At 32.8% G+C, this 72,089-nt stretch overlaps 2 protein-coding genes across 2 annotated transcripts; both read right to left on the bottom strand.

The window, feature by feature from the left end:
• Positions 1 to 12,075: 12,075 nt before the first annotated feature.
• On the bottom strand, positions 12,076 to 44,033 carry LOC146531756 (uncharacterized). Its single transcript, XM_085198271.1, has 6 exons — positions 43,538 to 44,033; positions 24,398 to 24,564; positions 22,951 to 23,134; positions 20,750 to 20,889; positions 14,530 to 14,749; positions 12,076 to 13,784 (listed from the first exon to the last, which is right to left on the bottom strand). Exons 1-6 carry the CDS (start codon positions 43,593 to 43,595, stop codon positions 13,705 to 13,707), a joined length of 849 nt encoding a protein of 282 aa, XP_085054397.1. The 5' UTR covers positions 43,596 to 44,033; the 3' UTR covers positions 12,076 to 13,704.
• Positions 44,034 to 60,556: 16,523 nt separating this feature from the next.
• LOC146531755 (uncharacterized) lies at positions 60,557 to 65,655 on the bottom strand. Its single transcript, XM_085198601.1, has 2 exons — positions 62,757 to 65,655; positions 60,557 to 60,660 (listed from the first exon to the last, which is right to left on the bottom strand). The coding sequence occupies exons 1-2, from the start codon at positions 65,653 to 65,655 to the stop codon at positions 60,557 to 60,559; spliced, it is 3,003 nt and encodes a 1,000-aa protein (XP_085054727.1).
• Positions 65,656 to 72,089: the final 6,434 nt, after the last annotated feature.

Here is a 72,089-nt window from a genome sequence, read left to right as displayed (position 1 = left end):
GAAAGGGCTCGTTGAGAGTAACTCGAAAAATGTGACGTTTTTCTAAATTCAATATGGCGGAACATCTAAGATTAAAAGGCAGATTAAAATATTTTAATATGATCTCCTTGGGCAAAGAAGAGACTTGCTGGATATTATGTTTCTTTATAAACTGCTACGGAACAAAATAGATTGCCCAAATCTATTAGCTAAAATTACGTTTAGGATACCATATCGATACCCTAGAAAGCCTATCTCTTTATTGGTACCACCATTTAAAAAATCTGTTTTTGGAGCTAACACAGTTATTCCCCGTCTATGTAATTTGTATAATAAAAATTGCGATTCAATGGATATCAATACGGATACGCTTACTTCCTTTAGGACCTTAGTGATTAATCATATAATCAATCAGCAATAATTTGTTACTGAATGTAAAGGTTTTCTGTTGTTAATTACTAGCTGTATTTTCTCATGTAAGAATCTATCTGTAAATCTCTCTATTAACTCATGTAAGAATGTAACAATATTTTGCAAAGTTTAATCATAGTTTTTGCTTATTATGATTTTTGCTTATTATGATTATTGTGTAAAAGGTTTTCTTTTCTCCTTTTTCGTTTTGTAATTTATGTTTATGTTATTATATATATTGTATCTTTTATAATTAGTGTATAAATTCAAATAGTTGTAAAGCCGGACACGATATACGCATGCAGTGTTTGCTTTCAAACGGCTATACATTATTGTTACTGTATTGTGCTCGTAATATTACTTATTCAAAATGTAATAGTCACTAGCAAACCAAATCAAATAAATAAAATAAATAAAAAATAAAATTAATCCCGGCTATTGCCCGGGTCTGCCTTCCTACTCAACCTACTCTACTTTGCGCGGTCTTTTGCGTCCTCGGTGGTTAGACCATTGGCTCTCATATCCGGCATCACGACAACCAACCAGTGCTTCCTTGGGCGTCCAGGAGGTCTCACTCCAGGAATTGATATAGCAAGGCACTTGGCATCCGACATAGTTCTTAGACCGGCGCGTAACGTGGCCAAACCATCTCAGGCGGCGCTCTTGGAGCTTATCCGCTACGTCACGGACCTCACCAGACTACCTCGAACGAATGTGTTGTGTATGCGGTCAGACCGCGTTACGCCGCACATCCACCTCAGCATCTTCATTTCCGTGACGTCAAGCTCCTGAGTGTGCCGAGATAGTGCTGGCCAACTTATCCGGCCATGGACATCGTGATCGATGCCTCTAGACTCATGCATAACGGATCCAAGGTACCTGAACTTTTCTGACTTAACGGCTGGCTCAGGACCTACAAGAATCGTGCTCGAGTCTTCGACACATTTAGTTTAAGACTGCCGTTCTCAAGCGTACCCTTCCAGAGGTTCACTTTACGCTCCAGCGTCAGTCGGTTCTCGTCAATGAGTGCTATGTCGTCGGCATACATCATCAGCCATGGAGGCTGCACTACATTGAATAAGAACGGACTAAGAGTCGAGCCCTGGTGAACCCCCACTGTAATCGGGAAGGGTCTAGTGTCGCCAACAGTATTCCTAACCATAGAAGCGGAATCGTGGTACATGTCTCTAGTGTGAGAAACCTAGCCAGTGGTAACTAAAAAGTAAAAAATAAATTATAAGCAAAAAATCATTTTTAGAAAAAGCTTTTATTTAAAAGCCCTAAAAAGGAGAAAATAAAATTTGTCTTTTAAATTTTAACTATCAACTCATAACCTCATTGTACACAATTTATATGATCATAAAAGCTTGTCGCGTTAATCAATATTTAATTAAATTCAAACTTTAAAAATTGAAACTTAGCAAATTTTACATAATTAAATTAGCACTAGTTTAGTTACACAAGTAAATCGCGCGACAAGTTTTTATGATCATATAAATTGTGTACAATGAGGTTATGAGTTGATAGTTAAAATTTAAAAGACAAATTTTATTTTCTCCTTTTTAGGGCTTTTAAATAAAAGCTTTTTCTAAAAATGATTTTTTGCTTATAATTTATTTAACACTATGTTGTAATAGAAGAGCATTAACTCGAGATAGCGATTAACTTAACATATAAATGCTTATTCCATATAAGTATTATAATGGATAAATTTTATTATAAATGTTATACACATTTCGACACATAACATATAAGAAGTGAAATAATACTTTTGTTTTATATTTCTAGTTTACCAAAAACATCAGAAAAGCGTACCTTAAAAACTTGCAATATAATTCCACTCCAGCTTTAAAGCACATGATGCTGAATAAGTCTACAGTTGCACACAATATAAGACTCGTAAAGCTTTTTCTTGTAGGTGCGTAATGACTTAATCGCTTTTAGTTAATAATACCTATACAATAATCTAGTTAATTATACTGATTAGACAATTCTTGCGAATTGTTGAAAATAGCGTTTTTCGTTTTGCAAATAATTTTCACCTCATGGTCCTACACATTTTTCTCATTATAAAATGATCGTATTCGTTATTCACAATGGCTACGAAAATAATATTCACTATCATATTTTTCATTCGTTCGCCTCGTTTAATTTAAATGTTTTACTTAAAAACCAATGCCACCGTATAATTAAACATAATTAAATAAAGCCCAAGCTTTTCAACCATTTCCAACTCTGAAGGTACCTTAACCATCAAAAGCACATTCCTGATAAATATATATTTATAAATAAAAAAAAATGTTGAAAAAAGTTTAAAATTTAATTAAAAATTCCTTCTTAATGTCATAATAATTATATATAATATTTTAAAAGAGCACTTTATATTTTACAGTCATATAATGCGTAATTTCGAATGTAGGTCAAAAAGGAATCTCTGCGCGCCATTTTTGCAACTTTCTTTTTGACGAGTCGAATGTGTTAGTTCTTTCAGACCAATTTTTTTTGCCTATGTTCTTAATACTTACTTATATTGGGTATAAGGGATTTACTTGAAAACTTTGTTCACGTACGTTTTCGTTAAATGCCTTATATTGATTGCGTAGACGGCACACTGACATGGTAGAGCTAAAATGTTAGCTTGACTTTAGCTAGTACAGCAAGTTTTATAAATGTAAATTTCTTGTATATTCTTCCAATATAATTTTAAATGTAATTCATATATTTTGAACTCAAACTAGATTACGTAGGAGTAAAAAAATATAAAGGGTATTTCAGACCGGGTTCATAGACCCCACATATAAACATGTTAATCTCGAGAAAGAATGGAACAACTTACGAAAGACATTTGTGAACAATTCTATTATCTTTGTTTCGGTGAACGTTTTGAGTCCTGTAATACACAAATACTTTTAGTTTACATACAGAATAGTCCAACTTATTGTATTGGCAGAGATGTTATTTGTACTTATACTTTAAGTAAAAGAAAGTCCACTTGCCACGGACAGACGCTGTACTCTACGTCACGACGGCCTCAATGTACATGTGTCGATTATACCGAAGTATGAACCAGGCTCATAGCTAAAAAATTATAACGTTAAAAAAATGATAGGAACCATAGAAACGATACAAACCACCATTAGGTGCTACCATTTTTACGCAGTTTTACGCAAAATACGTAATGTGTGTGATATATTCAATTAAATAAGTAAAGCAAGCGAGCACATTCTCCGTCAATGAGTCTCTCCGACCAAGTTTAAGTAAGTTCGCAGTTAATTTCACAGCCATATAGGGTCGTGTTTGAGAAACATTCACATATTTAGTTTTTCATAAGTTTAAGATCTTAGAAATAGGACAGAAAGTATGTGATAATTAATAACTTTCTGACTATAAATAATTATTATAATTAAAATATGTATTTTTTGTAATGCATTATACCTATTACATATTGAAAATTATTTATAAATTTAGTACACAAACTAGATCCTCTAAACACTTAGCAATTAAAAAAACAGCTGTAGTTATAGTGATTCATATAAACAATATGTAAGTAATAATTATAGTATTAAATTTACAAAATTTATGAATACAAAAAAATCAGTTAAACATAGATTATTTATTGAAAGAGCATCAACCCTACAACGGACTCGCTCGTTAATTAGCAAGGAAATGCCGCTGGAGCCAACTCGCTCCTTCGAAGTGGAAACTTTAGTTCTAAGTAAGCGAAAAGTGATAGACCGAAAGAGGTACGAGCGTTATTGTTTGTGGGGAACGAGCGTGGAAGTAGATCGCGACGTTATAGTATATTTCGGTAGTTTTGGGTTTTTAACTATTGTTGTATGTAATATTGTAGGAACGAAGATAACGGATTCATGAAACACTATTTAACTTCAAAGGACTAAAATTAGTTTGAAGTTGAAAACTTTCTTTTGCATCTGCAACACAGTACTGAAGTCAGTCTGTTGAAGTTATTTAATACTATGTGATCCAACATCGTATAATGTTCCATTTTAATATAAAAAATACAGTCAATGAAAATATAATACAAAGTAAATCATTCGATTTTATTTAAATATCGACATGTACAAGGTATACAAGTCAAAATAACATACCGTATGAGTCATGAGGGCGTACCAATTCCAAGTGAAATATGCGTAAAAACACGTGCCGTTGAATTCTCTCTCATATAAATTTTCTCAAATGTCAAGACGAGGCATGAATGTATTCACGAGTGTCGTATTTTATCGGCAAATATATAATTCTTTGGAAGTATTTGATTTATGAATACTTCGATTACTGATTCTATTCAACGCAGGTCTATCATACGGTAGGGTTTATCAGAGTATATCTTTTTTTTATGTGTTGTTCCCAGTATATTTTTTTGACTAACTGATTACTGTAAAATAATATGCATTGTTATATAAGGAGTTTTGTCATATCTACTTCGATCGTGTATAGTTGATCACGTGTGTGTGTGTAAGTACTTACTATTTTGGTTTAGTGCAGGAATATAAAGGTACAGTAAACTTAGAGTTCACGTGTTATGAGAATATAACCGTCCATACGAGTACCGACTAGATGCAGTCGAGAATGTTTAGCAACATACATAACAACTAACAATTACGTACGTTTTATTGTATACGGTATTCGTATGCTACATTTACTGTCGAGAGTCTCCTTCGGGGCAATCTATTGCTGAGCGTCACCGAAGGCGACGAATTGAATATGTATGGGCGATAAATGAAAATTCAATTTCTTCACTTTATTCAACTGGGAGACTTATTAGACTGTAGATTAGGTAATTAACTATTTATAATTTAGATATGTTCCTAGTATACGAGGTCATCGTGGCTCAGTAGTACAGCAACATGCACGACGTGATAGTAGGTTTGATCATCGCTGTGAACAACGGTAACTTGTCTGCAACATGACAAATGTACGATCATATTATGTATGTGTATTTGATACATTTTGTTTTTTGTCAACAAATAAATTAATTTACATTGTAACAATCTGCAACGACGATATATTTAATAGCTCTATATTTTGCCATTAAGCTTTGGTTTTGAAACAGGAATTAAATTCACCCCAGTTACTGCTTTAAAAATTTTATATTTTTTTATCGCTGCTATTGTAGAGCTGTAAGATGGAAGTACACTTCTTTTTTTTTAAACATTGAAATTACAATTTTAAATGGAACTGGTTATTTGAAGAAACGTTTCAAAGTTTAAAGTTTTCAAATTATGAATATTGAAGTATTTTGTTCCGTACCTCTTAAGGTAAAAAGGAACCCTTATAAGATCACTTTGTTGTCGGACGTGACAACTAATTGATCTTATAAGGGTTCAAAAAAATATTAACTCTAAAAGAGTGGCAAAATTTAATATTAAAGTCGCTAGTTCTAGTCAGGTATAAAATGAAAAGGCTCAGACTAAGCTAAGCTAGAATTTCAGAAAAAAATTGTACGGAATCCTCAGTGGGTGAGCCCGACTCGCGCTTGTCCAGTATTATTACTTTTAGGACTGCCAGTATTATATAATGTTATAAAAGTATTTTATAACGGATAAAAATGACGGCAGTTTGGACTTGATGAAAAATCCATGATAGTAAAAATACATTCGAGATATTTTTTAACAATATTTATAGAAGAAGTGGCCTGGAATGAAAAAGTGCGATGATGGATATTGAATGGAATGGGTAGAGTCGTACAACGCTAGTTTATCTCAGATTATTTGTATATTAAGTTAAGTACCTAATCATTTAGATATGTAGTTATACACAATTTCTTAATTACATAATTTTGTTGTAGTAATTTTTATTTTTCAATACATATTTTTATAAATTTTCTTGACATTGACTTTAAAAAGAGCAACTGTTGAGTTTCTTGCCGGCTCTTCTCAGCAGAACTGCCTTCCGAACCGGTGGTAGCTTTTTGTTGACATGTACATTCGACGATTCAAAAGTGCTTATAAAGTTTATTTGAATAAAGAATATTTTGAATTTGAATTTGAATTTAAAATTTTCTTGACATATATAATTTCAATTTACGGTGAACAGACGATGCATCTTGTACCTCGACATTATATTATCATAACAATATATGTATGTATTGTGAGTACTCTCGTTATGATAATAGCTAAAGGTGCACCTGAGTCGTTTAGCAATATCATATTTTGTAGACTGAAAATTATAAAAATAGAATTTTGAAACTAAGCAATTCTTTAATTTTTTGTACAAATATTTTTTAATATAAAGTTATTATAGTGTTTTAATATCCTATGGGATAGTTTTTTAATTTAAATGAATTTTAAACTTGTCTGCTTAATTATTTTTATATTTACCTTTACGCTACAGTCCCTGCATACATACCTTTTTGGCCTCGTCCACTGTTATCTTATGTGAAAATTCGCGCTCTCCGGGGGATATTTATGTTTTTTACCTGACATTCGACAGGGCTGTGGGCGGTCTGTCAGTCGCTCAGACTAAGTAACATTTTGTAAATATGATAAGTTAATCCAGATTTGTTTTGAAATGTGAAAAATAAATTTAACTGTACTCACATATCATGCAGTAGACACTTAAATAATCCACCTAAAAGTGATGTGTTTTTTACTATTACAAAATGTTTACTTGAGTGCATCATTCATACAAAAGCATTATAATGTCATTGAATAAAAATGAAATCTAGTGCGCTTTTAAACAGGACTGAAAGCTGAATGCCAACTTGTAACCCTCTCGTCAAATCCTCTCTCGTGAAATCTCTTTTCATTCATGAATGAAAAGGCCGTGTTGGATCATTCTTAGTTTCCAGTCCAGTCCATATTTATTTTCAAATAAAAATGCTTTATGAAAGCAAAATTATGAGAAGACAAATATATGATGTGGTTTAAAGCTCGATTAACATATAATGAAAATGTGAAAATATATAAATATTCAGAGACAAAGCAAGCCAGATTTTCATTATTTTATAAAGCCTGGAAGTTTCTGTGCACACCCAACACCGGTAAGTACTATTAAGTATCTTGAGTGGTGGTTACTTTGGTAGTTATTAGGTAACTAAAGTTTAAAAACTGTATCTAACTTCCGTTAAATTATAATGCGCACAACCGATCATAGATATTAAATAGCATGACAAGCGTCATAAACATTCTTGGAATTAAAATTGTTTTTTCTTAAGGAAAGGTTTACTTTTCCCAATTAGTAACGAAATCAAACATTACGGAACAATTCTTGTAAACTATATGTTAATATTTTTTGCCTTATACTTTTTTGATGAGGAATTTATAAATTCATAAATAATAAAATATGTAATTTTGCAGACCAATAACCGCCGGAATGTGCCGCGGTCCTCTGGCGTCACGAGCTGGTATTATAAAAGTTCTTGCACGATATTTACATAAAAAATGAGACGAGCGTCCATGGTGACCCGCTTAAATTAAGGCTTTTGAACTTTAATTTTGCATAATATATACTAACTCACATAAAAAAAATATATAATATTTAATATTTAGAACATTTTTTTTGGCTAATGTTTCATTAGTAGTCACTCAGTCTCGCAGATCGCTAGGTTTAGTTTCAAATTGTAGAAGAATAAAATAAGATAATTATCAATACTTACTCCACATTGAAATATATACATTTTTTTCGAAATATTATATTCATGTGCAAAATCATTAAAAGCTGCCTGAATTGAATCAAACCAATAGCTCTTAAACTAGGAGCAACAATGTACAACAGAACTACGAGTATACCGCGACGCCGTTCATTGCGAGGACCGCGCCGTGCTTCACTGACACTGAAACTTATAATTACCCGTCACGTGCAGGTCGCGACAATTATATATTATTAACTATGTTTGTGTCAACATTGCTTCGAACAACTGGTCTCATTTAGTCTCTACTAGACGTAATTTATTGAGTATGCTTTTAAATATTATTAGTTCACGTTATCTAAGTCTCTCTATCCAGAAAAAGTTACTATTCAATTTTTACGAGTTTTAATATGTAGTTACCTGTTGTACCAAATAAAAAAAAACGATACTTTGCAAATATGGAATATTATAGTTACATTAGAGTTCAAACAAAAGAAAGCCGAAATTCCCTAAGAGCTTATATTAATTACTTAATTTTGACATTTCTCTTTTAGGTTTATCATAAGATAAGTTCATGTAATTTTATATCACGCTCAGACACTACGATCCCAATGGAATTTTTTAAATTAGAATAGCTTAAAGAAAAATACAACCAAATTTAATATAGAGAAGGCTCTCGGGGGACGGTCTACGGCCGTCTGGTGTCACACACTGATGTTATGAAACTTTCTTCAATCTACATAAAAAATGAGAGCAGGGTTCGTCCGTTACTAAATAGAAACCTTTTAGAATGTTACTTTTGGATATCCGTATTAATGATATAATCTATTGTAGAGATACACAATGTCGACACCATTACCTGTACCGATTGTTGTGTTCAAATCACGTCCAAAGGAATAATTATGTTTATTGCTATCTGATTAGATGACGTGGGACTATTAGGTAAAGTACTATAATACTACTAACAAATAATATTTTAGCCCATTTTTTTTTCATCAGCCTATCGCCGTCCACTGCTGAATGTAGGCCGAAGGTAGTTCCTCATCAAACGCCAACCATCTCGGTCTTGGCTTTCTCGCATTCATCCGGTGCCTTCTTTAAATCGTGCTGCAGGGCGTCCTACACTACGCTTGCCTAAGCGCGGTCTCCACTCTAGCACGTATCGGCTCCATCGACCGTCGGTACGTCTTTTAGAACATACAACGAGTAAATTAGTAAAGCTGAAAGTGTTTTAATTTATTCCAGAAAAAGATTTTTTTAATCTGACGCTGGAAACTTTTACAATTTTTTCTGTACCAGATCGGTTAATGTTGTTGGTACATGAATATGCTTTGTTGTAAAAAAGACATTAAAACTTTTTTCTTAATTACATCTTGGATTATTAATTAAGCAACCTATGAATATCTACGGGTAAAGTAAAAAGAAGCTATCTTTATTTATTTAAGCATTCATATTTTTATTAAGCATAAAAAATAAACACAGTAATTCATTATACAAAAGCAATGTTCATTTTATGCCTATTATCGTATAAAAGTGAATTTTAATTACGCTTCAAGAAAGAGAATTAGAGAATACAAAAGTAACGACGTAGTACTAAATTTATAATTGATTGTAAATACGGTATTAAATAAATTAATGTAGACTTAACAAGACATTGCTAATAAAAATTATGAAAGTCCGTAATTTTAGCCAATTATATTTTTTCTTTTCAGCGATTTTGCGAACACATTTCCAATCGTTACAGCGCTTGAGAGGCTTTTTGACGAATTTCCTTTGTAATCGTATAAGTAATATGTTTGTGCTTTTCCTACTCAAATAACGTTCACATATAAAATCACATTTTTAATATTTAGTATAAATTATTTAATTAATTAAGCCATTGTATAATAAATATAGTGTTCTTACTATTAACAATACAAACAAAAACGGACCGAAAGGTGAAATAAAATGATCCTTTATAGAAATTACGTGGAGAAATAGTTGACAATCCGCCAGACTGGAGGCACGCCAGGCGCACCGTGTTGCGGCTTCTCATAAAGGCAACAAATTCAATGTCCACGATGTATTCAGTTTTAAATTAGCCATCTTGGCACGTCCCGAGGGAAGTGCGGGTCATTTATTTTTATTCTTATTTTGTATCATATATATATGTACAAATAATATGATCCTAGGCGATGGACGACCAAATTACTCGTAATTTCATCAAGAGTATAGTTTTACATTTTTACCTTTTCTTAACCTTATAGCACTCAGGCATGAAATTATCAACACAATTGTAAACCACATAATATATTTTAATTAAGAATGTAATCTAAGTTTAATCTGCCATGTTACTTGCCTCGAGGGACAATCTCGCAGCAATCTATTACCGAACGTCACCGAAGGCGACAGAGCCCGCCTGAGTATGTATAGAGTATAGGTGATGAATGAAAAATCGATGTCTACAGATTATTCAACAGGGAGACTCATTACACGATAGGATATATCTAATGTATATACATAGCGGCTATATTAACTTACCTCGATAAATAATTAAACCGCAATTGTCCAGTGCAGTTACATTTAGATAGTTTCCTTGAGCAAGTAGTCTAATATAACACTAAATAAAAACAACAATTTAAATGGACCACAACACTTTCAACATTCAATCTTACACTCTAAAGATTTACGTATACTCTGAATCAGGCTGTCCTGATTTTATCCTCTTAACGTGAGTCGAGTTAATCTGTATATCGAGGTCATCGTGGCTCTTTGAATCTTTGTTAAATATTTACATTTTATTGTTTTACACAAATTATTACGTGATTTTAAATATTTTGCAGCTTTTTTAATATTAAGCTGTAATGTCAATATTTTCCTTTGATATTAAGCAGTTACTTAACCTTTAAGTATGGACGTCGGGTCTCACAGACCCATCTAGGTCTACGAATTCTACAAATCGGCCACTTCTCGGTGACCTCCGCCACTGAGTCGCTCAGTACCTTTCGTATTAATGCCAAAATGAATGTAGATAGCAGTGGTTGTGTCTCTGGGTCCAAAACACGTGAGTATTTAACTTTCTAAACGGGGCCTGGGTCTGTCAGACCCGACGTCCATGTTTCCCATACATAATGATTTGAAAACACCATATATTTTTATAATATTACAAAATATACTTTAATATTTTAATTGTATTATTTGTATTCAAATGTTTTTATTGTTATATATCATATATTATTTTGCATTGTTTGTCATATATTTTAGTAATATAAATATTATTTACCTAAAAAAAGATTCAATTTTTTTAGTTTTTATGATAAAATGGAAAAAAATGATCGACCAAGCACGTCAGGGACAAATATATCGGTACTTTATAATCAACATCAATCAAAAGAATTGGACGACGACATTTTATAAAGAAAATAACACTTTATCAAATAAAAAGACGCGTTTCGTATACTAAACTACTCTAAAAATTGAGAATGACTTTGACTCGCGTTTCGCGATCTGATCTATCATTTATTGAACATGAAGCTAAAAAAATAGTTTTGGGTTATTGAAAAACATGTATACTTTGCCCCCATAAGATATATAAAAAGACATACTTATGTTGACTGCAATCGTCCTGTTAGCCAACAATGTTGAAAGCCATTGTGTATCGATGTTCAATAATACCTTATCTTGAGGTGTTGTCAAAATTTTTATTTTATAACATAAGATGTAATTTTTTTATTTTTTTTATTTGTTAGACTTTATATTTTGTTAAAAAAATATTTATTTTATTATCTGTCTTTTTTTATAGTATTATTTTCTTAAGAGTCATCCCATGTGGCCAAAGACTGAAATTGTGACTTTAAGTTACTTAAATCGTTGTGATGCGTAAACTTTAATAAAAAACGATTTTATTTATATTGATTTTGCTTGATTTGAGGCTATTCATGTAAACTAAAACATAAAATTGTCTTCTTCCTTTAAAAAACAGACGGAATATGACCAATAAATACACTGGTCTGACAGACCCGACGTCCATATTTGTGTTATAAAAAAATCACGTCCATAGTTAAAGGTTAACTAATTATTTAATGTGAGGTATAAAGGCTTTAAATAAATACAACACATTCATATCATAATTTATTTACGCATCACATTTAATTTAGTGAATGAAATAAAAAAAAAGTCGATTTACTTTACGTCAAAGATAAAACGATTATTTTGTGCAAAAAATTGACATTATTTTAAGTGAAACACAGCCAGAGATTAACGCCTATATTTATACACATGTTAAAGTAACTATTAAATTACAACATTTTTAAAGATTAGGCTCAAATGAACTTTTACTTAATATAATGCATAATCCCATACAAACCTACGGCATATCTGTATGTTTCATTACTAGTCATGGTAAGTATTGAACAATGTTTAAAAATAAATGCTATACAAAACTCTCCTGAAAATTACAATTCTAAAATGATTGCTCACTATCCACACCTGCTTACATTTAGCATTAAAGATGTAGGAATTCAATTAAAAAAGTTTAATAAATTCAATTGTGATTTTGGCACTTTTTAGTAAATTTAATAATTTTGAAATATTCGTGTGCTTTTAGATAAAATATAACCTACTTTCTGTGACCTGTGCCATATCGTATGATAGACTGTTATGGCGGCAGCTGGCGACAGATTTGAACAAAGAAATATATGCTGCAGTAATGCATGTATTTTAGTAATTTTATTGATTGTATCTCCGATAGTTTCTTTTGGTTAGAAGCCATTGATCAGCTTTTTAATTCCGTTAAAAGCCATTTGTGGCTATATAATAATAATAATAATAATATAATTTATTCATAAACAAAATTACAAAAAAACAATTTATAACGATAATAACCGCATTAGTTACAAACTGTGTGGCAGTTATTAACGCCCGCCTCACAAGCATCCATTCATAAATTAGTATCATCAAAATGAGTTCAATTAAAAAAAAAAACTTTAAAATATAACAAATGATAAAAGTAATAATTAAAAAAGCATGCAATAATAGTATTAAAAAATAATTAATTAAAAGAAAAAATAAAATAAAAAGGTATACAATAACAAAACATTATTAGAGTGATCATGAATGTAACAGAATATGAATGTAACAGAATATACTATCTCAATTTTGATCAATTTAAGAACATTGAAAAGAGGACAGCATTATTTTACGAACTTTTAAACATAAATATTCATGTTGTGAAAAATAGAATTTAATGAATTAAAAAAAAAAAAAATTAACTAGTTGTTAAAACTTAAGAGGTAAAAGTTATTTCAGTCATATCTACGCACATCAGTACGTATACATTCTTTGAATACTTTGCTCAGCGAAATCTTTAGTTAATTAAAATGCAGGACAAATCTTAGAATTTGAGAGTAAGTTTAATTATATTATGTTAAACATTATATAATTTATTTAATAAATTATTTATTAAACACATACATTTTGACAATATTTTAATAAACAACGTTTTGAAACGTACCAAAAATAATAACTTTATACAATATTTTTAATTCATTCATATATCTATATCGAATGAAATTCACTTTGATTGTATGTTTCATAGTTACGATTTCTAATCGTATGTCTTCCACTAAGGTGTTTGATGCATCGACTTAGATATCGATTATTTTTATGGCTCTTAACTATTTTAAATTGTAGCCGTTCAATTATCTACACTTATTCTAATATCACTTGAAATATATTTAAACTAAGCCTCATAAGCTCACTAACTTTAATATTTCTCTAAAACTCCAAATCAAAACGACGATAAAGCCTTTGCTCCCAACGAATGTACCTGTAACAATATAATAATAAATATTAAGTTATTCATGAGAACAGTCGTGTCGCAGAGGAACACCGTCAGCCTGTAAATTTCACGCTAATGGGTTCAACACCTACTTGTAGGAAAAGAAAGAAGGAAATTATTTTCATTTTCTACAAGAAAATGAAAATAATTTCCCCTATTAAGAAAACAAAGCGAGCCGTTGAGTTCTGCACTCACTACGGTACGTTTCGAAAATTGGGCGGAAAGTAGAAGTGGAAGGAAATGAAGAGGGAGAAATTCAAAATTTTAAATGTAAATAAGAAACAATAATATTATTGTCTAAACTTTATAAAATACATAAGCTGATTTCTTATTTCTAGAATCGCGCCCTGAGCGATTACCTTTCTATCAAACAAATTTAACTCAATAAAATATTAATCAAGTTTCAAATTTAGTTTGGGAGCTTAAAGCAACATTCTATTTTATTAAAATGTAAGAAGAATTTAATATAACATAATATAATATTTGGCGTTACAAATAGATAAAAAAATAAATAGTTTTTGTTAAAAAAACATAATTATTATATACCTAATACATTATGTATCACAATACGAATATATCTGCTTAAGCGCCATGGCGGTACATTTAAATCGCATCCACTGGGTTTTTATGTCTTAAATATACATGTTTTTGGTTGTCCCCGTTTGGCTGGAATGTTTCACATGGTCTTTAAGCAGTCTATTATAACCAACAATATTCAAAAAACAACACATACCTCCATTAGACACATACTTGGACAGTTGTGTCCGCGAGTACACCGTGACAGTGGCGGCCGCGTCCCTCACCACGGGCGGCTCCACAGGCAGGGTCGCCTCGCAGCGCACGCGCAGCGCCCCGCTCGCGGCCGCCGGCACTGCCACGCGCAACATGCGCCAGGACGCGCGTAGCCCGCCTGCCTGTGGGGCACTTAGCTCGAGACGTTGCCAGGGCTCTGTCTGTAAAGTTATATAGTATAAGTACTAAATATGAACGGTCGGTCATTAACCTCTGCACACACGCTCTCCGGGAGATCTTCCTCTGGTATCATCGATACTGCGTTTAACAGAGGTCTGTCTCTGTTACCACTTTTATTACACATTGTATTATTATTGTCTATATATTTATATATATTTACTAGCGGGCGCGCGCAGCTTCGCTTGCGTATTTAGGGGTGAATTCTAATATACCATGAAACATGTGTTCAATTAAATACTTTTAATAGTCTGAATTTCAAATTTTATAAGAATCGGTGCCGATTAAATTTTTTTTCCATACAAACTTTCAACCCCTATATCACCCCTTTAAGGTTAAAATTTTTCAAAATCCCTTCTTAGTGGATGTCCAGATTACAAAAGTAAACATCTGTCCAAATTCCACGTTTCTACGTACAGCGGTTACGGCTGTGCGTGCGTCTTACCTCAGTCAGTGAGGACAAGTCCTTTTATATATATAGATTATAGATGAAATTTTTGACTTTTATATCTCACTAAAAGTATTTATTAAAGAAGTTCCAACTATACGTCGCGTTGTTGTAATGTAAGCTTTTTAATAAACACATAGTCTACGTAGAATTTACGCTCAGTCACGTTCCGTTATGGAATTTAATATGTTGTTTACATTGCTTGATTACAGCGGACGAGACAAATTTGTGTAACGGAAGTACATTCATAAAGCTTTTTTGCCCCTATTTATATAAAGTGAATTTAAAATTAGTTATATATATACATAATAATATTCGAGCAAATTGAGGCCTTCCCTTTTTTGAAGTCGCTTGAAAATGAGAACATCCCCTATCCTATCTATCTATGCTATCATTGACCGTAAAGGTCAAACACTATTCCACTCCGCTACTATAGCCTCGGCTGAAAAATGATCACAATCAATTGTAACTAAATATAAAATTTAAATACAGCGAATATCGCTGAATGTGCAATTGTTTAATTTGCGGATTCAATCGCCGACCAAGTTCAATCACAATAATTGATAGTACCTGTTTAAATCGGATTGGATTTGTGTCTCCATTAGGAGAACGAGAGGGCAAACAGCTAAATCGATTTGGCCTACCTCTTGAGCCGCTTACCGCTTATCTTATGGCTTGGTTTCTACTTTAAAGTTTTTCGCAAAAAGCCCATAAGCGTGACCTACTTATCCTATTTGCCTATTGTAAGCTTACAAATCAAGTCGTTTAACTGGAAAAATTAAAATAGAAAAGTTATAAATTACTACATATATATAACGAGTTCAAATTTTCATTTCGTAATTTAAGTAATAATATCATTGACACAAAAACTGCTATATAAAATTATATTTGTTTTCGAAATGATAAATATTTTAAATATTTCTTATAGTTTAAAATTCGTAATGAACACCATTCGTAAGTATATTTAATTATAGTTACTCCAAAATACGAATAATTTGTACCTATTTAAAACAAAACAATAAAAAAATTAAATAACAGACAGTCATTATATTAATTATTTATTAAATAAAACGTTATGAAAAGTCATAATATTTATCATATACATTTTAATTTTAGATTTAAAATGTACGTCAATATGCACACTTTCCCATATCATCGTTTCCTAACGAGAGGGCAAAAAAAGATCACATACAAGTTTTCCTCATATAAAAATGTAATACCCACCTCCGTATATTCTAATGAGCGCATTTTGTTATTAGCTCATATCCAGGTAGTTACATAGTGAAACCACATATGTGTATTCTGGTAACATTTTTTGTATTCTTTGGTCTTATTTTCTAGGTAATGCTACTTTTTCTAGAGAATTGTATTGTAATTCTTTCTCATTTATTATTTTAAAGGTGTCGTTAATTAACCACCGGATTATTATATAGTGCATTCGAAATTTGGTCGACGGTAGACTTATGTTTTAGATTTTACGGATTTGGGAAGGTAGGCGGTAGTAGCAGTAGTAGGTAGCTTATTATTAAAAAGTGATCAGTTAATTTATAGATATTTGGTAATATGGACGAATTGGGTACATATTATTGAAAAATAATATAAATATTTTCATATTAATTTTACTAATCTGGAAGTGGTAAGTCTATAATAATAAATAATAATTAAGCCCTTTATTCACAACCACATATTTACATTTTAGTTTTGATGTTAGTCTTATACTAATGTTAGTATGAAAGATTTCATGTTCCTAATACTAGTGTTAGTACTTTTAGTTATCCAATTCTTGGATGTGAACCCCTGTGTGGGTGAAAGCCTCCTCCATCCTCTTCCATTCCTCTCTATTTTTTGCCGCAGATGTCCAATTTAATCCCGCAATGTCTATAATGTCATCAGCCCACCGTCTTTTTGGCCTGCCTACCTTTCTCCTTCCTATAGGACCTTTCCAGCTTGTAGCTTGTATGGTCCACCGTTTGTCAGAGTAGCGTGATATGTGACCTGCCCATTGCCACTTAAACTTTAGGGCTTGAGATAACGCGTCCGTTAGCTTAGTTCTACTTCTAATGACTTCGTTTCTTATTTTATGTACTTTTCTTATTTTCAATATGCTTCTTTCCATAGCTCGTTGTGTCACCTGAATTTTTTGTTTCACGTTTTTCGTAAAAATCCACGTTTGGCTAGCATACAATAGGCAAGGTAGAAGACAAACGTCAAATACAGTTTTCTTTAGATTAATGGAATAATCTCCTTTCAAAATTTCTTTGAGTGACCAAAACTTCTTCCAAGTTATATTTATTCTCCTTTCTATTTCTTCTTCATTATTTCCTTTTTTAAATGATACCTGTTTGCCCAAATATATGTAGTTTTCAACATACTCTATGTTACAATCTTTACTCTTAATGGGTATTTTAGCGCTATTCGTCATAATTTTTGTTTTACTTACATTCATTTCCAATCCTACTTTATTACTTTCTATGTCTAACGTGTTTAACATGATTTCTAGTTGTTTCGGTCTTTCGGCTAGGAGGACAATGTCATCTGCGAATCTGAGATGACTTAGAATATGACCATTAACGTAGATCCCTTGAAAGTGCCAATGTATATTATTGAATACATTTTCCAACACAGCAATAAATAGCTTTGACGACAATGGATCGCCTTGTCTCACTCCTCTCTCTATTTTTATCAGTTGTCCTCTCGATTCAAGTTTTATTGTACTTGTACAGTTAGTGTACATACTCTTCAGGGTGTTTAAATACTTCGGATGTACCTCACACATTTTTAAGGCATCCCAAATGGACTGGTGGCTTATAGTATCGAAAGCTTTGCTGTAATCGATAAAGCCTAAGTATAGTGGCTGATCGTATTCCCTATATTTTTCGATAACTAGGTCCAGTGTTTGTATATGATCTGTTGTGCTGAAGCCAGACCGAAAGCCTGCTTGTTCGATTGGTTGTTTGCTGTCTATATTGCCTTTGATGCGGCCCAATATTATTGATGCAAACAGTTTGTATATGTTAGACATTAAACTAATTGGTCTATAATTTTTAATGTCCAAAGGGTTGCCTTTTTTGTACAAAAGGATTATATCTGATGTGCACCATTGTTCTGGGACAGTTTCTATGTCAAGTACCATATTAAACAAACGTGTGAAATGACTCGTTAGTATGGGAGCTCCTAGTTTTATCGCTTCGTTCGTTATTCCATCAGAACCTGGGCTTCTATCTGTTTTAAGTTGTTTTATTTGATTATATACTTCTTGTTCATCTATCTTTTTTATTGTTTGAATGTTATCTGCAATGTTTGTGTGCTCTTTGGATTTACCTTCGTTGTCTCTTTTCCTGTATAAGTCCTGGTAAAATTTTGTTGCTAATTCTATTATATCATTTCTTGACTTAGTTTCTTTATTATCATATTGTAATTTCTGAATCCAATTTTTACTTAAGTTTAACTTTTTAGATGCTTTCTTTGTGCTCCTATATTTATTTAAATTTTTGGTAATTATATTTTGTCTGTAATGTCTGTAGTCCGTTTTAATTGATTTACTAACTTCTTTATATATGTTGCTTATTTTTTTCTTTATGTTTTTATCTTTATTTTTCGTATTCACTAGTTCAGATCGTCTTTTAATTAATGCTACTGTTTTATCACTAAATACTCGGTGTTGTTTTTTCTTAACGAGTTTATTCTTGCATGAGAGGCTGAAAGTTATAGCTTCTTCTAGTATGTCATAACAAGATTGGACATTTGTCGTTTCTAGTGGAATTTTAGTGATACGGTGTTGAAGCTCATTTAAGAAACAGTTAGTGTCTTCTTTTGATAAATGACCTGTTGGTAGACTTCTAAAACTCTTTCTGCTCTTTTTCTGGCGATTTAAAACCAACGTTGCCCTGAGTAGCCTATGGTCCGTTGCATATTTTATGTTATTGATGACTTCATAGTTGGAAACTAATTTGGGACAGTTTGTCATTATAAAATCGATCTCATTCCTAGTATTACCGACTGGTGACATCCATGTCCACCTTTTACTTAGTCTTTTTTTGAAGAAGGTATTGATAATTGACAGTTTGTTTTCATAGGCATAACTTATTAACTGTTCTCCCCTTTCATTTCGTAAACCATATCCATAATTTCCCATTATAAGATTTTCTTCCTTTCTAGGTTGACCAATTTTTGCATTAAAATCTCCGAGGACCAGTACTTTATCATCGGATAATTCATGAGCTGTTCTTAGATCTTTATAGAACCTTTGTATTTCAGTTTCACTGGATCGTTCTACGGGAGCATATGCTTGAATTATTGAAATGTTCACTTTATTAATTTTCAATTGTAATAATGCCACTCTTTCCGATATTCCAATAAAGTTTACTATTGTATTTTTCAAATATTTTTTAATAAGAAAGCCTACTCCATGTAAACCTTTGGTTTGTCCTATGTGACAAAAAATGTAACTTTCATCTTCTTCTATCTTACACCCTAGTCTCCTTATTTCGCTAAGACCGATGATATCACATTTTATATCCTCTAGTGCGTAAGAAAGTTCTAAATATCTCTCTGTTGTCGATAAAGATCTTGAATTATATGTGCAAATTTTAAACGTATCTCTTAGTTTCTGGTTCAATTTAGTTGGCTGATTCATGGATGAAGGGTCGTGGTCTAATTTCCCACGAAGACCACTCGGCTTGGGAAATATATTAGTTGTGTCACTTAAAGTGTTTGGTAGTTGTGGCTTATTAATATTGTGTCGGCGGCTGATGATTGTATGCTATTTATTTCTTTCTGATGTAAAAGCTCCCGACGATAGTGAATTACTTCTAACCCTCATAGCATCGAATGCGTTAATTCTATTTGTTTTTGACGTAGCGTATTGTTTACGAGGTTGGATTGAGATTTCTGGAGAAGTAGACTCAGCTCTTTTCCGTTTTTCCAAAAAAGCAGTGCCTTCTTTGATAACGAGCCTATCTTGTTTCAAAATCGCAAAATTGCCTTTACTACGTTCTTCTTTGAGCTTCGGTAATAGATCTCTTCGTTTTACCATCACCTCTTTTGTATATTCTTCCGAAACATAAATGTCTTTAAATTTCTTCTTATTCTTTAATATTTCTATTTTTTTCCAGTTATTTACTAGTTTCAATAATATTGGTCGTGTCTTCTTGCTTTCGTTATTTTTCTTACCAATTCTGTAAACGTTGTTAATGTCTCTCTCTTCAATTTCTATATTCAAAGAAGTTTTAATCTTTTTTATTATTGATACTAGCAGGTCTGACGGCGATTTTTCATCTTCTCTTAGCTCATAGATAATAAGGTTATTATTTAATTTGTCATTTTCTAGGTTTGATATCTTATTCTTTAGAATTTGGTTCTCTTGTTTCAAATCCGCGATTTCTTTAGTTAAGGGCATCAGCTTTTCATCTATTTGCGACAATATATCTTTTGTTTGTTTCGCCATTTCAATAAAATAAAAATAAAATAAAATAAAAAAAAAAAAAAACTGCTTCACAGTATAACTTAAGTACTATAAATATAACGACATACATACCTTCGCAATCTCATCGTCTATGTACCAATCAATATCAGAGGGCGGCAGGGAGTAGTCAGAGGAGCAGTTGAGCAGTACCTGCTCGCCGGGCCTCACTAGTGTAGGAGCGCCAAGTATTGTGGGGTCCTTGACCGGCATAGCTGCGAGGGTAATGGACTTTAGTACGAAGATTAATACAAATGAAATTTTGAATTCTGTAACGAGATTTGGTAACGAGTTAGATTGCCTTCGGGTATCTCATCTCAAATTTTATTTTCCATACACCGAGTCTATAAAAATTCTTGTCAATTGTCCTTTCAAGCCAAATTAATTAGAATAGTAACAAGGAATCAACTAAGATAATGTAAAGACTTTATTTTGCACTTGAAAATTATTCAGAAAGATTTCACAGCAAAGGACAACACAAACACGGCCCCACATTAACTTTTCCTTTGCCGACGTGCTCCAACCTCAGCTCGTGACGACGCTGCTATGAACATAGTATATGAGTATGCAAGAGAAAAGTAAGGAACAAATTGTTATAGAGTTCATTGCGGTATATAAGTCAAACCGTAGAAAGCGCTGCTGTTTTGTAATATTTGTATATTTAAAAGATTTAACCAAATAAATTATTTAAAAAAAATCCACATTACCTTTTTCAAGGTTATTTAGTTTAAATGCTAAGTGGTAAGACTAATAAAACTTCATTATATCCATGCAATTGGAAACTAACTTATAAAGAGAATTTTATATTAATTTTAAACGTTTACCAAAAAAGAACGATAATTATATTGTATTATATTTTCTCTTGCTACCTCTTATTCACTAATAATCTTAAGAAAAACAAAATATCCTAAAGCTCCAATAAAGTTGTTCAAATTATCTGAAGTATGGGATGCTAACTAAACTGTTATGGTAATCTTGTAAAGGAACTCCAGTTACATACACTACTTTAGAGCACAGTACTTAATAGTAGGAATGTAAACGTAATTAAAGTGTTAGGTAGGTACGAGCCGTTCTAGTTGGAGTCAAAAGCTTCACATAACTAATTTATGTTAAAATTAGAAGCATTAAGTAAAGCTAAATAAAGTTGTAGTTGTACTGTGTAAGTGATTTTCGCTGAACTAGATGCAGTTAAATATTGATTTCTCGAACACATCCGATTTTTTAATTAAATTATATAAGTGCATGTACTCGACTGATGGTTCATAAATAAATTCTGAAATGAGATAGATTTAGCAATCATTACCTCCAAAACTTGTAAATTTAGATAAAATAATGGCAAATAGGCTTTAAAAAAGTTCAAAAGACAAATGTTCTCTTTTATACGATGTTAAAAATTGGACTTAAAAGTTTAGTATATGTAAACATTTTCAGGTAACCTGTAACCCGTATTGCTATATGTGACCTTCAGTTGTTTAGAGAGTAGAGTTACATTTATGTATGAAAGTCGCGGATAACAACTGTAAGTAAGAATGTTATACAGACCATAATTTAATTAATACAAAATAATCAAGATAATGATGTTTTTATAAAAGAAATATTGAGATTTTTTTATATTCTTAATTCATAGTTATCCCGCTCTTTCTTCAGCATTGACTGTTAACTTTCTACTTTTTTGTTAATATTATTATTTTTATATTAAAAAATCATCTTCTCTATGTAGATATGCTTGTTCAGTCTTAATAAACGTTAATAATTTACCCTATTTAAAAAATAAATAAAAGAAAATTAAACGAAATATTAAAAGTTATTTATTCTGTTCGATATCAGGCTTGTACTAAGAACAACAAACTGTTCCAAATCCAGAGCGTACCCATTCAATATTCCCCTAAATTCTAGTTTCTATTGAAGCTTCTCTAAAATCCGCAATATTTAATAATTTAAACATTTACATATTCATGAAGCGAAATCTAACATTCTACTATTAGAGATTTAACGTTCGCTACCGCATATGTAGGAATGTACGGTGTGAATGTTGCAATACCAATATTCGACACATGACTTGTAATTACATAAATAAACAATACACAAATACGAAACTATAATAAACTTAGAAAATTGATATTTGGTAGGTATGGAGTAAAAGCACTAAGAAGAGATTTCTTAAAATTCCTACGACAACGAAAAATGATACTTTTTTTATAGTTTACGCAAAAATTTTACAGGCGCCAATTTACACAGTTATAATCTCTTAGTAAAACTATGTAAAGTTGTCTCACCAACTACAGTCATATGTTTCGTCTGCCTCGCTATCTGGAACTTGGGCCCCTCTGTGGACACCTCGCACGTGTAGGCAGCTCTCGCGGCGACGGGCGGCGGCATGACGCGCACCGTGCACGAGTCCTCTTGGCAGTCGCCGCCTTGTACCATTATGCCGGTCACATTGAACAGCCGGATTGGGACCTGTGGAGATATTCGTTGTTTAGTTCAACATATCCTATGCCTATAATAATATTGTATCAAAATCCAAAAAAAATGTATTCTATCAATTTTATTAACCGACTTCTGTAAGATAATGAAAAATGAAATTCGGTAGCTAGCATCTACAAATAGTACTACCTTAGTAATAAATCTGAAAACTATATCTTTGTTATTAAATCCTGTATAATAATCGAATTATAAGTTTCAAAATATATTTTATTCATTTTTTATGACGCACTAATTATACGGAACCATCAGTGGGCGAGGCTGACTCGCGCTTGTCCAGTTTTTTTTATATCGTGTAAATGACTATATAAAATTTGAATAAACACAGTTACGTTTAAATCCTAAATAAGCACTTTATATTTATACTAGTGGACCCGAACGCGGCTACGCCCGCTTGAACTATACGAATGTTTATTAAATATATTTATGAAATTATTTTCACTTTTCAATAGACAGATGCGTTAAGCAAGCTCATTTTGGGTGACGTTTTCTAACAACAAACTTTGCAAATCGTTGCTTAGCAACGACGGTTGTTATAAACATGGCGGAATAAATTGCATGTCAAATTAATAAGTATTTTAATATACTAATATATATCGACAATATTATTAATATAAGAAAAAAAAGTATCCTATGTTCATCCCGGTTCCCTCATGTGTCTCTATATGAGTATTTTATCACAATCAAATTAGCGGTTTGGCCCTGATTGCGTAAAAGACAGACAGACAGACAGACAGACAGACAGAGTTACTTTCGAATTTATAATATAGGTATGGATGTTTATTTGCATGCGATGAAAAGAACGTTGGTGTTTTTCAAAGAAACCTTTTCATTATATAAACTATATTCTTATGTATATAAATATAGATCAAGTGCTTCTAACGGGACTTACTAGTACGTAAAAGTTACAACAACGTAACAGCTATTTATAAAAACAATTTATAAAAACTATATAAAGTCATTACTTAATTTATTAATTACTCAAAATACAAAAAGAATAAGTCAAAAAGCGAAAATCTAATCAAATACTAACGTATTTTATATGGCTACAAATTATCTGATAAGATGTTTTAAGCTTACATATATGAGAACATTTATTAATATATGTTAATAGGTATATCAACATTAATGTTGCTTTAAAAGATAAATGTCTATCAATGTCTTCAGTCTCATAATATCAAAAGTCGGATTAATTTAATATTACAGGGAAAAAAACCATTAAATAGAGATCAAAGCTACCTGCTGCGAGGGTCTATATCTGAATATCTCATGCATGTCTCTGTACCACTTGACGGAGTGTAGTCTCTGGTCGTCCATCTGGAAGTGACAGCTGAGCTCAGCCGCGCGCCGAGGGTCCGCGTACAGCGGGACCTTCAGCTGAGTTATTTCATGAGCTGATGTTAATGCTGAAACAAAATATTTAGAAATTATTATTTAAGTAATGGTTGTGTATTCGAATTCAGCACAAAATTTATAAAATAAACAACACTATTTGTGTTATTAAATAATGTATATCATGCGGGATATTAAGCACAAACTAAATTATAAATACTCTGCCAAAAAAACTAGAGAGTAAATTGGTTATTCTATCAGGATCCGTTCAAAGAAAAAATATATTATAAAATAAACCATCAGCTTGGAACACTGTTTTTATGATTCGCAATTTCATTAAGACCGTTTTTAATTAAAACGTAATAAAAATGACTTATTTCGTGTTGTCGTTTAAAATTGTAAGACACAAAATTATATTTATTCTACGGCCCTCGTTTCGGTAGATCCAATGTAGAATTATTTTATGATGTCTCTTTGTTCTCCCGAAGTATTTAAGAAAGTTAATTGAATTATTTTTGGTAGCTTAATATGTTTTATAGAACTTCGTTATTAATATACTAACTTAAATTTTGTTTATGAAAATATTTTTTTTTTCATTCAACATAATATAATGTTGAATAATATAACTTAATTCAATATAGTTATAGTAAATGTGTTATGAAGGAAGCGTTTAGTTTATCAGAAGAGACATCTTCACGCATTTCCAGCGCACATGCAAAGAGCTTCAGTTATTAAACAATATAAAACAGAAAAATAATAAGACGCTACACTGCTAGCAAAACATTATTATTTTAGGAAAGCTAACATTAGCAAGCGAAACGGTAAATACTTAAAATAGTATTGCAATGCGACGTACTACGTTGTTCTCAGAGGAGCATCCCGCGTGGAAAGTGCCTCTAACATTTACACAAACGGTGGCGTCTGAGCGTATTTTAGAAACTGCAGCTTAAAGGTGTTCTCATATAGAAACGTTGACTTTTAATTACGGTTTGAGTTAATAATATCTTTGTTCATGTATGTTCTTGAAAATAGCTGTGCTTTGCTCTACTGGGATCGGTCTATTATTACTGACAGGTATATTGTTGCCAATAGACCTGATATAGTACTAGTAGACCGAGTGGCGCGCCGCGCAGTGATTGTTGACGTTACTATCCCACATGATGAAAATCTCGTGAAGGCCGAAAAAGAAAAACAATCTAAATATTTGGACCTAGCCCATGAGATTACCGCCATGTGGGATGTCAATGCGACTATCATTGTGCCGATAGTGGTTTCGGTTAACGGTTTAATAGCGAAAAGCCTCGACCAACACCTTAAGAGGTTATCGCTTAGCTGTTGGATCAAGAACCGGATACAGAAGGCAGTGTTAATTGAGACGGCACGTATTGTGCGGAGGTTTCTCTCTCTGGAGCCCTAGCCACCGATGGCTTGGACCCTTGTTCCGCCCTCGGAAGAGTGTTTTTTTTTTTTTTTAATATTTTTAAATGTATCTTTTTTATAATAATTTATATTTAAAATGTAAAATTGATTCACTAATTTAATAAAAGTATATTCTGATCTTTGTATATTTTTCAATGGGTTCCAGAGACTTACTTTATAAAATTAAAATAAGTTGATATGATATGATTGGTAGAATTCGGAGTATAATATATCATGATGTAAAGTCATAAATTGATATCTCACTCAGGATAACATATTAATTAAGTTAATTAAGAAGCTTATTATATACATGTAAATTAAATTCCCCTGAAGATTGTCCAATAATATTATGCTAACACCAAAAAAATATATATTTTTTTAGTTTTAAAGATAGTCTATTATTTCAAAAATTAAGTAAACGTCAAATACGGTAATATTACAGACAAATATGTACCTAGCATACACAATAAGCGAGTAAAACAAATGTTTGTAAAGGTCAGTCGGGGTCGGACTCGGTAAATATACAGTTAATTTGGTAAGCTTAGTTCGTCATTAAATAATATTATTTGTGATTTTTATATTTTTTTTATATGATAAAACCAAAATTATGGCATTATCTTAATTACGAGATTATTTTGCTATACTATTAATTGCAAAATCGACGATTTTTTAAACTAACTTATAATAGTAAAAATTATATCAGAAAGAAAAAAAATAATAGATTTTTATATAAGAATGTAATGAATTCCATCGTTCAATTTCCTTTCCGAGAATACGATCTCCTACCACAAAATGTCATTATAATAACGAAAGAATCTGTCAAATGTCCTAAGATTAGCCGACTGGTATAAATCAATCCACTGAAGATATTGACGGGAAATGGACTTTCCGCTCTATTGGGGACTTTTGATGGGCGATTAATGAAATCTATTTATTTCTATTTTATGGTAAGAAATGGTTTGTACAGGATTTAAAACTGTTACATAAAAAAACAATAATTCTTAGTCTTGTAACAATGTTTTATTTAAATATATCTGTGACTACTTTGTTTTGAACAAAGATATACAAATATCTCGCGAGCTCAAATTATAGATAGATAGATAGAAAAACTTTATTGCTCACAAAGCTTTACAGAGGAATATAAAGGACAGTCTTAAAATAAATCCAGAGCGTGCAAAAGCGGTCTTATGGCTGATAGCAATCTCTTACAGACAACCTTTGAAGAGAGTAATTTAGTCTTAAGAGATACGGGCTAGCGCAAATTTAAAATGTTTAAAAAAATATATAAAGATCAAATAATTCCTTATAAATAATATAAATATACAAAATATGTATAATATAGTTCCATGTAGGTACATATATTAGCAATGAAGATATAGTCAATGTAATGTTTGTTGAACTAACTGTCTCGACTACAGAACGCGGCGCTTAGTCTTGAAAGAAGTAGTCCCAGGCTTTATATAGGTCAAAGTATATATATATATATATATATATATATATATATATATATATGTATATGTAGATTTATTTATTAGCTATTTCATAGCACTAAAAGGAGCTTCGATTTATGGTTAGCTTCTATGAATAATAAAATATAGCTCAAATAGGAAGATGAATTGTGTACTCGTATATAGGTTACGACGGCGAGGATTTATAGTAGTTATATTCCTTATCAAGTATGAAAATAATTTCTCAATTCACTGTACAGTGCGTAGTAAATTAATTTGATTTGTTTTGACTATACGTAAAGTAAACAGCTCATTTTGATAATAACATATCGATCGACATATTTAAGCAACTGAGGTTTTAACTATATAGCGGTTGAGATGTGATACCACTATTTAATATGATCTTATTTATTTTACACTAAATGAGTAAAATTAAAAATCCAAATTTTGTGGAGAAATTGTCCAAATTTATTTAACTCACAGATACGTGAAGAGAAAATAATCACAGAAGGAAATAAAGAAATTTAAATAAATACCAATAGAAAATACAAGCTAAACTAGCACGTAATAGCAAGAAGTTAAGGTTAAAAATTGAATGCAAGCTAAGAGAGCAATGGATACACAAGTGAATGTCGCAAGCGATTCTAGCCGACTCTTTAAACGTGGCGATGCTGGCTAGCAGCCTACGACACGCATAGCAAAAAAACTCGGAACAGGTTTGAATTGTTCCAATGCGCTGCGTGCGGATGATTTTAGTAAATATATTAATATTAATTTAGAATAAGTAATGTTCCCTACAGTACTCCCCCCCAGAGACCTGGTCAAGGGCGATAGTAGTCTGGAAACCTAATTCTTCTGCCGCTTCTTGTCCGCTTCTGAATTGTCTGCTCCACGTTGGATTGAGAGACAGCCTTTGGTGCTGTTATTATCCTCTTTGATGCAGGAACGGCCTCTCGCGTAACATATGCGGGCTTGATCCTGTCCACACTAACGTTATTAGGCTTACCACATATGTCTATTTTGAAATATTTAGGAGTCCTCTTGAGAACCTTGTATGGGCCTGCATAAGGTGGTTCCAGTGGTTTGCGGACGTGGTCCTGCCGTAAAAAAACATGTGTTGTCTCTGCAAGGTCAGCTGGCATATAAAAAGGACCTGTCCTATGCCATGACGTGGGCTTCGGTGAGAGTCGTGCCATACCAGCACGAAGACGAGTGACCAGATTTGTGATATCTGCAGTCCTGTAGTCTTCTGAGGGTGCCAGAAATTGCCCTGGAAGTCGAAGGGGCTCCCCGTAGACCAGCTCAGCCGCTGAAGCCTGAATTTCATCCTTCCAAGCGCTACGGATGCCCAGCAGCACTAAGGGAAGTGCTTCCGTCCAGGTCGAAGAGGGATGGCACATGATAGCTGCCTTCAGCTGCCGATGGAGTCTCTCGATCAAGCCGTTGGAAGCTGGATGATACGAAGTAGTCGTAAAGTGATGTGCACCAACCATGGCTGATAGTGCCTTGAAGAGATGCGACTCGAATTGCCGACCCCTATCGGTTGTAATTCGAAGAGGGCAACCAAATCTTGCTATCCAACCAGAGAGAAGAGCGGCAGCACAGGAATCAGCTGTGATGTCCTTAAGTGGGAATGCCTCAGGCCATCGTGTGAAACGGTCGATGACAGTAAGACAATATCTGAAATCAGACGAAATAGTTAAAGGTCCGACGATGTCGAGGTGGATGTGTTCAAACCTCGATGTAGGAGTTGGAATTGAGGATAAGGGAGCAAGGGTATGACGGTGAACTTTGCTCTTTTGACAAAGTATACACTCTCGTATCCACTCTCTACAGTCTTTGCGAATCCCTGGCCATACGAATCTCTGTGTAACCAGCCGCACTGTAGCTGTCCTACCAGGATGGCTCAAGCTGTGTAAAGTTTCAAAAACTTGTCGGCGAAACTTCTCAGTAATGAACGGGCGCGGAGAAGACATTGATACGTCACAGTATAACTTCTGGTTACAGTCTGGCAAATCTACTTTAGCCAGTTTTAACGATGAGCCTTTTTGAAGCAGACCTAGCAGTTCAGGATCAGTATCTTGAGCAAGTGCTAGAGCCTGGTAATCAATAGATCGACTCACCTCTTCCAGTCGTGACAGAGTATCAGCCACTACATTCAAACGTCCTGGTAAGTATTGAATAATAGTTGTGAACTGAGAAATATAATCAAAGTACCGATATTGGCGCGGTGAGCATTTCTCCCTGTTAATGTTGAATGCATATGTGAGAGGTTTATGATCCGTGTGAATCACGAAGTTTCGAGCCTCAACCATGTGTCGAAAATATTTAATGGCTTCATAAATGGCTAACAGTTCTCTGTCGTAAGGACTATACTTCTTCTGCGCAGATGTTAATTTTTTAGAAAAGAAACCAAGAGGTTGCCATACGTTATTAACACGTTGTTGAAGAACTGCTCCAATTCTGACATCAGAAGCATCAGTGGCAATAGCTAGCTCTGCAGAAGGATCTGGGTGAGCCAGTAATGTGGCTTGAGATAAACAAGTCTTACATTTTTGAAAGGCTTCCATCATCTCCGGTGTCATAGTGATCGGCTTAGCTCCTTTCATCTTAGGTCCTAGAAGCGCAGCATCTAATGGTGCTTGGATATTTGCGGCGTCGGGAATAAAACGCCGATAAAAATTGAACATACCGAGGAAACGTCGTAATTCCTTAGCAATTTCGGCACATTGCACTCCTGTATGCTCTTTACGTTCGTCTCTAAAGGTTGAGTCCCAGAATCTGACACTAGGTAACCAAGAAATTTTACCTGTCGCTGCCCGAAGACACACTTGGATGTGTTTATCAAAACACCATACTCTTTGAGCCTGGTGAAGAGTAGTCTGATGTGGCGCTGATGTTGTTCTTCAGAACTGGAAAATACCAAAATGTCGTCTAAGTAACCAAAACAAAAGTCATCAAAATCACGTAGCACTTCGTCCATGAACCTCTGAAAGGTTTGTGCTGCATTGCGCAGTCCGAAGGTCATGTACGGGAACTCGAAAAGTCCAAAAGGAGTTGTAATGGCTGTTTTGTGGATATCATTGACGTGTACTGGTATTTGATTGTACGCCTTGACTAGATCGATAGTTGAAAATACTGTACAACCAGAGAGTTGGTAGGAAAAATCTTGGATATGGCGTATCGGATACCTGTCAGGTACTGTGCGAGCATTGAGTGCTCTGTAATCACCACATGGTCTCCATCCGTCGTCCTTCTTCTTAACTAAGTGCAGAGCGGACGACCACGAACTGTTAGAGGAGCGGGCAGTTCCCTGTGACAGCATATCGTCAAATTCTTTTTTGGCTGCTTTCAGTCTAACTGGGTCTAAACGACGAGGTCTACTGGTAACCGGTGGTCCGGGAATGGTTTTGATGTAATGCACGGTAGTATGCTTAGGTAAGGAAGACGTACCTGATGGTCTCGTTACCTCTGGAAACTCATGAAGCAGCTGATGGTATTTTGATTCTCCCGAAATGGCTTTGACTGACGCAAGGTCATCGGAGATATTTTCTTTTATTGCTTGCACTGACAGAGTGGTATTTCCATCGACGAGTCGCTGACATCTGCAATCTACAAGAAGATTGTAAAATATCAAAAAATCTACGCCGATAATGGGCTTTGAAACATCAGCGATGGTAAATTTCCAGGTGAAAGTACGCTTTAGTCCTAGGTCTAAGTGTAACAATGCAGGACCGTAAGTATGAATGACTGTACCGTTCGCCGCCATGAGTTCATACTTTGTCTTGGTACAGGGCGCCTTGGTAGCCAACCGTGGAAAAACGCAGAGATCCGAGCCAGTATCAATGAGGAAAAGCATTTTTGAAATACGGTCGGTAATGAAAAGACGGCCTGTAGGTAAAGGGCAGACGTTGGCCGCTACTTCCGGCTGCCCAGAGAGTTTTCCGACTCTCCGTAACTACATGGCTGCACACATTTTTTAGCATTTGAACCAAATTTAAAATGGTACCAACACTTTTGCCGGGTAGTCGACTTCCTGCGATGTCTGGAATGGCTCCGGGAACGCTCTTTAAATTTTGATGAGACCGAGTTGTGACGTACCTGGGTCGAGAGTTCCGATACCTGCTTGGTCAGGAGTTGGATCTGCTTGGCCATTTCTTCCAACATGGAGGATGCAGGGGGTGTGGCCATCGCAGATGTGCTTGCGACCTGTGGTGATGAGGGTGCTATCTCATGCACCTTGTCTGCCAGGTCAGCTAATTTTTCGATAGGCAGATCAGGCTGTGAAGCTATAACCGTTTGAATGTTTTGTGGTAATCTACTCGACCATAATGTTTTTAAAAAATCCTTGGGGACAGATGAACCCGCAAGATCTTGCATGTATCGCAGAAACTGTGATGGCTTGCGATCACCTAGCTGCTCGTGCCTCAGCAACTGCATCACTTTCTTTTCTTGAGACGCAGACAATCTTTTAATCAGTTGCGTTTTAAGAGTGATGTATTTATCCGTCTCGGGAGGAGAAATGATAATATCCTTCACCTCGACAGCAAATTGATTATCTAACTGAGCGGCAACGTAATAAAATTTTGTAGTATCACTTGTTATATTAGATAAAGCAAACTGACCTTCAATTTGTGAAAACCAAAGGGCTGGTTCTTCCGGCCAGAATGGTGGAATACGCACGCCAATTCTGCACACGTTGGATGTAGTCGCGTCCTCCATCTTGTATCAGAGGTCACTTGCCAAGGTCGTTAAAATGGCCTCCTGCCGTTTTAAATCTTCTTGCCAGCAGTAAACGCAGGTATTTATTGTAGTGCTCACCAATTTAGGGGTCACCAATATAGCGGTTGAGATGTGATACCACTATTTAATATGATCTTATTTATTTTACACTAAATGAGTAAAATTAAAAATCCAAATTTTGTGGAGAAATTGTCCAAATTTATTTAACTCACAGATACGTGAAGAGAAAATAATCACAGAAGGAAATAAAGAAATTTAAATAAATACCAATAGAAAATACAAGCTAAACTAGCACGTAATAGCAAGAAGTTAAGGTTGAGAATTGAATGCAAGCTAAGAGAGCAATGGATACACAAGTGAATGTCGCAAGCGATTCTAGCCGACTCTTTAAACGTGGCGATGCTGGCTAGCAGCCTACGACACGCATAGCAAAAAAACTCGGAACAGGTTTGAATTGTTCCAATGCGCTGCGTGCGGATGATTTTAGTAAATATATTAATATTAATTTAGAATAAGTAATGTTCCCTACAACTATACTGTATATGTATATAACTCTGCAATCTGCAATGGGTGTAAAATTTATAATTGAAACGTCAAAATTTACCACTTTTTGATTAGATCTGACTTTTTGTTTTAGGCTGCCCCTCTCTATAGGTTGATACAATGAGTATATAAGAAACGACAAGATAATCGTTATCAACCAACAATGTTATCAACCTCAACCAACGTTATCTGTCTCAATTCGTTCTGAGCGAAAGAGCAAGACAAAAAATAGTTATATAATAAATTTGACAATGACAATTATTATTTGCATATAGTTTTCTTTTTTATGGAAGTATTTACAATAATACTGCTTTATAATAATATATTCCTCAAATGGAAATTCCAGTCCATTTACTCTTCTTTAGCACTTTTGTTCTACGGATGGAAAGAAATGATTTTAATAAAAGTAATTTCAGAACAAATTTATTCGATTTACCCACGATAAAGGTTGAATAATAATTATGGAGGGTTGCCAGTGTAATTTGTTTAAGTTCTTTTCTGAGGATAAACGTCGCGCTGAACAGTTATTGTTCAAAATATCGATAGTTTATTTTGTTGCCTTGAGTATGTATTTTTAGTTCAAAATTATTTATTATCTTTTGCATATAGATTACAATTAGTTAACATAGGCTATAGATATGAATAAAAGATCGTGAATAGGCTAACTCGTAGTAAGCCTACATTTTTTATGAATTAATAGAAAATGTAGACTAACTCTATGGTAAGGAAGTTAAGTTATATATTTTTTTATATATTATGAATGTAATATACTTAATTGGTATTATTAGGTAGGTACATATCGATAAAAGCATTGTCCTAAACATCATTACAAATTATGAAAATTACATTATAAATTAATGAAGTTATAATTTAAAATACGGTACTACCTCATCATTATTATGCAAGAGGCTACCTGAAACGTTAATTATATTTCAAGTTCATTACTGACGATTGAGAGAAAAAAAGGAAATAAAAAACAGAGTAATTATATCTATATAAAGAATGAAATTTTATGCTGATTACAAATTAGGGGATAGGAATACTTTATAAAAATGGTTTCTAAAATTTTATAAATATATTTTATTAATCACAGTAACATATAGTAATAGTGATATTACTTCTTTAAACTAAACTTACTTTGACAGTCAATAATTTTTAAGCGCTTTGCTAATTTCATCTCTTAATTATTTTTATTTTCTCTTTTTATATTTTAAATAGCCTAATTAATTTAGAATAAATTAAAAGCAAGATCCGTACCGTAGGAAACCGTAGCATTTGGCACTCCGTTCTCCTTGACTACTTCGCCAAACACAGCGTGACCTAAATTAAGTTAAAAGCAAGATCGAGTGTCATTACACCAAGGGTCGGTCGTGGTGGTATACGAGTATAATGTATCCACACCATTGTGGATCGATCTAAGATTAATAGGTAAAGCTTAATGATAGATTCCCTTTAGAATTAAAACTCTAATATTTTCCTAATGTTCCTTCATTACACTTTAATTTCAATGAGCGATTGCATTTCGTAATTACTACAAACTTAAAGCAATTAAGGTCACAACTAGCACGTTAGCTAGTCCAATAAAAAAAAATCGACCCTACAGTGACGCACGGCATGTAAAAGGGTGTGTGAGCTCCCTAAAGACTGAGCCTTATTATTGATTACTACTTAAATGAAATTATACAAACTTCGCCATGTCTTTGCCTGGTAAAGAGTATTATTTTCTATCTTCTATATACTATATACTTTTTAGGGTTCCCTTATAAAAAGGAACCCTCATAAGATCACTCTGTTGTCCTTCCATCTATCTGTCGGTCTGTCTGTCTGTCTGTTTGTCAGTCAAGACGCTTTATCTCAGGAACGCTTGGAGATAGCGAGTTACAATTATATAAACTCAAATTTACGGCGTTATGATTTCCTGATAAAAACATATTTCTATATTTACTTAGAAAAACGGTATATGTTTTATTGGATAGAGTGGGTATTTCTTTTTGATTTTAACGCATCTAATGCAGTATACAGGATATCCAGATGCGATAGATACTTAAAAGTAAAAAATAACAGTAAAATATTACAAAAATTGTTTATTTTTCCATGAATTTTTCCATAATGCTCTTTACCTAATTGTATACATTAAGTTTGTTAGATGGAAACTTGCTTGTTGTAATATAAAAATATTTTTCTTTGAGAAATGTTGTCAACAGCAAAAAGGTGGAATTGTCGCCAATGCTGGCTACATGCCAACGTTTCTTACTGCTATTACGTTAGCTTTCTGAGTATTTTTCACTTTCCATTCTTTAAGCCAGTATTAAATGTATGATAAATTACTTTCTGTAAGTAATTATAATTTCTTTCATGAATTATTTAGTAAAATATATTTGACAAAAATTAATTTTAAATGAATAACTTTATAAAATTTAATAAATATTTATAATAATTTAGTATTTGTTATCGCTTGGTTGTCTAAGCCTACCTCGCCTGATGTATGGTTGTAAAATCAAATAAATAGAATTAAGATTCCGTTTCGTATACTAACGCATATAAAATCAGTACAAGTTACAGTAGTAAAAGACAGTGGTTTCTCTCTTTTTAGCGCAGGCTTGACATAGCTAACACACTGGAGTAAGTCACATACAAACACATATGAACAATGTACACTCATCCATCGGTCTAGTTTCTGTGAAACGGAAATGACAGTTCTGCCCCATATAGTTGAAGCTACCCCCTGTGATGAAAACGAAGAGATTTTTCTTTAGCTACTATAATACTACGGTTTCTTAGTCTTCATATTTTAATAACGACCAGTTCTTATCATGAACGTGCATGAACGAGCCACAAATCTTGTAATATGAATTAATTAATTAAAATATCATTATTGCACTGTCTATAAAAAAATGATAAACATTATAAATATAAGCTTACGGCAACTGTTCCATTAATTCAATAACTAAACTTTTAAGTACAATAATTATTTGTGCCATTAATATATAAAAACACTAGTGGAGCCGAACGCGGCTACGCCCGCTTGAACTATACGAATATTTATAAAGTATATTTATGAAATTATTTTCAGTTTTCAATAGACAGATGCGTTAAGCAAGCTCATTTTGGGTGACGTTTTATAACAATGAACTTTGCAAATCGTTGCTTAGCAACGCGACAGTTGTTATTAACATGGCGGAATAAATTGCATGTCAAATTAATAACTATTTTAATATGTGGGTATATATCTAAAATATTACAAATATGAGAAAAAAAAGTATCCTATGTTCATCCCGAGACACTCAAGTATCTCTATATGAGTATTTTATCACAATTATATTGGCGGTTTGGCCCTGATTGCGTAAAAGACAGACAGACAGACAGACAGACAGAGTTACTTTCGAATTTATAATATAGGTATGGATATACTTTATCCATGTAATATACCGGAAACAAAACTAATATAAATAATATACATAAGTAAAGCACACGTCCGTAGCTGCATGCAGTTAATTACAACAGCGTGTAGTCTAACGGAACACTATATAAACTACCCAAAGCTAATTGGGCGCAGTTAAATTACTTGAGCATTTATAATCAACAGTAGTTCCTAAGCAAATAAAATTTATTAAAATATGCAAAGTATTTCGATTTTCATACTCAAAATTGTCTGTTTTGATGATTTCAAAATACATTCATAAAGCAGAGGGTCTGTCAGTAAATGCAATGATTTGAGTTCGATTCTCCGCTCGGGGGAACAATTCAGCCGAAAAGGAGAGAAAGGAGTATAATTGATATGAAGGTCTCTGAAGAAAAAGAGTGAAGCTGAAAGAAATAATTACTATTTATAGAGCGATAGATGTAGCGTCTAAATAAGATATTTTTACAAATAATATTAACGCGAATTCAAATTTAAAATATTAATGTACTAGTTAGATTTTTCTTTTCATTACTTTAGAAGAAATAGCTACCATATAAGAGCACTTATCGTTCCATTACGAGAAATAGTCAATTCCTATGCGACTTGGTGACCTCGATAGACGTTACATATGTTCAAGCACGCTCACTGGAAAGCGACCGGTAGCGTGAAATACGTATTTTACAATTTGTGAACATTGCTATTTTAACCTGATAATGCTTGTTATATTTTAAATTTTAACATTTTAACTAATGCAATGCCTCCAGAATTCGGTGGCAAATGGAGAGTGGAGTGTCACACTAGGTTCCCTCTGCCTACCCTGTTACATACGGGACATGCCGTGCGTGCGGGATGAACCTAGAAAAAGTTATAGAAAGATGAATATCTCAATAAATAAAGAAAATTGCGAAACATCGTTGTGTAGTGGTACAACGCCGGCCTGTAAACGCGACGATTGTCGGCTTGATCCCAACTTGCCCTTATAAGACAAAATGCGTCGTTGAGTTCCGTAAATCAATAAGCAATGTCTCGATTTCGGGTGAAAAGCGGAGAACCAAGTGTCCTGACACTGTTCTCTCTGTCCACCTCTGCCCTGTTATGAGGAAAACAATGAATCTATTTATAAAAAAATAATCTCACCTCCCTAGTACTTAATATTACCACCACTATCATACGTGTGCTAGTAACACTGTAGTGATGGTCGCACAGGTCCTTGTCGTTCGTACCAGCGTATTCCCTAGATAAGTAACCCAATTTGAAAAAGATCATTTATAATAGGAAATTCGCTGCTTAGACACTCAACTGTTATAATAATTTAGTAAGCACGGAATTAATTGAATTAATAAAGACTCTATAAAGTTTTACCATATCTAATATATAATTATATCTAATATGTGTTAGTTAATATATATATTTTTCTGATACTTTAATTTTTTTTTGATTGCACTGTGTTGTTATTCCGCTGTTTGGCACTTCCATAGGTTGGGTGGAAGAGATTTCTTTCAGAAATAAGCCCGCCATTGTAAACATAACTTTTTAACTGTTTTCTTACTATTTTCATACATGTGCAATAAAGAATATATATATACACTCCGATTAATACAGTCACTAAATTTAATATTTTCTAAGCGATACACACAAGTAATTATTTTACAAATGAAAAGGTTAACTTTCTAAAGAGAAATTTTTATTTTTACAAAGTATTTAGTTAATTGAATTATATTTTACTGGATTATACCTAAATTTTAAATGTAAATGGATATTACAAACAATCAAGTATAATTTCATGATAATCATGTTATTAATTAACCTTCCTGAATAATAGAATAAATAGAAAAAAGAAATATAAAAGATAATAGAAACTAATAAAGATTTCTGGGGCTTTTATAAGTAATGTAAAGTGAGCAGGTTGAGTGTATTTTTAGTATTAGTATTTATTCAACAATAATAATTATCACGATAAGCAGCTTTTAGTGTATATATTCATGTTCATGCAGAGATTAATTACCTTCATTCTCATTATCATAATGGATTATCAGCTGTTACAGCTGGACTTCTCGATATTAAAGCACTGTATGTACATATAATATTATTAGAGATATTTAAAATAAAATCAAAGATAACGGTGGCAGAAACTTAAAATGTTAAAAATGTAAATTAATAACAGAATAGTCCATTCAATAATATTTTGAGGTATTTTTAAGCCCGCTTTCAAATTAGTATTTAGACTTTTGGTGATAAATTTATTAAAATCTGTTTTACTATTTATAATTGTTTATACTTAATTTTAAAATTATAATCTAGGATCTATATATCTTTTAATTTATAGTGGCACATGAAAGAGAATATCTTAAAAAGCTTTAATATCTTACGAAAAAGCTCGCGGATTGTCCAAGTCGAATACGTAAGCTCAATTATTGGCGAATGTCTAGTACTAGACGTAGCGATATCATACGAACACAGCGCGGTTATGACGTCCCATTACGACGCAGAAAGGGTTAATTGTGAGTATGAAACTGTGAAATGAATGTAGGTGTCATGTGTTGTTGAAAGTTGTGAGCGAGTGTCATTGTAACTTTACAGCTTAGATAACTTAGTTTTGTATTAAAAGCTCTCAAACTCGGGTTCAACGGTAATATAATTTGTTTCGTTATATAAATAGCGGGGATGATGAAATTAATAATTGAGTTCACTCGTTATGTTTGAGTTATGAATTAGAGATTTCAATAGTGGCTTTTACTACACCTATTAAGTTGTGCCTTATTGTAAGATACATAATTTACAACATGTTTTTGATTGCAAATAATTTTGTGTTGTTTAAATTTGTGTCAAATTATTTCTTGTAAAGGAATTAAAGATAAAAAAAATGTGCGCTTCGTTCTTTATCAATTATTAAGCTAAACTAATCTAACATATAAGGAAATTATGTTAAGTCAGTCAACTTTAAAATATAATTAAAAAATGTTGAAGAACAGATCGCTACAAAAAATACTTTACATTAGTATCGTTTAATCCAATCTACATACACTTTTATTGTTTGTAGAGTTGAAACGAAACTATAAACAAATTAGTTACAAATCTTTTCTTTTATATCCACATATCATGATCATAATAAAAAAAAATTAACAAAATTGAAATTACTTTAGCAAAATAAAAAGTACCAATTATAGCAAAGTCATACTTACTTCAAAAGATTAAATCTAATTGTTAGCTGTCTGTCTTTATTTGTTTTTTTGTTTGTAATTTTTATTATTTATTATAGGTTTCCCTACCTCTGTCTACCCTATTATATATGGGATACCGCGTGACGCTAAAAAATATTATCATAGTTATCAAAATTATGCTTTTTAATTGTTCAGTTCGGTACAGACACTAGCCACGCAAGCTGGAACATAACCAAACATTTCTAGCAGTATTTAAACGCATTTTCCTAAAGCCACGTAACCCTATCTTAATTTTCCAAAAAGTAAACGGCCTTGCACACAAATCTTTCATCTCTATCTCGACGTTGAATTCTGGAGCAGTTTGAACTGCGCAGTGAAAATAATCGCAGAAGTAAAGTACAATGGTCGCCTGGCCAGAGCTCCGACACGGTATGGTAGGTTACAGTGCGATAGAATTAACAATTTAACCTTTCATCGACAGTTCGTACGTCACAGACAAGCAAATAGAATACAATCGACAGGTATTGTTTAACTTTCATATTATCTGGCCATACTTTTAATCACAATTGTCGTTAGTTTTCAGGTTATATTATACAATTGGAACTTTATTTATCCAGTTATATTAAGCTTTAATAGTTTTCATTACACGAAGAGTAGATATGCTATATATACTGAGAATTAAGTTTTGTTTTAAATTATAATTCAAATGTAAGACATATCATTTTAATATTGACAATAGCATAAAAATACTAGTAAAAAGTGAGCAAACACCGACCGCCATCATTGAAAATGGCCTCATTTCCATGATGCACCCCAGTCCCCAACCGCTCTTAAGAGAAATTGCAATTTAGTTTGTTGTTGACAATGTAATATGAAATATGTTGTAGAAATATTACTTAGACTAAGGAAATAGCTTTTTAGATTTGACAACGATGTTGCTATCATGTAACGGTAAATATTGAAATACATTATTAAGATAACTTAACTGTTTTATTAGTACAATAGAATGTATAGAATATTATTTACTTACTTTATTTAATAAACTTCAATATATTTCAATGAAAACATAAAAGATTAAGAGGTAATCTAAACGTGTGTTCAATGTAATATAACAAGAGTATTGATTAAATTATAAGTAATTTTTGTTGAACACATAGATACTGATCAATAGACACGAACACAAGCTAAATATTCTATGTATATAATAATTATGTTAACAAATATAATAACCGCTCAAATAAATGATTGAATGGACTGAATTTTGAGACAATCAAGAAAAATGATCATTTTTGTTCCTTTTGCCTCACTTCGTTAAATAGTAAATTGCTATGAAAAAAACATAAACGCAATCACATCTGGCCTTCTGCCAACCACAGGAAAGACAGACATTATTCAATTTCACCAATCAAAAAATTTTCGTAAAAAAATATATTCAAACTAATTTCAAGATGATAACGAACTTCGTGGAAATAGACCGCCTTTATAATCACATTTACAGTAATCATCTTACATAAATATTGAATGCTTGCCTTACAAGTTGAAAGTGAATTTTAAATGTAGTACTCTGTAAATGATTTATACTCCAGATTGTAAGTTCAAAGATGAAGTAGGTATTAGATATTACATTGTATCAAGTTTGAAACCTTTGGAAGTCGTAATTTTTTTGCAAAATAACACGTTAAGTTGTATTTCTTTATTTATATCGCTTAGCTTTCGTAGTTCGCAGTTTGTTTTTGTAGTTTGTAGCTTGGATATATTGAGTTGAAATTTAAAAAGCTAACTTAGCTCTACGGCCCCATGATTTCCATAAATTTTTTTGTACATTTCCTTAAAAAAAAAGATATGGCCGTATATATCGCAAAAAACATATATTTTGACAGCATCAAGGGAATCAAAATTCATAGAGTACTTCCTGTTGACCTACAATTAAGAAATTGGGCAGTTAGCATCTACAGGTAGTACTAGTTCAGGAAAAAATCTGAAAACTATACAATTGTGGTTAAATCATAAAAAAAATAGAAAAGGGAACAAATTTCGGTGAGGCGCTAAGTTTAAATGAGATATCAGATAAAAGGGCTCTGGCTAAGCTGGCTTGAATTTCAGAGAAAAGCTCGAGACCGACAATTTTTGTACGGAACATCGGTCCGAGCCCGAGTCTCGCTTGTCCGTTTTTAATATACAAACAAAAAAAATATATAATAGAACGTGTGTTTCTTAATTTTAAAAAATACTACACTAAAATACTTCTATTAAACAAGTACATTGCTTACGAGATAAAACTAAACTAAAAGTTATCATTAGCATCATAGTAAGGTAAATATAATGTATAGTTATTAATATTAACTCCTCGTGTTACGTGTATATTTCCATAACCTAAGTGCGCTTGCTATCCATAGCCCATAGATCAGCATGTTAAAGCAGAGGATCTATTCGTTAACTATGCATTATGCAACCTAACAATTTTCATGTTTGCTCTGCAACTAAGCCAACTAACGCAAACTTCTTGAATATAGTCACTGAATATTAATATACTACTGGCTCCGCGATTTTGCTTAAATTATTTGAGACTTAGCGCGCTCAATCCAACAAATTTGAATATCTGTTATGTATTACTAGAAGTTGTAGGATAGCTAGTCCACAAGAACAGTGGTGTTTTGGTAGAATTCTAGAAATCAGCATAATAATACTTTATACAATAATTATTCCTTTATAAAATACCTATTTTGTAAAGTTAACTCATATTAATTATGTACAAGGACGCAATAATGATGCAAATTTTTTGCGTAGATTTTCTGAAACAATTATTTCATAGTATTTTTCAATGTAAATTTCAAACTTAACATAACTTGTAGTTTTCGCCCATCAGTTGTTTTTGATGTCTCTATTAAGTCAACTGAAGTCATATTAAATTTTTACATACTTGAAATGACTAACAATAAAGAAATAATAACATTATACAACGCGACGTATAGTTGTAACTACCGTAGTACAACAATTTAAGAGGTATTTTCTTCTAACTTTTAACTAATGGATTAGTCGCAAACTTATATTTTATTATAACATGACAAGTTTCAAGTTTTAAATGGATGCGGTCTACTTCTTAGAGTTCTGGCACGAGAGTAAGGGGTCTTATTTTATTACGTCTATATTTGACTACATTTGCTCTGTCCTTTGGCTCAAATATAACAAAAGTTGACAAAACTCATAGACAAATATAACATTGTATCGCGACTTCAAGATTTTAATCTTAGAAATGGTTTTTTCTATTTTAAGAACAGGTTAACCTTCAGGTTTAGCTTATATGACATTGTAAATTTACGACACATACAGTTACTTTAAAAATTAATATGTAATAGTATATATATTTTTATATGTTAAGTTAATTATTTAAGAATTATTAAGGATTTAATAAAAGTTATTTAATAAAAATATTTATGAAATTATAAATAGGAAAATTAAATAAATGAATTAAAATATGAAAGCTGTTGAAAAAACATAGCCTTAATATAAATAATTGTACGTTGTACGATGAGATTTTCATCTAAAAATTTCAATACTTATTGGCATGAAATGGCGTGGCATGAAAAATGTGTCATAACCAAAATAATATAGATAAGTTTGTCATTTTGAAGAAATGTAATTTATTATAAAATGGATTATCATTTTCGTAGAAAAACCTTAAATTCTTGCGGTATATATCAGTCGAGTCACGAAAACACGTTTCACAAACATGCGTTAACATTTTCCTCACAAATATTAAAATAAATCAAATAGAGGGAACGTATCATTGTTTTTTTAGCTATAGCAGGTTGTACTTATGACGATTGTAAAAGCTTTAGTATAGTTTAAAGGTATTATTTAGTTATTAAGTAATATACTATGAAACTTAAATAATAAAAATATATAGTGCTACCATGGTTTATTCATTTCTCTTCTAATTAATAAAAATTTAAATGCTATAATGATAATAGTTATGATTCCATTTTGTCATCTGTAATGTAAAAAAAATATATTATACAACATATTATTTCAGTCAAGGTCTTATATTATACTTAACGTTAATAGTTACACTTAAACTAAAAGGATATAATTAAAATAGTCTTCTTTTTTTTTTCAAATATAAAAATTATCACTATGAAATATTTGTTCAATTTGGACAAATTTCAGTTTTATAATTTTGCCTAAAACATCAACATTATTACTGATTCATTTAGTTATAGGTTTCTTTAATAATTAAAAGTAATATTGGAAAATAGTTTTCTGTAAAATGTAGGTTTAAACAAAATATAAAACTTTTTGAACTCTATTATTATAAGTATCTACTACTTACCGCAAAGCGCTACCACTATTAAAACTTTCATTATCACGTTTTGGAGCACTGTACTCATTATATAATATCTATCGTAGCACCTCACAAGCACATCTGTCAAACTAATGACATATTAACATAAATAAAATAAACACAATAAATAATTTTCTTCTCTTCATTTTAAACAGTATATACACATTATAAATATTCGTCAGTTTAATAAAAAAACTAGGTTCAAAATAAATAAATAAATATTTGTATACAATAAACAATCGCGTTGTTTACGAGTTACCGGACCCGTTCGTATTAAATAATAGAACTGCGAGGAGCGAGTCGTGCTTCCCACTCTGGGTACGTCCGCCGTGTGTCCTTCGTTTTCCCGCTAGGCGCTAGGGCTACGTCATGCGCGGTGCGATCTCTTCAAAGGATGCTTAAAATTTTAAACTTTGTCAATTAATGAAATGGGAACCTTAAGGAGGTGAAATTGATAAGTGAAAAGTTTTAAATAAAAATATTTTTGTTTGTAGTAAGTTATGTGAACTTTATACAACATAGAATGTTATTACTATATGAGTATGTCGGTTTATATAGAGAACATTAACTAGTTCGCGGAGTAGCATCCGGTGACTGATAAAGCAACCCAACAAATAGGCATCTCGTCGGAGGCTGGCAGTGACGGGGTCAGTAAGTACATTATAAACTAACGATAAAGTTAAATGGCTGGAAGCTATTTCACGAGCCCTTGCCTCATTGCTCCTACGGTAATAGCTTACGTAATATAATGTAATATTTAATTACGAACATATTGGTCTAAACTTTAAATCGTTTTAACTATTAAATAAATAAGGAAATTACTCAATTTTGTTACGAAATTCCAATTTGGTAGCAAAATTTTATATTATTGATCACGATTTCGTACGTACCTGTAAAAATATTTAGAAGAGTTAATGGTTAAGTCACTAAAATTCCATCAAAAGTTATAATTAAATATATAATAGTGTATCTTGTACAATAAAAAAAATATATATGCGTCATTTTACCAATAATTATAATGATCATTTTTCAAACAATTATATTTTAAAATACTCTAAAACGACAATCTAGTTGTTATAATCAGGAGTATTGCCCTTTGACGAGAGCGACAAACATCGGGCCAAAGTAATTTATTCCTCACGCGTTACACTAGCTAACCTCTATTAAACGTCGTGAGTATTACCAAAAAGCTAAACAAAATAAGCGAATAATTTTTTACATTTTGAAGAGTAAATAATTAAATTATAATTTAACTATATATATTAAATTAATATGTTAAATTTCATATTTATAATTATAAACCAATTTCCTTTTCCAGGAAATCTAATTCTGAAACTTTTACGAGGACAAGCGAAGCCTCAAAATGTTTATGACAGTGCCGTCTGAGCTGGAACAAAATTCAAAACTAAATGAAGCCTTTGAGAAATTAGACATGTAAAGAGTAAATCCTTTGAATCTTAGCGTTTTACGTGAACTGATATTTAATTACGAAAATGAAGCGTCGTCTTCATTATATACCTACCACAGCTCATCAGGTGAAAATTTGACTTATGTAATTTATGTACATTTAAACATACCTGCGACAGAACAAAATTAATGCGAAAGTTTTGGGTTCGATTTCCGGGTAATATGATAAATCAACAAACAACAACTTCAACTCTCTATAACTACTTAAATTATTAACTTAGTAAAGTAGTATTTTTATTTACAATTAGACTCTATTCACACTACTATTTTCTACTCTTATAAAATATTTAACATTATTCAACGGAGTGCCAACCTAATACAAACTGACAACTTCTTTTGAACTAGACTTAAGTAGCTGGCAAACAATTTACTCGCAGCATAAATATTCTCAAGTGTCTTCCGCGAGTCTTCGCGTTCACATTCAATTCCACAACTTAACTTTAAATAACTTCTAAACCTCTTGGCATGTTCGCTTACAGTCGACGTATAACTAATTAAAGAAACTAATTAGACTGTACGTCTGGGGTATGAAAAACTGTCATAAACTTAAAACTTAGCGTTAGTTTAATATATAATACAATATATAATAATACACTTGAAATTGATTGAATAAACATCAATATGTATATTTTTATTTTCAGTATATACGGTCACTGTAAAACTGAACTTACAAACATATTCAAATCATATGACATAAAAATAGCATCAGCAAAAAAAGTTAAAACAAATAATAAATAAATAATACAATTTAAAATATTTTTTTTTAGTCCGTAGGACCAAAAATACCATCTGTCCATTTATTCTGGGAAACCAATAAATTGGGGAATAGGTGAGCGTAACGCAGGTATAATGGAAAATCCTATCGCCTATCGAATTTATCTTTACGTCACTGTAGCTACCCGATATCGCCCCAAATTTTTCCTTTGAGAATATTTCACTCCAATGAAAAATTGTACGCGCGTCTTTTGTCTTACTTTCGTGTAATACAGTCACGTATTTCATACATAGGAGCTAAACATACAGTGAAGTGAGTTAATAACATTTGTACAGACTCGAGTAGTCTTGATTTAGCTATACTCTGCTAAGAGTTATTATACTTGTAATAATTTATATTTCACATGAGAAATATTTGTTTTCTTTGTTTAATCTTACCTGAAGTACTGTAATGAAAAAGAAATGTAACTGAAACGTAGAATATTTATATTCGTGTAAATTCAAAATTCAAATTCAATTCAAATTCAAAATATTCTTTATTCAAATAAACTTTATAAGCACTTTTGAATCGTCGAATGTACATGTCAACAAAAAGCTACCACCGGTTCGGAAGGCAGTTCTACTGAGAGCCGGCAAGAAATTCAACAGTTGAGTAATGGAAATTAACTAAAAATAATTTAAAAAATAAAGTATTTCTAGTTCGTTTGAATTTTAAGTCATCCGAGACATACATGAATATTATAGAATATTACATTTCAAATCCCCTCTTTCGTACTAAATATTTGATATCCCACATGTTTCATGAAGGCAGTGTTCGATCGGGTCTGTACATGTGTTAGCCACAGTTCATAAACCATTCCATTCAATGAAGTAAATTTCTTTCAAAGGTTCGTTCGTGCGGAAACACGAAGGCAACCGTGTCTACTGCCTAGGGTTAGTGAATGTGGGCCCGTATTAATAATTCCTAGCATTGCTATTAAAAATACATTGACCGTGTTAAATCAGTTCGGTAGGTTTGAATACAATTTGTTTTACAATTTCTCGCTTAATGAATTTAACAGAATTGTATATTTAATTTTTTTTTGGTATATTACGATTTCATAAAAAATATTAAAAGTTAAATGTGTACATTACATATAATGATTCCATTTAACTTATGTTGCTTATTTCTTAAACATGGGAAGTCACCCAATATCGCTCCTAAAATCTCAAGTCAACCTAATTAATACACATTATCAAACTTCTCTTGTAGAATCACAATTATTTCAATTTCCATAGGATTCCATCATCACATCCTGATTTGGTAGTAATAGAATTAATGGAATAGTACACTCGTACTAATAAAATACAATTTTTAAAATTCATCCACACGTGACAATGACATATCGACGGACAACCAAAAAATAGATAGATAGATAGATAGAAAAACTTTTAAACAAAGCTGATACAGAGGACAATAAAGGACAATCTTAAAATAAATCTAGAGCGTGCAAAGGCGGTCTCATTGCTGATAGTAATCTCTTACAGACAACCTTTGAAGAAAGAAATTATTCTTAAAAGACACAGGCTAGTGCAAATTTAAAATGTTTTAAAATATATATATAAAAATATATAATTGACGAATATAGAACCTCTTTTTTTGAAAAAAAAGAAGTGAAAAGAACCGGTTGAGAACTGAAAATATCACCGTATATTAGTTAAGCAATATTCTTATTGACTTAGAGTTACCAAATAATAAAATATACAATTTTATTTAGTTCTTATAATACAAAAGATAAAATAATATTCAAACTTGTTAATTGAAAAATGATGTACAGTACATTTTTTATGAACAATTCACAAGATCCGCAATTAATTAGCATATTAATAGATTATTATTGGTTATACGAAAGCGGAAACTCACAGCGGCCACGCACAATAAACTGTCGTTATTACTTTATACAATGACAAAACGATTGCGGTAGAATATTATTACAGAAATACAAACAAATAACTTGAAAATAATAACTGTACTGATTTTCTGGATTTATAGTATTTTTTGTACAATCTTTATCATTAAGCTATTTCATGTTGAGTGGCGGAACTCAACGCCACGTTTTGCCTCGACACCAGAGCGAAGAAATGGAAATATAAATATAAATAAATATTGCTTGTAGCTGTTTAAGCAAATTTAAGCTTCATTTATACAATAGACTTTCAAGTAGAGTCCTCGTTTAATTAGTTTCTTTGATTACTTATTCGTTGCCTGTGAAGACAGCAAATGCTAAGAGATTAACCTAACCGCCTAACGTTGGAATCAATATTACGTACAGTTCTACGTAAATATAAAATAGGAACCTCAATTTTTTTTATATAAATGTTTTTAATTACATAGTTAATTCTAAATAATAAGATATCTTTAAGACGGGACGCGATTATAAACATAATTTAATATAGGATGAAGCTAAATAAATATTATAACTATTAAATCCATACATATTGCATTTGTTGAACATGTAATATGCCATTATACCAGAGGCAGTACGGGAACAGTGTAATCAGTCCTTTAGTCGCACACAATGGATATCGATGTTCAGCTCTCTTTGTACTGTCAATGGGGTGTGCCTCAATGTAGATTACCTAGTCATATGCCATATATTATAGTTAGTTGTATATAAAACGTTGTTTTCAAACGAAATTTGGAAAAACACTTTTAATTTAAAATTTAACAAATACGATTTATTTTCATAGAATGTACGATTGCTTGTGTGAATAAGATATATTTAACTAACTATTCTTTTAACTATTCCGTAATATGTATGACTTTTACATTAATTTAAAACGTATATTATATCTGTATTGATATAAAAGGTTGGTCAGGCCAATTAAGGTATTTTAACAATCACGTATATTATTCAGTAGGATGCATATATTCATTTAAACATGAAATATTCTTTTCAAATTAATATAGTTTAATTTATATGAAAAGTAACGTATATTACATAGCGTCTCAATTAAGACAAAAGATACGCAATCAAAGTTCAGGTGTAAATAAGTTCTCATAGTACTCGGAGCTTTGTAAAATCTATTTGAACGTATCAAAGTTCTGTAAGTGTAAGACGTACTTTAATAGAGTTCATTTAGTTGCTTTCAGAAGGAGTTTGTGGTTTAATTAGTAAATCTAAGATACGGTTAGCAACTGAGTTAGTGAAAAAAATATTTTTTTAAAGTAAACAATTCCATTGATGTGTATGTGAACAATTTACAAAGCAATTATAACACTTATGTCTTAGTTATTTGTTACATTTGAAATTGTAATAAAATAGTTGTATGTTTAATTGAAGTCTAAAACAATAATTTATGAAAGCCATTAGAACACCGTCCGGTCATTAGTACATTCCTCTTTAGGAGGCTCTACCAAATAATTTGCAAAATTGCTTCTATGCGACTGAAAGTGTTGATCATTTCATCTAAATCTAAATCTTGCAGACTACCTTCAGTGCGGCGCATATTCTAAATATCGATAGATAGGTTAAGAAGGTTTTATTATAACTTATTTCATGTTTGAGATAAAATTTTATAGCAATAATTCGTATCGTATTTGTAAATTCAAACGCCATAGTATTTTCTTCTTATTTTATGAGTTGAGGCAGGGCTCGATATTCCCGTTCAGTAAATATATTTCAAGGCTGATCGACGAGAGAAAATCATTCCGAGACGTGTCTTCGGTTTTTACAGTCCTAGTGGATTATGACGTAAAACATTAATACGTTTTTTGGAATATTTACTATACATATACTACTATATATATATTTATGTACCTGGGTACCTAATGTTACTACATTACGTTCCCATTAAAACAATTCCACTGCTCACATGAAACCGCTGCCGAATTTTTCAGGCATTTTGTTGAGTCACTGAACTCAAAGCCGCGCTTTGCCTCATTACGAATTAATTTAGAGCGAACAAATTAAAATACTAAATATTTAATTTTCTCGAGTGGGAATCGAACCATAACCTTTCGTGTTTACAGTCGCACGCTTGTGTTCCCTCGCTACGACTGGCCCCATAAGATAGTGGTACCTATTTAAAAATTACGTAAAAAACTGGGCTCCGCCGCCGCTTAACCGCTGCTTGTATTCAAACAGAGATATTCATAATTCTGAGTAAATGCCACCCCAATCTGTTGTTTGATGTATGAAATTGTGATGCAAATTAAACGTTAAAGTTCACCCACAGTTGTCATCATAAATACCGGAGCTCGTGTGCTTACATCTACTAAATCAAACTGGTGGTGACCGAGAGTACTTGTTTGGGCAAGATAGAGCTAATGTCAGAAAATTTCTAAATGTAATGAATTTCTAAGAATATTTTTTAAGCTGGAGTTACTGTTTCTATTACTGTAATATAAAGACAATATAAGTACTTAATAAAATTTAAACATAAGACCCGTAAAAACCGAATGTATTGAAATGAGTCAACTTAACTTCAAAATAAAGGAGCAATCATTGTAAATGTAAATCACTTCGTTTACATATTCAACGAGTGCGAGCGAATCAACGGCTAGGTATCGTGACGAAAATTTATTGAGCTCATTAGTCCTAAAACAACAAAACTTGTAGTCTATTTACACAAGTCTTACCAACCAGTGCACGGTGTATTAAACATGCGTAAAGTTTAAACGTGATGTTATGATGATAACAGGTGAGTTGGAAGGTCTATGAAATAGACATATTTTCATAATGTTCATGTTTTCATATGCCATAATAGAAATGCTGAATATTATTGTAATTATTTTTATTTCGGGTTGCTTTTAGAATTAATTTGATATTGGAAGAGTTTTGATAAATTCTGAATACGAATAATAACAATTTTTTTGTTTATATTGGTTGAGAATAAAAATGACTCCTTTCTCCATTTTTATTTCTTCCAAAATAATATAAGCTACTTTAGAATAAAAAAATGTATTCATATAATATAATATCCTAAGTATGTATTTACAATAATCATGAAAGATTTTTTTCCGATAAGACTAATTAATTTATCAACTAAATAGTATTATTAGTGAAAACATGAATATACTTTAATTCGATTAATTAAAACCGCCATTGAAGCATCGCAATGGCGATATACCGTACTAGTAGGTACATTGTTCGTGACAATCCAATAATTCTTTAACAGAATGTTGTATAGTTAAATTTCAATGTGAAGCTTTATGTGCCCGAGTGATAAGAGGATTTTGATTTTCCATTTGTTTTTTGTCGTACGAGCACGTACACGTGTGTTCACGGCAGCGTGAAAACGTTTCACGCACGTACGGATTACGACATCAATGTAAACAAGATCAGTGGATATATTTTTCACGCGACCTATGAGTACAAACGTAAATAACAGTCGCTCCATCATTTGCCTCATCTTCGCATCGCAAGCTAACGCTTATTTTCTTTCATTATTTTGTCGGTAGTTAAGAAGAAAAATCTTGATTACAATGCTTGTTAGCGTGCAACTTTCTTGTTAAAAGTTTGTTTGTTATACGTTTTTGAAAAAGTAATACATTTATCTCGATATTAATAGAAATATTTAGAATAGAATAGCCTTATATAGCAAATTTTAAAAAACAGATAATATGTGTTCTTCAGATAACTGCACTACGATAGCGCCATTTATATAATTATTGTATGAAAAGGTAACACTACTTGAACGTGTAATTAGTGGCTTCCCTTTCACACACCGCTTACTCTTCACTTTCTGTTTTGTTAAGGGAAACTCCTTCCTCCTCCACGGTGGTCTCTCTAATTAGAACATAGCCCATACCCAGCTAATGTAACATTGCGGCGATGATCTCTTAATTGAAACGTAATTGATTACAGCTTCTAATTAACATAACGTCTCTGTACGCTACTTGTTTTAATTACTTTGGATTTGTGTTATGCTTTCATCGTATAGAACAAGTTCGATTGTCGATTTCGTGTTTTCATTTGTGATGAGAAGAATTACTAAATAAGATATACTTTATATATCTAGAGTCTCTGAAACTTCTGTAGTGTACATATATTGACGTAGGAATTCGTATATACATGGGTGTTTTTAAATATTTATTCCACTGAGAGATAGATGTTATTATATTTATTAAAAAGGTACATTTACAACTTAAAGTTTTATCATTTAATAAAACGAAGTAGTAATGGTAAATAAAATATCTTATCGAATTTTGGAGGCATTGCGTGTTGAGTGGCAGAACTCAACGCCGCGCTTTGCCTCGACCCCAGAGCGAAGAAATGGAAATATAAACGTTACTAAATATTTCAATTCCTCGAGTGACGATCGAACTCACAACCGTCGCGTTGCAGTCACACCCTTGTGCCGCTGCGCTACGACGGCCTCAGATTAACAAAAGTGTTTCAAATAATTAAACTCGTTTAATGGCTTAGATATAAAAAGGAAAAGGATAAAAAAATCTAATACCTATCGGCAGAAAGCTCAATGCGCGTCCGAGTGTCCAGGTACACGATAGAGGAGGAGCCGATGCCCATTACTTATCCACTCTTCAGTTTGACCCATTTAAACTAAAAGTGCAATGTCAACAAGATGGAAAGTTACATTTTATTGGGATCGATCCTGAAGATAAAAGACCTACTGGTAACTACGAGTATTTCTCAAGGTTTTCAATCGTATTATTGTTTTCACATTTGATATCACTAAATGAATTGAACAACTAAAGTAAATAAATATTTATAGTTAGTTAATATATCTAAATGGATCTTATTATTCCTATAAGACTATAAATACCTGATCTGGTTAGTAAAAGTAGGAAGTTTATTATTAAAATTTATCGTTCAGTGTCACTATTATAGGTAGAATGTGGAGAATAGTCTTATTTCACTGGTTCTTTGCTGTTTTCTTTAAAAAATTATTCAAAATTTTTAAAACATATTGTTACCTGATCTATATGAAGCAAATTTCTGCTTATGCTAGTAAAGTTGATCTATATTAAATTTAATTTGAAGGTATATATACGAATGAAGTTTTAATAAACAAGCACTCTACTTTCAAAACTACTCCAAACTACGTCAAACTATTCCAAGAGTAAGGCTCAATGTCCGGGCCATTAAATGAACAATTATAAACAGCCGCTAGACAATCTCCGTTGTAGAGTCGATTAATTTTGTGAAGGGATAGTTGGAACTTTACGGTATTTGAGTATACGTATGTATATGAAATACGTAATGAGATATGTACCTATATAAGAGATATAGTACGTACTTATAGGTGTTATATATAATAGCCTCCAAATATTTGTTTATATTTTTTTGGTGAAAATTTTATATACTAACAAAACTATATAGGTAAAAGATAATTACAGTACACTTCGCTCTTTAAATAGAGAGTAAATTTTATTAAATAAGCGCCTTACAGTCAAAACAGTCTTGTTTTCCGATAAATTAACTACATCTTGTAGTTACACCATCCATGTTTTCCCATATACATATATGTAAAAAATATTCATTCGCATCTTGTATAATATATCTTTAAAACTAACAAAAAACTATAGATTATTCAAATACTAAATATCTATTTTATTAGGTGCATATAATAAAAGAAACACATTTAGTAGAAATTTCGAAAATCCTTTTCAGCAACATCGCACCTCTCACGGTAACCGTTCCTTTGCCACTCATGTCTTTAGTACGTGACTCTAGTTTAAGACAGTAACAGCAACTTGTGCATTTTTCACTTGAATAGAATTTGCCGGGAAAAATTGCAAAATTTTGCAACGGCGACAAGATGAGATGTTTCGCCTCGGTGGAGTGAAAACCGATTACCGATAAATTGGCCAATACACGCTATATAAATTGAAAAAATATATATACATCTAGATGAGAGTACCTAAAATTATATTACAGGTAATTATGGTTATGAAATCTGGCAACTTAAGCGCGGCTTCGTCCGCTTAAAGTTATTCTTATATTATGGCCAAATTATACAGCCCTGGCTTTCGATTTGGATTTTGTGTATAAATTGAGTAGTATAACAATCAAACAGATTACCATATTGTGTTGTGCATCAATTATCAGAGTAAATTGTTTCTATTGTTTAGGTTTTGAAAAAAAAAACTTTAAAATTATTATTTAAAAAACTTGGATACGTTATTTGAAACGAGTCTATCAAATTTACTCGTGCATGAATAATGTAGCTTACTTGAAGAGATTTTATATAAAAATCGCTCTGCAAAGACGATCTTTTTTCGGGCCATTATGTAAGTAGAAGCTATATTCTGCAGAGTTGCAAATTATGTGGATTCATATCACTGTGAAAATGTATTACTATTATTTAAGAGGAAGAATATTATAAAAAGTATTTTGAAGCTTTTGTTTCAGTAGGTAATATACCGAACTTACGGAAAGTTTCTTTCTTAGCATTCTCTAGAAAAGTATCTTTCTAAAAACTAACGCGCAGGCTTATAGCTGCCTATAAATGCAGTTTAATCTTCCACTCGGAGGTAGTAAAGTTTAAATTGTTTTAACTTTAAATCATTTCATTTTTCATGTCTGAAACACGAGAAGTGAACGAAGGCGTCTATGTATTATTATCCTATATCTTATAAAACAAAGTCGCTTTTCGTGTCTGTCTGTTGTTTCTAACTCTTCTTCTTCTAAACCACCCAACGGATTTTAATGTGGTTTTCACCATTAGGTCGAGTATTTTTCGTAGAAGGTTTATATATAGATTTTTATTTGTACATTCTTATGTAAATTAACATAAATACGATAAATGTGTATAAAGTCCTACCCGTTGAGACACTTTCGCGCATGCGCTGCTTTAATGGTAACTACTACATGAAAATAATGTACTGGAGTATTGTTCCTCTTAATAAGATCTACAAAAAAGTCCGCGACAGCATATTCGTATCTTTTAAGAATAACGTGTAGTGATCATATTTCTGTCTAAAAATTGTAATTTCAATATATTTTTTATTGTGAGGGATATTTTTCCATAATGGTATTAATCCTTATCCCTTAAAATACTTTATTAATTTTCTACGTTAAACGAAGATAAAATTTGGTTTTCGCAATATTTCAAAATTGCGAATAGTTTTACAGAAAAACGCATTTAATTGTTGACACATCCCGCCGTTGACACATCAGCTGTATGTTACTCAAGTTTCACTTATCCCTTACTCTCAGCATATAAATAAGTATATTAGTTACGTTGGCTATTTAATGTAGATCAAAACTGTTTTTTACTGTTTTTCATTTTAATAAGTACTTTAGAAGTTGTTACAATATCAAAAAATCCTTGCTGCGAAACGGCTCGCCACTCGCCATGCGTCCGCCGCCGCCCGGCTGCCTTACACGCTTCGGTGGTTCAGTGGTAGAATGCTCGCCTGCCACGCGGGCGGCCCGGGTTCGATTCCCGGCCGATGCATTTTATTTAATTTTCCTCACAGGCAGCCATCAGGGACAGAATACCCTCTTCAGCATTAACCACAAGATCGAAAAAAAAACCCGCCTGCCTTTATAGCAATTTAGATGCGTTTGCACGTATTGGATAATTGGAGTTAAATGTATTATTTCAGCGCGATATATTTGGTTTGATATTTTTTGTAGTAGTTATTGGTAGGTAGGTTTTTGTTTATAATTTCTTCCGTTTAAAAATAGTAATTTAACTATCTAAAATTAGACATTTAAATATATTTTAATAAATACTTGAAAAGATTAGTAGCACAGATTTAAAATTACGGTACCTACTAAAAATCCTTATTGAAACTACGAAAATGCGGGTTGCATTAGGGTTTAAATAATTTTCACATTATCTTAAGTGCTTTGCAAACATACATTATATGAATAATCCAGTAGTAAAAGCGGGCGAAGCCGCAAGGGGGTCGCTAGTTAATCTATAAACTTAAATAATGATTCAACTTTAGGCACTTATTCCTTCATTCGAAGTTTTAATTCAGGATCGATTTTGGCAATCTCTGCATTTGTAATCCTCTTCTGGTCATCAGTTAAATCCCCGTAACGATTGAGTTGGCCTTTCTGGGATCCCGGAACGGAATTAATCCAATTTATGATTCTGAGAATTTTCATAACGTTATTATGTATCAACTGTGATAATTCTCTTGTACTTTGATGGGTTTTTAAATTTTTACTATATATTGTTGAATATTTGTGATTCATTCAAACTAAGGCGATCAAATCTTGCCCAAGAACTGTATAAAATATTGCTTATTTGCTTAAGAGCGTCAAATAAAAGTTATTTTTATTTTTATTTCCGCCTTGTTTATCTATGCTAAATGACATTTTAGTTTAATTTTCTTTGCCTTATTCTAAGTAAAGTTTTATGTTATCTTACTGGATAATCGGTGAATTACCCATAATGCATTTTCGAGAACAATACATTCGCAAAAATATATTTCAAGAATTACGTTAGCGGTCGTTTCCCCAATAGCTTAAATAAATGCGAGCAATTTACGAGATCGTTCAGGTCTACAGAAAAGGCCTGGTGACGTCTAAACTGACGTAATTTCAGCTTTGTGGGTTAATAACTACCCCCATATATCAGATTGAATACAATGTAAGTAAATTTGTTCTAGTTACAAATATTTTAATCTTAGGATTAGCTAATGCAAAATATTTAATATATAAAGAGTAACAAATTACAAATAGTAGTATGAAAAATATATGTAATTGCTTGTTCGCAAGTTTAAAATTTTATTTTATTATTTATTACACATATTTGAATAAATATAAAATAATAGATACATATATAAATTTATCACTACAGATTAGCATGAAATTGAAATAGATTATTAAAATTCAATATTAAACCCTCGATGAGCACGCGGAAATATTGCAAGTCGGCCCGTGCATATAGAGTTCGTCATGCGTGACATTAATATTCAATGATTTATGTCACGTTCATTTTGGATTTTTTACCGATTGCGTATAACACGGGGATCGATATTGGTAATAAATCATGGAGGAGATAATATTTCAGAGCTTTGGAAGCATATCATTTTGTTATATGCTTTTCACATACTAATAAATCAGATGAATGATTAAAATGTTTGTGTATTTTTTTAACAATCATAACTTGGTCACGTCAGCGGGCATACATAGTTTGTGAATATTGAATTTTGTAGTTAAGTTGTCATGGTAATAACTTTTAACGAGTCAAAGTTAGTGTTAAATATTTACGTTTCTGAGTAAACCTTGAAAATGGTATTAGGATGAAGCTAAAATAACGTCTGCATTTAGAAAATATCCATAACATATTGTTACGAGTTTATAAATATTAGAGATCTCAAGAGATATCTCAAAAAGAAATTGAATTCGTTAAGGAAACTGCCCAAAGCTGTTGAACCGGAGTTTGGTAGAGCTAAGTCCTCCGGGAGTCTCGTTACGGGTGTCAGTGGACTTAACTTTGTAGGGTTGGAATTCAAATACTTCAAGTTTATATGTTACAAGGTAAACTATAGAAAAAAAACTCTTTGTAGTTGTTAAAAAAAATATGTAATAAGTAACTTTCAGGGTTCCGTGATTATACATAAATTATTTTCTATAATATATGTTGAACATAAGGGTCCCTACAGCCGGTCGTCAGAGACGATAATGTTGAAGATGAAAAGTTTAGTTTCAGATAAAATAAGGCAATCCATTATTCGTCGCCGAGCCGAGTATATCTCGAGACTAATAGGATTAGCGTATTCGTCCATTAGATACTGTTTTACTGTTCTTTTGTTTTATGGTCACACTTCAACAATAATGTATTGAAAGGAGCCACGAAATTACACTTTCTGTTTCTATAAAAATTGTAATAATATTATTAGGGTGCCATAAAAGATAGACGTTAGCAAAATGTTTTCTTATATTTACTTTACTTTATTCTTATATTTATAGTGAATAGCAACAATAAAAATTTATGGGTACTTACGTACTTACGTGAGATTTATAAAAAATGTGACTTAGCTATAGTTTTGTTGACCCTTGTCTAATATTCGCCACCAATCACGATGTCTTAAAAATTTGCGGAAAGTAGAACTAAATCTTGAGGATGTCTTGGCCCTAGATTTTCTCTTCGTACTAACTTGAAGTGAGTTATTTAAAGAAGCAAAAATTATAAAATTAAATAAAAAAGTTAAAAAAAAATCACAATAATTGTTTAGAAATTTGAACAGCAGATTTTTATTTTGCATAAGGTATCATTTTTTTTACTTTGAATACAAATATCACATAGATTGTAACAGATATTGATTGGCAACGGTACGTCAGTATTATATACGCTAACACAGGCCAGAATGAAAATTCAAACATGAAATACTGTCAGGTACAGCAATGACATGCTTCACTTATCTAAACGCCGCGCCGATGAACACATTTTGTCAGTGGATAAAAATGTTGATTTGTAATTAATGTAAATATTTAAAACGTTGCAAACAATGAAAGCTTTTTATCCCATTGTTTACAATATTTTATCTATGTACACATATTATTTTTTTATATATAAAAAGCTTTAGAAACTTTATAATATTTGATTTTACTAGTGTTATGTAAATCAAATTACTCTCATTTAACTTTCACCATAACGTATATTTAACTGTTTTTTTTGCTCGGAAAATACCAAACGATGAGACATTTATTTAGTAAAACAACACACATATAGTGGTGTGTTTATATTTCAAATAAATGGGGCTCGTGAGAAACACTCGAGGACCAAGACCAAGACCTCTTTACATGAAAAGGGAAGGTATGACTGACCATTATGTATTGTGTAAAGTCTTATAGAGTTTAGGCAATATTCGCCTTTTGTGTATTTACTATATTTTTGTATATACTATACAATTAACTTGATAAGGGCACATAAAAATTTAATTGTGTTACGTAACAAAATACTATACAACTTTATCATTGAAGTTGAACTTAAACTATTGAAGTGGCGCAACGTGAGGCTAAGGATACTGAAAGTTTACAATTTACGTTCTCTGTGGTGAGTGCGGAGTGCACGAAATTGAAGTCTTAATTACTTAAAGCAAACTAAAGTTAAATTTCCATTACTAATAATACAAACGGTTCACGCTGCACCTTACCTTATGTCTCACGTAAGTTTTGCTAAAAATATAACCTAAACATATGAATTATTTTATAGTATTAATATTATTTGCATTCAATTGTATTACAATTCTAAGATTTAAATTAAGTTTTAATTCTTTTTAAGTAAATTTCGATAGAGAATAATTGACAGAATTTTTTTATTATTATTATAAGAAGAACGCCTTTTAAATAAATATTATATACAGAGCAAAATACATTGAAAAACACAAATTAATAAAACAAGAAATAAATAAACATATTACACACATACGATTACACAAAATAATCATCTAATATTATTCTGTATAAGGAGAGAGCTGAAAACATTAATATTAAGAAAAATAAATATGTGCTCATTTCCCCCTTACATTTGCGAGAACGTAGTAAATGATGGTGATATGTGACAACGCGAGTTTTTCTTTATTGTTCACCAAAAGTAATTTTGGGGTCGTTTGCGAAAGCTCCACAAGTGAGGACGCTTTATATTTAATATTGGAAGTTTTTGTGCACAACTGCAATTGTTTTCAGAAAGAGACTTAAAGACTTATTAAAAAAAATGTATTTCGATTGGTCGAATGATACAGCTGAAAGATTAAGTCAAAAAATATTATTCATTCACGATATTCAGGACTGTTATTGAGGCCAATATTTTCATTTCCTCGCTCTGGTAAGGAGGTAAAGCTCGGCGTTGAGTTTCGCTACTTAACACGCAATACTTTTGAAAATTCGGCGAAAAGTGGGTAATGGAAGTGTTTTAACCAAGGTTCCCAGGTTCCTTTGAATACCTTGCTATTTTCAGGATAAAGCGTGAAGCTAAAAAACACACTCACGACGTATTGATGTGATACACTGTATAGAGTTTCAATAGTTCTTTATCTCTGCTCATGGTAGAGGTAAAGATATATTTCTTTGTTCGCTTAGTAGCCAGTATTCTTGCACAACGCGACAATATTGTTAAAGTATCTTTTCTCGCAGGATTTTCGAAGAGATGAAATATATCGGTTTCTTTATTTAACTGCTTTAGTATTTTCTTCACAAAATAAACCTCGATCACTAAAATAAAATTTACTTTAAAGACTGTGTAGCTTTCTTTTAAGATTTTTTTACCGTATAAGCGAGTTTTTAAACTACTACAGTAATATCATTTAGTACAAGGTAAGTTTTGATAGGTACATTTTAGTAAAATAAAATATATATAAAATATTTCGTTAAAACCAGTTTAAATAACGGTTTGTCGAGAATAAAGATTACTCCTACAATTTTTAGTGTATAATATGCAAAAAGATTATTATTTTACTGTAAACATGACAGTTGTGAGTTCGAATGGGGATTCGGGGGAATTAATTTCCTCGCTCTGGTAATAAGACAAAGCGCGGCATTGAGTTCCACCATCAATGTCGGAAAAAGTGGGGAACGGAATGTTTTAGCACTCTCTTCCCCTATACTGCAGCGCGGCACAAGAATAAGCTACCAAAAATATATAACACATAAATATTTAACTCCTAAAATGATAAATCAATCTATTATTGTTTGATCAAACCAACATTGTAACAGGATTATCTCTCTGCTCTATTACTCTTAGATACTGTTTTACTGTTCTTTTATTTTATGATCACACTTCGACCATAATGTATTGAAACTGGCCACAAATTGTCGAAGCTATTCTGTGAAAATAGTTTTTGTGTTGATATCGCTACATAACTTTTCTCCTTCATAAAACATTGCTATACGTTGAAGTTTTCATCAATATTAGTAATTATAAGCTGTAAATATAACTTTTACTTCCCCCTGTTAGAGTCAGGGCAGGTGGCACACGATCACGGCTGTCTTCTAAGAACCACAATGACCATATATTACATTCTGAAAAAAGTTAGATGAGAATATTTTCTTGTCTCATACTTTTTGAGCGTGATAATCTTGACTTGCAGGCGCAAGTACATCTTTGCACATGTTGTTACGTTTCACATGTAATAAGGCGAAGATTTAATATAATACGAGAAAAATCTGTGCCAACAAACAAACTCAAAACATAAGCAAGCTTTTCACTCAGACAAATTACATGTATATCGTATTTCTGTCTGTACTTCTAAAAGTTGAGGCCACCGCCCACGCTATAGCTTACTTGCTAAGTGCTCTTCAATTAAATTACCTTTTAGTCCAATACTATATATCTTCCAGAGATAACGAGAATTTGAACAAACGAGTAATTGAATTTCAGCCTTTACAACAGAACACAAATGTTATTATACTAATAATTATTTCTACGATTTGACTTATAGCAGGGCAGACAGAATGAACCAAATGTCAAGTCACTCCGTTCTCCGCGTAGTGAAAATATCTTAAAGATATTGAGACACCCAAAATTACACATTTGGAAGCTGATTTGGACTTATGAGTGAAACAATCCATATAACATACCTACGAGTGAAATAAAAACCAAAGCGAGCATTTGAAAATACTTTTCATTACTGAAGCTGTCTTACTACGCCATGATTACGAATTTATAAGTTTTGACCGCAGTACCCTCAAGAAACCAAAAAAAAAGAATATTCGTGTCTGTGAACATCCTTTTGTAGCCCAAGTGAATTATAACATTAAATATTTATGCCTTTCCGGGGATATGTAACATGCCGGTTCCTTTCGGATGATAAAAATACACTAAATAAACTCATATAAGTAAATTTATTAATATAAGAAGCGTTCGTTTGTATGCGTTCATTTCTAATTAATTTATACCCAACAATTATTTGGATATTTCATCAAAAATTAATATTTTACATATCCTTTTATATGTGATATTATTATGTACATTATTAATAGTAGTAACAACATTCAAATCATATTCACCATCTTCTATGCTACACGCTCCAAGAACGTCTCAATGACATTGTAAATACATATGTATGTATAGAAAGGAGACTTATTGTACCCACAAGTCTCGACTTAATTCATTATTACAATATTACCTACGTCACTGAGTAAAGGCGTCTCTTCTAGTCCTCGCGACTCAACACAACCACATACTTATTAGAGATACATTCAAGTCAAAGTAATAACGCACAGACTGAGTTAGAAACGCTCAAATTAAGCATTATTGTAGTTCCCGTTATTAGTTAGCGAAGTTGTTTTAATTACAACGTCTTCCGAAGTCTCAATTGTTTTGAATATACTTTTATTAAATATGTGAATAAATTTTACATTTTTAAATATAAATTATTATAAAAAAGATACATTTAAAAATATAAAAAACCACTCTTCCGAGGGCGGGACAAGGGTCCAAGCCATCGGTGGCTAGGGCTCCAGAGAGAGGAACCGCCGCACAATACGTGCCGTCTCAAGTAACACTGCCTTCTGTATCCGGTTCTTGATCCAACAGCTAAGCGATAGCCTCTTAAGGTGTTGGTCGAGGCTTTTCGCTATTAGACCGTTAACCGAAACCACTATCGGCACAATGATAGTCGCATTGACATCCCACATGGCGGTAATCTCATGGGCTAGGTCCAAATATATAGATTGTTTTTCTTTTTCGGCCTTCACGAGATTGTCATCATGTGGGATAGTAACGTCAACAATCACTGCGCGGCGCGCCACTCGGTCTACTAATACTATATCAGGTCTAGTGGCAACAATATACCTGTCAGTAATAATAGACCGATCCCAGTAGAGCAAAGCACAGCTATTTTCAAGAACAGACATGGGATTGTACCTGTAGTAAGGCACCTCCAATTCTACAAGGCCATATTGAAGAGCAAGTTGCTGGTGTATTATCTTGGCTACTTGATTGTGTCTATGCAAATACTCACCATTAGCAAGATGAGAACAACCAGAGACAATATGTCTGAGGGACTCCCCAGGTCGATGACACGCCCGGCAGATGTCGATAGTGCCATCTTTCATAATATGTCTCTGGTAGTTCCGTGTCTTGATAACTTCGTCCATAATTGCACAGACAAAACCTTCAGTTTCTCCGAAAAGATCCCCGAACTGTAACCAACATAACGATGAAGCAGTATCCACGTCCTGGCCCACTAGGGCTCTATGGAATCTACCATGCAGCTCCTTGCTCTTCCATACAGCCATGCGATCAGAAGTAGTAAGTACTACAAGCCGACGCCAGTTCTCTTTGCCCAAGGAAAGAGGAGTAAGGCCTTTGTCAACTGTTACCACATCCTTGTGCATATCCACGTCAATCTTGAGAAAATATTCTCTAAGACTGCATACCTCGTGGTTATGGAGGTTCTTGACATTCAAAAAGCCACGACCTCCACACTTACGCGGGATATACAGTCTCATTACAGACGAACGCGGATGGTGCATTCGGTATGTCGTCAACAATTTACGTATTTGGCGATCTACGGAGTCTAACTCAGTCTGCGTCCATCTTACAATGCCAAAAGTATAGGCTAAAAGCGGCATAACCCAACCGTTGAAAGCACGCACCTTGTTGCCACCAGATAAAAGGCTGCCGAGCACTTTTTTCAGGCGACTAAAGAAACGCTCCTTCACCAATTTCTTTATGCTCCGCTCATTAATACCTAATGCTTCAGACATTCCAAGATATTTATAAGTCTCACCTTCACCAAGAGTTCTGAAGGAAACAGAATCTGAAATGCAAATATTATCAGATCTTATCACACTCCCCCGCACTACATGCATGCTAGCACATTTATCGACGCCAAATTCCATTCTTATATCACTACTAAAAGTTTGAGTTACCTTTAGTAGCCGCATAAGATCAGAACGTTTTGACGCAAATAATTTCAGATCATCCATGTACAGCAAGTGAGATATGACCTTACCCCCCCGGCGAAGACGAAAGCCTAAACCTGAATCCTCTAACATAGTGCTAAGAGGATTCAGAGCTAGGCAAAACCATAAAGGACTCAGACTGTCACCCAGAAATATACCCCTCTTTATCCTTATCGGTTCAGACGTTGCAGGAATATAACACTCCCCTAGATGACGAAGGACAGTGACCCATTGTCCCATACAAGCCTCCAAAAATAATCTCAAAGTCATATCAATCTTATATAACTCCAAGACCTTCAAGAGCCAAGTATGTGGCACTGAATCATATGCCTTCTTATAGTCTATCCAAGCAGTAGTGAGATTTTTCCTGTTCCGTCTTACCTGTTGGCTTATAGTTGTGTCAATGAGAAGAAGTTCCTTTGTACCACGGCCACCAGCCTTACATCCATTCTGAGTCGGTGCCAAAATTTTGTTACGAACAATATGTCCTGTGATTTTTTTATTCAGAATAGATGTAAGGAGCTTATAGATGGTAGGTAAGCATGTTATTGGGCGATAGTTTTTAGGCTCCGTGGTACATCCGGATTTGTATGACAGGAATGTTACACCTGTTGTCAAAAATGTTGGTAACGATCCAGAGTCAAGGGCATCCTGGAATTGTGTTGCGAAAACGGAATGTGAACTGCGAAACCACTTCAGCCAGAAATTATGCAACCCATCTAGCCCGGGACATTTCCAATTACTAGCATAACGAATAGCACACCTCATGTCAATTTCGCTTATTTTTATTGATCTCATTGGTATAATATTTTCGCAATTTTTCGCAATATCACAAAACCATTCACCCTCAGTGTGTTCAACAGAAGCCGACCATATACTACGCCAAAAACCAGCACTAGCATCTGGATTCGGGATCTCGCAATTAACCACACTATCCCCAGAACGTTCCCATTTCCTGCATACACTCCGTTGGTTCTTTTGAAAGGCACTATTCTGATTGTATCGATCCCATCGTTCTCTATATCTTCTAATGCGTTTTGCCAATGCATAGAGTTTCTGTTTCAGAAAGTCAATACGGTTTGTGACGTTAGCCATATACTCACTGGGCTTTAAATTTGTTCCAGCAAATGCTTCCGCCACAAACCGCATGACCCTTGGTCGACGATTACCCGACTTGAAACTTATTAGCTTACCAATGAGGATTCTAGTCAGATTGATACGCTTTTCAGTGTCGCACTGCCATGCCGGCACCGTATGCTTTGATGCCTTAGTACCCCCTTTATTTGGGAACTGTACACCAGCAACACGACATACAGCTACAGCACCACAATACAACAATGAATGCGTATCAGTAAGATCGTTACAGTTGTTAAAATGACTTGGCAAATGTTGATCTAGAATCCTCACTAGTGCTATGTTACGTCTATGCATAGGCAAACGAGGTAATTTTGGTCTGAGATTTACCGGAATGGAACCATATTCCAAAATAGCATCTTTCAAGCTTCTCCTCAATCGCTCATCATCCTGAGCACTCACAGACAACTCAATATTACCTTGCGACTCAATGTTGGCGTGCTGGAACTGTGACCGGATGTCGCAACTGTTGTTGTTGGTAGTATTGACCTGCTGAAAGCTCAAGCGTAGCCTTTCCAGTACGGATTCATCCAGCAGATGACGTCGCTGAATGATCCGCACCCTGTCCGACAGTCGCTGTGCAGTAACGGTCGCTGTTGGTTCAAGCTCCTGAAACATAGACAGTAACCTTGAACGATACGCAGTGAGGTTAGTTCCCCCCTCTGTTGCCCTATAGTACGCACGCATGACACTCTCATTCAGTTGTTGAGACCATCTCATGCGAGGCACTTTACCACCGGTAGCGGGAGCCTTGTTGAGCATCCTCGACACTGCTGGCTCCAAACCCTCCGATGGTGGGATGTCGGCGCGCCGGCGTGGTCTTAAAGCCGGCCCTTCCGATTCTGACATTCCTTCCTCCGAACCCGCAGTCGAAGCCGCAGTGCGATAGTCGTCTTCTGACGACGGCGGTTGCGGATTCGAAGGGCAACATCTCCGCCCATGCTGTTGGGAGTGCACTTGTCCTCCTGGCATCCGTCACTACTTTTTACTCTTGTGCCATCTTTTACCAATATTTGTTTTAATTCTAGTAATCCAGATCATATTTTTGTATCCCATTTTCTTATAGTTTTGTACTTTTTCTAAATTATTTATTAATTTATATCAACAGTGAAAATTTTTCATGACATGTTTGTTTGACGGTTGCTAGGGTTATTATGTTCTTGCTACATTGTACTTGTGATGTATTGCAAAGTAAAGACACTTATTAAGAGTTTATTTATTGTACTATTTGCCTATCGTTGTATATATGCATAGGAGTATGTCCCTACTAATTTGAACTCCTTCACAATCTCCCATCGAGATTTCTGCGTTTAGATTCGTCAATAAGGGGATCGGGCTATTTGTATGTAGAGCCTGGAGTTAAGCACCGCGACCGCGACCTATCGCATTCAAACGACATAAGTTTGTATTTAATAATTTCTGATTTCTCAGAACGCAATAATTGAAATGAAATACAAGCGATGTTACTTAAACAATGATAAAAAATACCAAATTAATATAAAGTAGCATTATTTTATATTTTAAGAGTAATTTTACAGAAACAATATTTAGCTTTTATTGTAACTAGGTAGCGCGGCTGTCAGTGGAATGGTTGAATTATATTGGTAACAATGGCGCTTAAAACGGTAATAATTTAATTTCACTAAAGGTTTCATTGTGCGATAGGAACGCTTTACGTAAACAACTCTTATTTATTTGAATGAGCATCTATTAAATCTTCATTACTTAATAAATTGTTGCAGATACTCCAATATTCTTAAATTGTATACTTTATAAAATGAAGGAAAATACAACCATTTAAGCGTACTTATATTTTACTATAGACCTTAAATATAAATTTTCCATCAAATGTTTAAAATATCTATGAAATTATTGAAATAAGTAATACCTACATGAAAATATGAAAATAAATTTTCGAAGTTCTTAATTTTCTTATTAATCACGTTCTAAGACAGGACTTGGAAGCATCTTCATAATTTTAATCTGTCACAATGTTGACAGACGATTGTGAAATTACCATCAACATCCAAAATTATGTTAACTACGAAACAAAATATACTCTGTAATAAAGAGGCGGGAGGGGTGAATTGATCAATAATGAGAATTCAACGAAGTATGGAGAACGAAGTTGTCCCCACCTACCCTACCTACCCTTTTATGCAGGCTAGAACCTGAAGTTGAAAAAAAAAAACAACAATAAGTATAATTTTAATAAATTGTAAGTTAATGTAAATTAATATCATTTTGGCACATCAAGCGAGTGTCGCTTATTCACAGCAATATCCATTTGAGAAAATCTAGATATATAGTACGAAATATTTTAATATTATAATATCAATTGTATACCACAACAACCAACCGTGCCAACCTGCCTGTATATAAAGAAACAAAGAAATACATATATATTTTCATATTTATGATTATATATGTAACGTACATATATTCGAAAAGACCCGCTCCATTTAATATGGTTAATTGTGTATAAATCGCAGTTCCTTCGGTGTGTTTTCATCAACCGTCACGTCCCAGCTGCTTAATAGTGAATGACACGTTTACGTATTCAGCAGGCTCACTAGCCGCTAACGAGAATACGAGATAAGTTTGCGAATGTCGTCTCGAATTTCTGAAAATGTTGTTCTGCGAGAAGCTTTGATTATCTAATGAAAATTAACATAGTATTAGTAGGAGGTAGGTATAAAAAAAATAATTACCACAAAATGGAAACTACTGCTAGTATTGTTCTTCAATGTTAGGATATAATCATAAATTAAAATTAATTGTGAATAAATCCTATATCTTATAAAAAAAGTATAAAATTTTTTTTAAGTTAAACGGTTTTATATTGCAGATAAATGTACTAAAAGCTAAAAAATAATTTCATAGAAATTATGATTACTAAAATTTAATCGTGGGGCACGTCCAATATCTACAATTGAAAGACATAGCGTGAGACTTCACCCACCTAGTTGTAAGTAGCAAGTGTCCCCACGATTTTATTTTAGTAATCATAATTTCTATGAAATTATTTTTTAGCTTTTAGTACATTTATCTGCAATATAAAACCGTTTAACTTAAAATTTTTTTTATACTTTTTTATTCATTTTAATAAGTACTTTAGAAGTTGTTACAATATCAAAAAATCCTTGCTGCGAAACGCGCCTCGCGACTTTATGCTTATACAAGCGAGTCCGCCGCGCCCGCCTGCCTTACACGCATCGGTGGTTCAGTGGTAGAATGCTCGCCTGCCACGCGGGCAGCCCGGGTTCAATTCCCGGCCGATGCATTCTATTTAATTTTCGTCACAGGCAGCCACGTAGTGCTTGCTTTTCACCAGGGACAGAATACCCAGATTCAGCATTAACCACAAGCTCGAAAAAAAAAACCCGGCTGCCTTTATAGCAACGAAGATTTAGATGCGTTTGCACGTATTGGATAATTCGAGTTGAATGTATTATTTAATGTCATTTAACTATCTAAAAATAGTAATTTAAATATATTTTAATAAGTACTTGAAAAGATTAGTAGCACAGATTTAAAATTACGGTACCTACTAAAAAATCCTTGCTGTGTAAAACAATTGGAAAATCCTTATTGAAAGTACGAAAATGCGGGTTGCATTAGGGTTTAATTAATTTTCACATTATCTGTAGTGCTTTGCAAACATACATTATATGAATAATCCAGTAGTAAAAGCAGGCGAAGCCGCAATAGGGTCGCTAGTATATAATATTACATATTCAATTTGCTTATTATTTTTTTCAATCCAGTCATAGCTAACTCATATCTATCGTTCAGTCAAGCATTACGTAGGCGCCACTATATCTGGAAAACAGGCAAATACCACGAGAATTACGCAAAAAGTAAACACGATTGGCTCGACGAAATGTAATTGATAAAAAATGTATGTGAGTAGTAAAAACTGAAATATAATTGAATTGAATGCACTGACAATATAGTATACATCAATACATTTGGTATGTAACGTCTTCTATGACACATTCACAAATTGAGATGAACCACAGAGCTTTGGGAAGGTTATAAAGAAGTAGGCATTGGCATCCCGGTCGCGGTCAACGAGCCTGAAAATTGCTTGCAATTTGTGTGTTTCAAGGGTGACCGGAAATGAGGAGGAGACGTTTGTCATTCATTCTATTATTCGCCGCGGACATTGTGCGATGTGAATGTGTCTATATATTAAATCTTATTTTGAATATTTTTTTATGTATTTGTAATTTCTTATAGGTACAGGAAACAAATATATTTTCTTATCGAATAACTTGTATCTAAACAAAATTGCAAATATTTAATTTTAAGCTAAACTTTAAATACAATACACTGAATTTAAAAAAAATCGTTTATCATATCAAAAGTACATGTTTACCATACCATACTTAATACTCTTACTGTAAATTCTCAGGTCAGACTAATCTCCTTATCAGAATAAACAAGAGTTAATGGACTTATGAACTCTCATATAGAAGAAGAGACGACAACAAAGTGGGTACTTACATAAACCTTTCAACTTTTCAGCTCCGGCCGCCGTCTTCAAACGACAATACTCGTAGTTCGTGTAAACAGCAAATATTTGTCTGATGTACTCTTTTCATATCTTCTCAGTGAATATAAACTGGAGCTTAAAAATATAAAAGTTCCTAAGGAATATTTTAAAGAAATTCCTTGTGAGTAAGAAGCTTCTCAAGCGAAGTCTGTTATTGTCCGCTCTTGGTTGCATTGAGTTATTAAAATGATATTTAACTTTAGCAATATATAAAAATAATAAGAAAATAATTGAATTTAAAATAAATCATGATGATACATTAAAATGTATCTCTAGTGGTTATTAAATTACAATATCTATATATATATATATAAAATCGAAAGGTCACTCACTCATCACGAAATCTCAGAAACTACAAATGCTAGGAGTCTCAAATTTTGCATAGACGTCACTAGGATAGGAGGTAGTCATGGAGACAGAAATTAATAATAACATAGTTCACGCGGGTGAAACCGCGAGCGGGCCGCTAGTTTACAATATACCCGTCCATAATGCCACGGCTACAGCGCAGATAAACCTTTGGATACATTATCGCAAATTTATCAGCGGGCGCTCAGAAACCATCTCACGCCTTGTTTTCAACTACCTCTCTGCAGGTGCCCATTTCAGATATCTTGTTGACAGATAATCCTAAGCCAAGTCGGGTCTCGTAATGCGACAGCTTTGTAAGTACGTGCCTACAGATAGAAACTGATAAACCTTTGTTACATTCTTATCTCGTGTCGTCCCTGGGATTTTTCGCTGTTACTGAAATTAAACAAAAGTATTTTTTCATTTTAAATATGTCCGCTGTTACGTTTATTATCCACAACTATATCAAGTCAAAATAATATTAAAGTTGGGTTCTATTACAGCTCAAAGTGTTCTTTGGTTACTGGTGTCATAAAAGACACACTTTATGCCTGTTATAAAAACTCTTTGCCACTATAAAGGAAGCAACATCTTTGATAAATATTAATCTAGTAGACTATTTATAGTTTTTTTGTATCGACGACGAAATCCAGGACCATCGCTTGTCACTATACCTTTCTATATACGAGCGTATTAACGTGGGGAATGAAGCGTCTCAACACCATGCACCCCCCCATCCCCCTATTTCTTTAGACAGTTTATTCAATGAATTTATAAGTCATTTTCGAGAAAACAAAAGAATATAAGCGCATATAAATGTTATACTATTTATGTTATACTATGTTTTGTATATCTTGATATTGACAATACTCTGTTTATCCTTTAGAGCCTTTAGGGGTTTTAAGAAAGTAGATCTTGACATAATATATAATGGAAAAGCTTTTTACCCGTCCGTTAGTACTTAGTATGCATAAACATCAATAACCGCCTATAAATGGACGCCTTCCACTTTGGTTATGGCTCATTCCATTTACATTTTGGGTGTTTTCCGTCCATATTAATTTACTTAGAAATTACTTTATATTGTGATTTTATAATACCTCATAGCGGGATCCTTTTTGCATATTCAGATTGTATTCCGCTTGCATCAGGGTAAGCAAAGGGAGCCTCGTGTTAAGACACTCCGCTCTCCACTTTCCGTCTTTTTTTACGCCTCAATACCAGAGTTACAAAACGATTTTTTTAAACATTTCATTCCCCAAGTGAGAATCGAACCCACAACTGCTTTACTTTGTATTTCGCACATAACAGGGAACCTGAAAATTCTGGATGGATTGCGTGTTGAGTGGTGGAATTCAATGCCGTGCTTTGCCTCGTAGAAAAAAAAAAATATTCAATATTTATTTTCTTCAAGGAAATCGAACCCACAACCTGTCGCGTTTACGCTTGTGTCACTATACGACAGGCCTCAATAGTAAGTTTTTTTTTTGCCCCAATTTTATTTCGTTGAAGCCATGGCTATTTATTTTCTTTGATTTCCTTTGCCAATATAGGAAACAGTAAAAATTCTTCCTTTTCTTAACATATTCGACCTGAATAGAAATCATAAACAAAGAAAACATAAAACATTGCATTTCAGAGTTTCTTACCGAAAGTAAATAGGGCGATCTACATTCTTTTATTTCCATTTATAAACTACTTACTGTTCAAGCAATCATCAAATATAATCTATTTCTCAATATTGTTTCGTTTTGTATATTTTTGTATTTATTTTAATAAGTAACTAGTTGCAAAGAATGTAATTTTTGAAATCTTTTTTCCTGTTATCTTACAAGAAAAATGGAAACAAAGATTTAGAAGCAACATTCTCATTACTCCTTTATTCTTTGTACATAATAGGCTACGGTAACGCATAATTAACTTGTTATATGTACATGAAATAGCTAAAAAGAGCGAAAAATATATGAAAATGAACGGCTTTATTTAGCCACATTAATATGCGCAATTCAAGATTTTTGCATAAAATCGTTTATGCTTTGTCGGGAAAGGGTCGACAAGGCGGGGACAATGAATTAAATTAGGTCCAACTGATAACTTCTCGCAATCTCGGGACTGAATTTTAAGGTTTCAAAGGTTTAATATTAACTACAAAAGGATTATTGTTATGCTACGACTTATTTCGAAAATGGAGGGAAGGACATCTATAGTAAATGAATTTTATTTACCTGTATAGAAATAGCATTGGATATTTCATGTAATTATAAATGAGCAACAATAGAAAATTCGATGGTGTCTATGCGGCACATATTAGTAGTATATTAAGGACTTAAGATATAACTGCGCCATTTTTCTGTTCGTTCATATAAGCAATAAAACCTTGATAGTTATTGAAATTTAACTTCTATACAAATATAAATATTTCTATTCCAGAACTTTAATATTCCATGCGAGGGGACAAGACCGCACTAATGTCACGCGGTCCGAGGCCGAAGAGTTA

The sequence above is a fragment of the Heliconius melpomene genome, chromosome 15 (assembly GCF_056956725.1).
Source record: "Heliconius melpomene rosina isolate 202511_hmr_F chromosome 15, ASM5695672v1, whole genome shotgun sequence".
NCBI lineage: Eukaryota > Metazoa > Arthropoda > Insecta > Lepidoptera > Nymphalidae > Heliconius > Heliconius melpomene.
Note: the sequence above shows the minus strand (reverse complement) of the source record. Positions and strands in the feature narration are given on the sequence as shown.

Excerpts from the sequence above, each read along its gene's own strand:
- LOC146531756 (XM_085198271.1), bottom strand. The coding sequence starts at position 43,595 with ATGAGTACAGTGCTCCAAAACGTGATAATGAAAGTTTTAATAGTGGTA. Across the intron at positions 14,750-20,749 it reads TAGACGATGAGATTGCGAAG|ACAGAGCCCTGGCAACGTCT; the intron begins GTATGTATGTCG and ends ATAACTTTACAG. Across the intron at positions 13,785-14,529 it reads CAAGTATGTGTCTAATGGAG|GTACATTCGTTGGGAGCAAA; the intron begins GTATGTGTTGTT and ends ATATTGTTACAG.
- LOC146531755 (XM_085198601.1), bottom strand. The coding sequence starts at position 65,655 with ATGCCAGGAGGACAAGTGCACTCCCAACAGCATGGGCGGAGATGTTGC. Across the intron at positions 60,661-62,756 it reads TCTTTTCGGAGAAACTGAAG|AATGTAATATATGGTCATTG; the intron begins GTTTTGTCTGTG and ends AACTTTTTTCAG.